The following is a 70,295-nucleotide window of genomic DNA, read 5'->3' as shown; positions in this document are numbered from 1 at the left end:
ACTGCTTGATAGCCTGGAAGAGGGCTCTGCTCTTGTTTAGGGCTCTGGCTAGTGGCCTGTAGGGTTTATAGTCAAAATCTCGAAAAGTAAAATCTCGAAAAAAAAGCACAAATTTAAAATCTCGAAAAAAAAAATATCGAATTTTTTTTACAATGCATTTTTTTTCAAAATGGGGGGGTTCCCCCCCCAACCCCCCTTTTTTCATTTTTTGTTTTATTTTACCCCTTTTTTTTACTTACCTGACCCCAAAAACACATATAAATAAATAAAGAAAAAATTAGATATTTTTTTTTTCGAGATTTTTGTTTCGTGCTTTTTGCAATTCGAGATTTTATTTTCGATATTTTGACCGACCACCGGCCTGTAGTGATGACCTTTAGCTATGGCGGGAACTGCTAAGGGCCTGATGCACTGCTTGATAGCCTGGAAGAGGGCTCTGCTCTTGTTTAGCCATAGCCTGGAAGAGGGCTCTGCTCTTGTTTGGGCTTCGGCTACTGACATGTATTGATGACATATAGCTATGGTGGGAACTGCTATGGGCCTGATGCACGACTTGAAAGGCTGGAAGAGGGCGCTGTTCTTGTTTAGGGCTCTGTCTACTGGCCTGTAGTGATGACCTTTAGGTATGGTGGGAACGGCTAAGGGCCTGATGCACTGCTTGATAGCCTGGAAGAGGGCTTTGCTCTTGTTTAGGGCTTCGGCTACTGGCCTGTAGTGATGACCTTTAGCTATGCTGGGAACTGCTAAGAGCCTGATGCACTGCTTGATAGCCTGGAAGAGGGCTCTGCTCTTGTTTAGGGCTCTGGCTACTGGCATTTAATGATGACCTTTACCTATGGTGGGAACTGCTACGGGCCTGAGGCACTGCTTGATAGCTTGGAAGAGGGTTCTGCTCTTGTTTAGGGCTTCGGCTACTGGCATGTAGTGATGACCTTTAGCTATGGTGGGAACTGCTAAGGGCCTGATGCACTGCTTGATAGCCTGGACAGGGCTCTGCTCTTGTTTAGGGCTTCGGCTACTGGCATGCAGTGATGACCTTTAGCTATGGTGGGAACTGCTAAGGGCCTGATGCACTGCTTGATAGCCTGGAAGAGGGCTCTGCTCTTGTTTAGGGCTCTGGCTACTGGCCTGTAGTGATGACGTTTAGCTATGGTGGGAACTGCTAAGGGCCTTATGGCCTGCTTGATAGCCTGGAAGAGGGCTCTGCTCTTGTTTAGGGCTCTGGCTAGTGGCCTGTAGTGATGACCTTTAGCTATGGTGGGAACTGCTAAGGGCCTTATGGCCTGCTTGATAGCCTGGAAGAGGGCTCCACTCTTGTTTAGGGCTCTGGCTACTGGTTTATAGTTATGACCTATAGCTATGGTGGGAACTGCTAAGGGCCTGATGCACTGCTTGATAGCCAGGAAGAGGGTTCTGCTCTTGATTAGGGCTTTGGCTACTGGCATGTAGTGATGAACTTTAGCTATGGTGGGAACTGCTAAGGGCCTGATGCACTGCTTGATAGCCTGGAAGAGGGCTCTGCTCTTGTTTAGGGCTCTGGCTACTGGTTTGTAGTTGTGACCTTTAGCTATGGTGGGAACTGCTAAGGGCCTGATGCACTGCTTGATAGCTTGGAAGAGGGTTCTGCTCTTGTTTAGGGCTTCGGCTACTGGCATGTAGTGATGACCTTTAGCTATGGTGGGAACTGCTAAGGGCCTTATGCACTGCTTGATAGCCTGGAAGAGGGCTCTGCTCTTGTTTAGGGCTTCGGCTACTGGCATGTAGTGATGACCTTTAGCTATATTGGGAACTGCTCAGGGCCTGATGCACTGCTTGATAGCCTGGAAGAGGGCTCTGCTCTTGTTTAGGGCTCTGGCTACTGGCCTGTAGTGATGATGTTTAGCTATGGTGGGAACTGCTAAGGGCCTGATGCACTGCTTGATAGCCTGGAAAAGGGCTCTGCTCTTGTTTAGGGCTTCTGCTACTGGCATGTAGTGATGACCTTTAGCTATGGTGAAAACTGCTGCTAAGGGCCTGATGCACTGCTTGATAGCCTGGAAGATGGCTCTGCTCTTGTTTAGGGCTCTGGCTAGTGGCCTGTAATGATGACCTTTAGCTATGGTGGGAACTTCTAAGGGCCTGATGCACTGCTTGATAGCCTGGAAGAGGGCTCTGCTCTTGTTTAGCCATAGCCTGGAAGAGGGCTCTTCTCTTGTTTAGGGCTTTGGCTACTAGCATGAAGTGATGTCCTTTAGCTATGGTGGGAACTGCTAAGGGCCTGATGCACTGCTTGATAGCCTGGAAGAGGGCTCCGCTCTTGTTTAGGGCTCTGACTACTGGTTTATAGTTATGACCTTTAGCTATGGTGGGAACTGCTAAGGGCCTGATGCACTGCTTGATAGCCAGGAAGAGGGTTCTGCTCTTGTTTAGGGCTTCGGCTACTGGCATGTAGTGATGACCTTTAGCTATGGTGGGAACTGCTAAGGGCCTGATGCACTGCTTGATAGCCTGGAAGAGGGCTCTGCTCTTGTTTAGGGCTCTGGCTACTGGTTTGTAGTTGTGACCTTTAGCTATGGTGGGAACTGCTAAGGGCCTGATGCACTGCTTGATCGCCTGGAAGAGGGCTCTGCTCTTGTTTAGGGCTCTGGCTACTGGTTTTTAGTTATGACCTTTAGCTATGGTGGGAACTGCTAAGGGCCTGATGCACTGCTTGACAGCCTGGAAGAGGGCTCTGCTCTTGTTTAGGGCTTCGGCTACTGGCATGTAGTGATGACCTTTAGCTATGGTGGGAACAGCTGCTAAGGGCCTGATGCACTGCTTGATAGCCTGGAAGAGGGCTCTGCTTTTGTTTAGGGCTCTGGCTACTGGCATGTATTGATGACCTTTAGCTATGGTGGGAACTGCTAAGAGCCTGACGTACTGCTTGATAGCCTGGAAGATGGCTCTGCTCTTGTTTAGGGCTCTGGCTACTGGCCTGTAGTGATGACGTTTTGCTACGGTTAGAACTGCTAAGGGCCTGATGCACTGCTTGATAGCCTGGAAGAGGGCTCTGCTCTTGTTTAGGGCTCTGGCTAGTGGCCTGTAGGGTTTATAGTCAAAATCTCGAAAAGTAAAATCTCGAAAAAAAAGCACAAATTTAAAATCTCGAAAAAAAAAATATCGAATTTTTTTTACAATGCATTTTTTTTCAAAATGGGGGGGGGGTTCCCCCCCCAACCCCCCTTTTTTCATTTTTTGTTTTATTTTACCCCTTTTTTTTACTTACCTGACCCCAAAAACACATATAAATAAAGAAAGAAAAAATTAGATATTTTTTTTTTCGAGATTTTTGTTTCGTGCTTTTTGCAATTCGAGATTTTATTTTCGGTATTTTGACCGACCACCGGCCTGTAGTGATGACCTTTAGCTATGGTGGGAACTGCTAAGGGCCTGATGCACTGCTTGATAGCCTGGAAGAGGGCTCTGCTCTTGTTTAGCCATAGCCTGGAAGAGGGCTCTGCTCTTGTTTGGGCTTCGGCTACTGACATGTATTGATGACATATAGCTATGATGGGAACTGCTATGGGCCTGATGCACCACTTGAAAGGCTGGAAGAGGGCGCTGTTCTTGTTTAGGGCTCTGGCTACTGGCCTGTAGTGATGACCTTTAGGTATGGTGGGAACTGCTAAGGGCCTGATGCACTGCTTGATAGCCTGGAAGAGGGCTTTGCTCTTGTTTAGGGCTTCGGCTACTGGCCTGTAGTGATGACCTTTAGCTATGCTGGGAACTGCTAAGAGCCTGATGCACTGCTTGATAGCCTGGAAGAGGGCTCTGCTCTTGTTTAGGGCTCTGGCTACTGGCATGTAATGATGACCTTTAGCTATGGTGTGAACTGTTAAGGGCCTGATGCACTGCTTGATAGCCTGGAAGAGGGATTTGCTCTTGTTTAGGGCTTCGGCTACTGCCATGTAGTGATGACCTTTAGCTATGGTGGGAACTGCGAAGGGCATGATGCACTGCTTGATAGCCTGGAAGAAGGCTCTGCTCATGTTTAGGGCTTCGGCTACTGGCATGTAGTGATGACCTTTAGCTATATTGGGAACTGCTCAGGGCCTGATGCACTGCTTGATAGCCTGGAAGAGGGCTCTGCTCTTGTTTAGGGCTCTGGCTACTGGCCTGTAGTGATGATGTTTAGCTATGGTGGGAACTGCTAAAGGCCTGATGCACTGCTTGATAGCCTGGAAAAGGGCTCTGCTCTTGTTTAGGGCTTCTGCTACTGGCATGTAGTGATGACCTTTAGCTATGGTGGAAACTGCTAAGGGCCTGATGTACTGCTTGATAGCCTGAAAGAGGGCCCTGCTCTTGTTTAGCCATAGCCGGGAAGAGGGCTCTGCTCTTGTTTAGGGCTTCGGCTACTGGCATGTAGTGATGACCTTTAGCTATGGTGGGAACTGCTAAAGGCCTGATGCACTGCTTGATCGCCTGGAAGAGGGCTCTGCTCTTGTTTAGGGCTCTGGCTACTGGTTTTTAGTTATGACCTTTAGCTATGGTGGGAACTGCTAAGGGCCTGATGCACTGCTTGACAGCCTGGAAGAGGGCTCTGCTCTTGTTTAGGGCTTCGGCTACTGGCATGTAGTGATGACCTTTAGCTATGGTGGGAACTGCTGCTAAGGGCCTGATGCACTGCTTGATAGCCTGGAAGAGGGCTCTGCTTTTGTTTAGGGCTCTGGCTACTGGCCTGTAGTGATGACCTTTAGCTATGGTGGGAACTGCTAAGGGCCTGATGCACTGCTTGATAGCCTGGAAGAGGGCTCTGCTCTTGTTTAGGGGTTCGGCTACTGGCATGTATTGATGACCTTTAGCTATGGTGGGAACTGCTAAGGGCCTGACGCACTGCTTGATAGCCTGGAAGATGGCTCTGCTCTTGTTTAGGGCTCTGGCTACTGGCCTGTAGTGATGACGTTTTGCTACGGTTAGAACTGCTAAGGGCCTGATGCACTGCTTGATAGCCTGGAAGAGGGCTCTGCTCTTGTTTAGGGCTCTGGCTAGTGGCCTGTAGGGTTTATAGTCAAAATCTCGAAAAGTAAAATCTCGAAAAAAAAGCACAAATTTAAAATCTCGAAAAAAAAAATATCGAATTTTTTTTACAATGCATTTTTTTTCAAAATGGGGGGGGGTTCCCCCCCCAACCCCCCTTTTTTCATTTTTTGTTTTATTTTACCCCTTTTTTTTACTTACCTGACCCCAAAAACACATATAAATAAAGAAAGAAAAAATTAGATATTTTTTTTTTCGAGATTTTTGTTTCGTGCTTTTTGCAATTCGAGATTTTATTTTCGGTATTTTGACCGACCACCGGCCTGTAGTGATGACCTTTAGCTATGGTGGGAACTGCTAAGGGCCTGATGCACTGCTTGATAGCCTGGAAGAGGGCTCTGCTCTTGTTTAGCCATAGCCTGGAAGAGGGCTCTGCTCTTGTTTGGGCTTCGGCTACTGACATGTATTGATGACATATAGCTATGATGGGAACTGCTATGGGCCTGATGCACCACTTGAAAGGCTGGAAGAGGGCGCTGTTCTTGTTTAGGGCTCTGGCTACTGGCCTGTAGTGATGACCTTTAGGTATGGTGGGAACTGCTAAGGGCCTGATGCACTGCTTGATAGCCTGGAAGAGGGCTTTGCTCTTGTTTAGGGCTTCGGCTACTGGCCTGTAGTGATGACCTTTAGCTATGCTGGGAACTGCTAAGAGCCTGATGCACTGCTTGATAGCCTGGAAGAGGGCTCTGCTCTTGTTTAGGGCTCTGGCTACTGGCATGTAATGATGACCTTTACCTATGGTGGGAACTGCTACGGGCCTGAGGCACTGCTTGATAGCTTGGAAGAGGGTTCTGCTCTTGTTTAGGGCTTCGGCTACTGGCATGTAGTGATGACCTTTAGCTATGGTGGGAACTGCTAAGGGCCTGATGCACTGCTTGATAGCCTGGACAGGGCTATGCTCTTGTTTAGGGCTTCGGCTACTGGCATGCAGTGATGACCTTTAGCTATGGTGGGAACTGCTAAGGGCCTGATGCACTGCTTGATAGCCTGGAAGAGGGCTCTGCTCTTGTTTAGGGCTCTGGCTACTGGCCTGTAGTGATGACGTTTAGCTATGGTGGGAACTGCTAAGGGCCTTATGGCCTGCTTGATAGCCTGGAAGAGGGCTCTGCTCTTGTTTAGGGCTCTGGCTAGTGGCCTGTAGTGATGACCTTTAGCTATGGTGGGAACTGCTAAGGGCCTTATGGCCTGCTTGATAGCCTGGAAGAGGGCTCCACTCTTGTTTAGGGCTCTGGCTACTGGTTTATAGTTATGACCTTTAGCTATGGTGGGAACTGCTAAGGGCCTGATGCACTGCTTGATAGCCAGGAAGAGGGTTCTGCTCTTGATTAGGGCTTTGGCTACTGGCATGTAGTGATGACCTTTAGCTATGGTGGGAACTGCTAAGGGCCTGATGCACTGCTTGATAGCCTGGAAGAGGGCTCTGCTCTTGTTTAGGGCTCTGGCTACTGGTTTGTAGTTGTGACCTTTAGCTATGGTGGGAACTGCTAAGGGCCTGATGCACTGCTTGATAGCTTGGAAGAGGGTTCTGCTCTTGTTTAGGGCTTCGGCTACTGGCATGTAGTGATGACCTTTAGCTATGGTGGGAACTGCTAAGGGCCTTATGCACTGCTTGATAGCCTGGAAGAGGGCTCTGCTCTTGTTTAGGGCTTCGGCTACTGGCATGTAGTGATGACCTTTAGCTATATTGGGAACTGCTCAGGGCCTGATGCACTGCTTGATAGCCTGGAAGAGGGCTCTGCTCTTGTTTAGGGCTCTGGCTACTGGCCTGTAGTGATGATGTTTAGCTATGGTGGGAACTGCTAAAGGCCTGATGCACTGCTTGATAGCCTGGAAAAGGGCTCTGCTCTTGTTTAGGGCTTCTGCTACTGGCATGTAGTGATGACCTTTAGCTATGGTGGAAACTGCTGCTAAGGGCTTGATGCACTGCTTGATAGCCTGGAAGATGGCTCTGCTCTTGTTTAGGGCTCTGGCTAGTGGCCTGTAGTGATGACCTTTAGCTATGGTGGGAACTGCTAAGGGGCTGATGCACTGCTTGATAGCCTGGAAGAGGGCTCTGCTCTTGTTTAGCCATAGCCTGGAAGAGGGCTCTGCTCTTGTTTAGGGCTTTGGCTACTAGCATGAAGTGATGTCCTTTAGCTATGGTGGGAACTGCTAAGGGCCTGATGCACTGCTTGATAGCCTCGAAGAGGGCTCCGCTCTTGTTTAGGGCTCTGGCTACTGGTTTATAGTTATGACCTTTAGCTATGGTGGGAACTGCTAAGGGCCTGATGCACTGCTTGATAGCCAGGAAGAGGGTTCTGCTCTTGTTTAGGGCTTCGCTACTGGCATGTAGTGATGACCTTTAGCTATGGTGGGAACTGCTAAGGGCCTGATGCACTGCTTGATAGCCTGGAAGAGGGCTCTGCTCTTGTTTAGGGCTCTGGCTACTGGTTTGTAGTTGTGACCTTTAGCTATGGTGGGAACTGCTAAGGGCCTGATGCACTGCTTGATAGCTTGGAAGAGGGTTCTGCTCTTGTTTAGGGCTTCGGCTACTGGCATGTAGTGATGACCTCTAGCTATGGTGGGAACTGCTAAGGGCCTTATGCACTGCTTGATAGCCTGGAAGAGGGCTCTGCTCTTGTTTAGGGCTTCGGCTACTGGCATGTAGTGATGACCTTTAGCTATATTGGGAACTGCTCAGGGCCTGATGCACTGCTTGATAGCCTGGAAGAGGGCTCTGCTCTTGTTTAGGGCTCTGGCTACTGGCCTGTAGTGATGATGTTTAGCTATGGTGGGAACTGCTAAAGGCCTGATGCACTGCTTGATAGCCTGGAAAAGGGCTCTGCTCTTGTTTAGGGCTTCTGCTACTGGCATGTAGTGATGACCTTTAGCTATGGTGGAAACTGCTAAGGGCCTGATGTACTGCTTGATAGCCTGAAAGAGGGCCCTGCTCTTGTTTAGCCATAGCCGGGAAGAGGGCTCTGCTCTTGTTTAGGGCTTCGGCTACTGGCATGTAGTGATGACCTTTAGCTATGGTGGGAACTGCTAAAGGCCTGATGCACTGCTTGATCGCCTGGAAGAGGGCTCTGCTCTTGTTTAGGGCTCTGGCTACTGGTTTTTAGTTATGACCTTTAGCTATGGTGGGAACTGCTAAGGGCCTGATGCACTGCTTGACAGCCTGGAAGAGGGCTCTGCTCTTGTTTAGGGCTTCGGCTACTGGCATGTAGTGATGACCTTTAGCTATGGTGGGAACTGCTGCTAAGGGCCTGATGCACTGCTTGATAGCCTGGAAGAGGGCTCTGCTTTTGTTTAGGGCTCTGGCTACTGGCCTGTAGTGATGACCTTTAGCTATGGTGGGAACTGCTAAGGGCCTGATGCACTGCTTGATAGCCTGGAAGAGGGCTCTGCTCTTGTTTAGGGGTTCGGCTACTGGCATGTATTGATGACCTTTAGCTATGATGGGAACTGCTAAGGGCCTGATGCACTGCTTGATAGCCTGGAAGATGGCTCTGCTCTTGTTTAGGGCTCTGGCTACTGGCCTGTAGTGATGACTTTTTGCTACGGTTAGAACTGCTAAGGGCCTGATGCACTGCTTGATAGCCTGGAAGAGGGCTCTGCTCTTGTTTAGGGCTCTGGCTAGTGGCCTGTAGGGTTTATAGTCAAAATCTCGAAAAGTAAAATCTCGAAAAAAAGCACAAATTTAAAATCTCGAAAAAAAAAATATCGAATTTTTTTTACAATGCATTTTTTTTCAAAATGGGGGGGTTCCCCCCCCAACCCCCCCCAACCCCCCTTTTTTCATTTTTTGTTTTATTTTACCCCTTTTTTTTACTTACCTGACCCCAAAAACACATATAAATAAATAAAGAAAAAATTAGATATTTTTTTTTCCGAGATTTTTGTTTCGTGCTTTTTGCAATTCGAGATTTTATTTTCGGTATTTTGACCGACCACCGGCCTGTAGTGATGACCTTTAGCTATGGTGGGAACTGCTAAGGGCCTGATGCACTGCTTGATAGCCTGGAAGAGGGCTCTGCTCTTGTTTAGCCATAGCCTGGAAGAGGGCTCTGCTCTTGTTTGGGCTTCGGCTACTGACATGTATTGATGACATATAGCTATGGTGGGAACTGCTATGGGCCTGATGCACGACTTGAAAGGCTGGAAGAGGGCGCTGTTCTTGTTTAGGGCTCTGGCTACTGGCCTGTAGTGATGACCTTTAGGTATGGTGGGAACTGCTAAGGGCCTGATGCACTGCTTGATAGCCTGGAAGAGGGCTTTGCTCTTGTTTAGGGCTTCGGCTACTGGCCTGTAGTGATGACCTTTAGCTATGCTGGGAACTGCTAAGAGCCTGATGCACTGCTTGATAGCCTGGAAGAGGGCTCTGCTCTTGTTTAGGGCTCTGGCTACTGGCATGTAATGATGACCTTTACCTATGGTGGGAACTGCTACGGGCCTGAGGCACTGCTTGATAGCTTGGAAGAGGGTTCTGCTCTTGTTTAGGGCTTCGGCTACTGGCATGTAGTGATGACCTTTAGCTATGGTGGGAACTGCTAAGGGCCTGATGCACTGCTTGATAGCCTGGACAGGGCTCTGCTCTTGTTTAGGGCTTCGGCTACTGGCATGCAGTGATGACCTTTAGCTATGGTGGGAACTGCTAAGGGCCTGATGCACTGCTTGATAGCCTGGAAGAGGGCTCTGCTCTTGTTTAGGGCTCTGGCTACTGGCCTGTAGTGATGACGTTTAGCTATGGTGGGAACTGCTAAGGGCCCTATGGCCTGTTTGATAGCCTGAAAGAGGGCTCTGCTCTTGTTTAGGGCTCTGGCTAGTGGCCTGTAGTGATGACCTTTAGCTATGGTGGGAACTGCTAAGGGCCTTATGGCCTGCTTGATAGCCTGGAAGAGGGCTCCACTCTTGTTTAGGGCTCTGGCTACTGGTTTATAGTTATGACCTATAGCTATGGTGGGAACTGCTAAGGGCCTGATGCACTGCTTGATAGCCAGGAAGAGGGTTCTGCTCTTGATTAGGGCTTTGGCTACTGGCATGTAGTGATGAACTTTAGCTATGGTGGGAACTGCTAAGGGCCTGATGCACTGCTTGATAGCCTGGAAGAGGGCTCTGCTCTTGTTTAGGGCTCTGGCTACTGGTTTGTAGTTGTGACCTTTAGCTATGGTGGAAACTGCTAAGGGCCTGATGCACTGCTTGATAGCTTGGAAGAGGGTTCTGCTCTTGTTTAGGGCTTCGGCTACTGGCATGTAGTGATGACCTTTAGCTATGGTGGAAACTGCTAAGGGCCTGATGTACTGCTTGATAGCCTGAAAGAGGGCCCTGCTCTTGTTTAGCCATAGCCGGGAAGAGGGCTCTGCTCTTGTTTAGGGCTTCGGCTACTGGCATGTAGTGATGACCTTTAGCTATGGTGGGAACTGCTAAAGGCCTGATGCACTGCTTGATCGCCTGGAAGAGGGCTCTGCTCTTGTTTAGGGCTCTGGCTACTGGTTTTTAGTTATGACCTTTAGCTATGGTGGGAACTGCTAAGGGCCTGATGCACTGCTTGACAGCCTGGAAGAGGGCTCTGCTCTTGTTTAGGGCTTCGGCTACTGGCATGTAGTGATGACCTTTAGCTATGGTGGGAACTGCTGCTAAGGGCCTGATGCACTGCTTGATAGCCTGGAAGAGGGCTCTGCTTTTGTTTAGGGCTCTGGCTAATGGCCTGTAGTGATGACCTTTAGCTATGGTGGGAACTGCTAAGGGCCTGATGCACTGCTTGATAGCCTGGAAGAGGGCTCTGCTCTTGTTTAGGGGTTCGGCTACTGGCATGTATTGATGACCTTTAGCTATGGTGGGAACTGCTAAGGGCCTGACGCACTGCTTGATAGCCTGGAAGATGGCTCTGCTCTTGTTTAGGGCTCTGGCTACTGGCCTGTAGTGATGACGTTTTGCTACGGTTAGAACTGCTAAGGGCCTGATGCACTGCTTGATAGCCTGGAAGAGGGCTCTGCTCTTGTTTAGGGCTCTGGCTAGTGGCCTGTAGGGTTTATAGTCAAAATCTCGAAAAGTAAAATCTCGAAAAAAAAAGCACAAATTTAAAATCTCGAAAAAAAAAATATCGAATTTTTTTTACAATGCATTTTTTTTCAAAATGGGGGGGGGTTCCCCCCCCAACCCCCCTTTTTTCATTTTTTGTTTTATTTTACCCCTTTTTTTTACTTACCTGACCCCAAAAACACATATAAATAAATAAAGAAAAAATTAGATATTTTTTTTTCGAGATTTTTGTTTCGTGCTTTTTGCAATTCGAGATTTTATTTTCGGTATTTTGACCGACCACCGGCCTGTAGTGATGACCTTTAGCTATGGTGGGAACTGCTAAGGGCCTGATGCACTGCTTGATAGCCTGGAAGAGGGCTCTGCTCTTGTTTAGCCATAGCCTGGAAGAGGGCTCTGCTCTTGTTTGGGCTTCGGCTACTGACATGTATTGATGACATACAGCTATGGTGGGAACTGCTATGGGCCTGATGCACCACTTGAAAGGCTGGAAGAGGGCGCTGTTCTTGTTTAGGGCTCTGGCTACTGGCCTGTAGTGATGACCTTTAGGTATGGTGGGAACTGCTAAGGGCCTGATGCACTGCTTGATAGCCTGGAAGAGGGCTTTGCTCTTGTTTAGGGCTTCGGCTACTGGCCTGTAGTGATGACCTTTAGCTATGCTGGGAACTGCTAAGAGCCTGATGCACTGCTTGATAGCCTGGAAGAGGGCTCTGCTCTTGTTTAGGGCTCTGGCTACTGGCATGTAATGATGACCTTTACCAATGGTGGGAACTGCTACGGGCCTGAGGCACTGCTTGATAGCTTGGAAGAGGGTTCTGCTCTTGTTTAGGGCTTCGGCTACTGGCATGTAGTGATGACCTTTAGCTATGGTGGGAACTGCTAAGGGCCTGATGCACTGCTTGATAGCCTGGAAGAGGGCTCTGCTCTTGTTTAGGGCTCTGGCTACTGGCCTGTAGTGATGACGTTTAGCTATGGTGGGAACTGCTAAGGGCCTTATGGCCTGCTTGATAGCCTGGAAGAGGGCTCCACTCTTGTTTAGGGCTCTGGCTACTGGTTTATAGTTATGACCTATAGCTATGGTGGGAACTGCTAAGGGCCTGATGCACTGCTTGATAGCCAGGAAGAGGGTTCTGCTCTTGATTAGGGCTTTGGCTACTGGCATGTAGTGATGACCTTTAGCTATGGTGGGAACTGCTAAGGGCCTGATGCACTGCTTGATAGCCTGGAAGAGGGCTATGCTCTTGTTTAGGGCTCTGGCTACTGGTTTGTAGTTGTGACCTTTAGCTATGGTGGGAACTGCTAAGGGCCTGATGCACTGCTTGATAGCTTGGAAGAAGGTTCTGCTCTTGTTTAGGGCTTCGGCTACTGGCATGTAGTGATGACCTTTAGCTATGGTGGGAACTGCTAAGGGCCTTATGCACTGCTTGATAGCCTGGAAGAGGGCTCTGCTCTTGTTTAGGGCTTCGGCTACTGGCATGTAGTGATGACCTTTAGCTATATTGGGAACTGCTCAGGGCCTGATGCACTGCTTGATAGACTGGAAGAGGGCTCTGCTCTTGTTTAGGGCTCTGGCTACTGGCCTGTAGTGATGATGTTTAGCTATGGTGGGAACTGCTAAGGGCCTGATGCTCTGCTTGATAGCCTGGAAAAGGGCTCTGCTCTTGTTTAGGGCTTCTGCTACTGGCATGTAGTGATGACCTTTAACTATGATGGAAACTGCTGCTAAGGGCCTGATGCACTGCTTGATAGCCTGGAAGATGGCTCTGCTCTTGTTTAGGGCTCTGGCTAGTGGCCTGTAATGATGACCTTTAGCTATGGTGGGAACTGCTAAGGGCCTGATGCACTGCTTGATAGCCTGGAAGAGGGCTCTGCTCTTGTTTAGCCATAGCCTGGAAGAGGGCTCTGCTCTTGTTTAGGGCTTTGGCTACTAGCATGAAGTGATGTCCTTTAGCTATGGTGGGAACTGCTAAGGGCCTGATGCACTGCTTGATAGCCTGGAAGAGGGCTCCGCTCTTGTTTAGGGCTCTGGCTACTGGTTTATAGTTATGACCTTTAGCTATGGTGGGAACTGCTAAGGGCCTGATGCACTGCTTGATAGCCAGGAAGAGGGTTCTGCTCTTGTTTAGGGCTTCGGCTACTGGCATGTAGTGATGACCTTTAGCTATGGTGGGAACTGCTAAGGGCCTGATGCACTGCTTGATAGCCTGGAAGAGGGCTCTGCTCTTGTTTAGGGCTCTGGCTACTGGTTTGTAGTTGTGACCTTTAGCTATGGTGGGAACTGCTAAGGGCCTGATGCACTGCTTGATCGCCTGGAAGAGGGCTCTGCTCTTGTTTAGGGCTCTGGCTACTGGTTTTTAGTTATGACCTTTAGCTATGGTGGGAACTGCTAAGGGCCTGATGCACTGCTTGACAGCCTGGAAGAGGGCTCTGCTCTTGTTTAGGGCTTCGGCTACTGGCATGTAGTGATGACCTTTAGCTATGGTGGGAACAGCTGCTAAGGGCCTGATGCACTGCTTGATAGCCTGGAAGAGGGCTCTGCTTTTGTTTAGGGCTCTGGCTACTGGCCTGTAGTGATGACCTTTAGCTATGGTGGGAACTGCTAAGGGCCTGATGCACTGCTTGATAACCTGGAAGAGGGCTCTGCTCTTGTTTAGGGGTTCGGCTACTGGCATGTATTGATGACCTTTAGCTATGGTGGGTACTGCTAAGGGCCTGATGCACTGCTTGATAGCCTGGAAGATGGCTCTGCTCTTGTTTAGGGCTCTGGCTACTGGCCTGTAGTGATGACATTTTGCTACGGTTAGAACTGCTAAGGGCCTGATGCACTGCTTGATAGCCTGGAAGAGGGCTCTGCTCTTGTTTAGGGCTTCGCCTACTGGCATGTAGTGATGACCTTTAGCTATGGTGGGAACTGCTAAGGGCCTGGTGCACTGCTTGGTAGCCTGGAAGAGGGCTCTGCTCTTGTTTAGGGCTTCGGCTACTGGCATGTAGTGATGGCCTTTAGCTATGGTGGGAACTGCTAATGGCCTGAGGATCTGCTTGATAGCCTGGAAGAGGGCTCTGCTCTTGTTTAGGGCTCTGGCTACTGGTTTGTAGTGATGGTCGTTAGCTATGGTGGGAACTGCTAAGGGCCTGATGCACTGCTTGATAGCCTGGAAGAGGGCTCTGCTCTTGTTTAGGGCTTCGGCTACTGGCATGTAGTGATGACCTTTAGCTATGTTGGGAACTGCTAAGGGCCTGATGCACTGCTTGATAGCCTGGAAAAGGTCTCTGCTCTTGTTTAGCCATAGCCTGGAAGAGGGCTCTGCTCTTGTTTAGGGCTCTGGCTACTGGTTTGTAGTTATGACCTTTAGCTATGGTGGGAACTGCTAAGGGCCTGATGCACTGCTTGATAGCCTGGAAGAGGGCTCTGCTCTTGTTTAGGGCTTCGGCTACTGGCATGTAGTGATGACCTTTAGCTATGGTGGGATTTTCTAAGGGCCTGATGCGCTGCTTGATAGCCTGGAAGAGGGCTCTGCTCTTGTTTAGGGAACTGCTAAGGGCCTGATGCGCTGCTTGATATCCTGGAAGAGGGTTCTGCTCTTGTTTAGGGCTTCGGCTACTGGCATGTAATGATGACCTTTAGCTATGGTGGGAACTGTTAAGGGCCTGATGCACTGCTTGATAGCCTGGAAGAGGGATTTGCTCTTGTTTAGGGCTTCGGCTACTGGCATGTAGTGATGACCTTTAGCTATGGTGGGAACTGCGAAGGGCATGATGCACTGCTTGATAGCCTGGAAGAAGGCTCTGCTCATGTTTAGGGCTCTGGCTACTGGTTTGTAGTTATGACCTTTAGCTATGGTGGGAACTGCTAAGGGCCTGATGCACTGCTTGATAACCTGGAAGAGGGTTCTGCTCTTGTTTAGCCATAGCCTGGAAGAGGGCTCTGCTCTTGTTTGGGCTTCGGCTACTGGCATGTATTGATGACATATAGCTATGGTGGGAACTGCTATGGGCCTGATGCACTGCTTGATAGGCTGGAAGATGGCGCTGCTCTTGTTTAGGGCTCTGGCTACTGGCCTGTAGTGATGACCTTTAGCTATGGTGGGAACTGTTTACGGCCTGATGCACTGCTTGATAGCCTGGAAGAGGGCTTTGCTCTTGTTTAGGGCTTCGGCTACAGCCCTGTTGTGATGACCTTTAGCTATGGTGGGAACTGCTAAGAGCCTGATGCACTGCTTGATAGCCTGGAAGAGGGCTCTGCTCTTGTTTAGGGCTCTGGCTACTGGCCTGTAGTGATGATCTTTAGCTATGGTGGGAACTGCTAAGGGCCTGATGCACTGCTTGATAGCCTGGACAGGGCTCTGATCTTGTTTAGGGCTTCAGCTACTGGCATGTAGTGATGACCTTTAGCTATGGTGGGAACTGCTAAGGGCCTCATGCACTGCTTGATAGCCTGGAAGAGGGCTCTGCTCTTGTTTAGGGCTCTGGCTACTGGCCTGTAATGATGACGTTTAGCTATGGTGGGAACTGCTAAGGGACTGATGCACTGCTTGATAGCCTGGAAGAGGGCTCTGCTCTTGTTTAGGGCTTCTGCTACTGGCATGTAGTGATGACCTTTAGCTATGGTGGGAACTGCTAAGGGCCTGATGCACTGCTTGATAGCCTGGAAGAGGGCTCTGCTCTTATTTAGGGCTTTGGCTACTGGCATGTAGTGATGACCTTTAGCTATGGTGGGAACTGCCAAGGGCCTGATGCACTGCTTGATAGCCTGGAAGAGGGCCCTGCTCTTGTTTAGGGCTTCTGCTACTGGCCTGTAGTGATGACCTTTAGCTATGGTGGGAACTGCTAATGGCCTGATGTACTACTTGATAGCCTGGCAGATGGTGCTGCTCTTGTTTAGGGCTGTGGCTACTGACCTGTAGTGATGACCTTTAGCTATGGTAGGAACTGCTAAGGGCCTGATGCACTGCTTGATAGCCTGGAAGAGGATGACCTTTAGCTATGGTAGGAACTGCTAAGGGCCTGATGCACTGCTTGATAGCCTGGAAGAGGGCTCTGCTCTTGTTTAGCCATAGCCTGGAAGAGTGCTCTGCTCTTGTTTAGGGCTTCGGCTACTGGCATGTAGTGATGACCTTTAGCTATGTTGGGAACTGCTAAGGGCCTGATGCACTGCTTGATAGCCTGGAAAAGGGCTCTGCTCTTGTTTAGCCATAGCCTGGAAGAGGGCTCTGCTCTTGTTTAGGGCTCTGGCTACTGGTTTGTATTTATGGCCTTTAGCTATGGTGGGAACTGCTAGGGGCCTGATGCACTGCTTGATAGCCTGGAAGAGGGTTCTGCTCTTGTTTAGGGCTTCGGCTACTGGCATTTAGTGGTGACCTTTAGCTATGGTGGGAACTGCTAAGGGCCTGATGCACTGCTTGATAGCCTGGAAGAGGGCTCTGCTCTTGTTTAGGGCTTCGGCTACTGGCATGTAGTGATGACCTTTAGCTATGGTGGGAACTGCTAAGGGCCTGATGCACTGCTTGGTAGCCTGGAAGAGGGCTCTGCTCTTGTTTAGGGCTTCGGCTACTGGCATGTAGTGATGGCCTTTAGCTATGGTGGGAACTGCTAATGGCCTGAGGATCTGCTTGATAGCCTGGAAGAGGGCTCTGCTCTTGTTTAGGGCTCTGGCTACTGGTTTGTAGTGATGGTCGTTAGCTATGGTGGGAACTGCTAAGGGCCTGATGCACTGCTTGATAGCCTGGAAGAGGGCTCTGCTCTTGTTTAGGGCTTTGGCTACTGGCATGTAGTGATGACCTTTAGCTATGTTGGGAACTGCTAAGGGCCTGATGCACTGCTTCATAGCCTGGAAGAGGGCTCTGCTCTTTTTAGGGCTTCGGCTACTGGCATGTAGTGATGACCTTTAGCTATGTTGGGAACTGCTAAGGGCCTGATGCACTGCTTGATAGCCTGGAAAAGGTCTCTGCTCTTGTTTAGCCATAGCCTGGAAGAGGGCTCTGCTCTTGTTTAGGGCTCTGGCTACTGGTTTGTAGTTATGACCTTTAGCTATGGTGGGAACTGCTAAGGGCCTGATGCACTGCTTGATAGCCTGGAAGAGGGCTCTGCTCTTGTTTAGGGCTTCGGCTACTGGCATGTAGTGATGACCTTTAGCTATGGTGGGATTTGCTAAGGGCCTGATGCGCTGCTTGATAGCCTGGAAGAGGGCTCTGCTCTTGTTTAGGGCTCTGGCTACTGGTTTGTAGTTATGACTTTTAGCTATGGTGGGAACTGCTAAGGGCCTGGTGCGCTGCTTGATATCCTGGAAGAGGGTTATGCTCTTGTTTAGGGCTTCGGCTACTGGCATGTAATGATGACCTTTAGCTATGGTGGGAACTGTTAAGGGCCTGATGCACTGCTTGATAGCCTGAAAGAGGGATTTGCTCTTGTTTAGGGCTTCGGCTACTGGCATGTAGTGATGACCTTTAGCTATGGTGGGAACTGCGAAGGGCATGATGCACTGCTTGATAGCCTGGAAGAAGGCTCTGCTCATGTTTAGGGCTCTGGCTACTGGTTTGTAGTTATGACCTTTAGCTATGGTGGGAACTGCTAAGGGCCTGATGCACTGCTTGATAACCTGGAAGAGGGTTCTGCTCTTGTTTAGCCATAGCCTGGAAGAGGGCTCTGCTCTTGTTTGGGCTTCGGCTACTGGCATGTATTGATGACATATAGCTATGGTGGGAACTGCTATGGGCCTGATGCACTGCTTGATAGGCTGGAAGATGGCGCTGCTCTTGTTTAGGGCTCTGGCTACTGGCCTGTAGTGATGACCTTTAGCTATGGTGGGAACTGCTTACGGCCTGATGCACTGCTTGATAGCCTGGAAGAGGGCTTTGCTCTTGTTTAGGGCTTCGGCTACTGCCCTGTTGTGATGACCTTTAGCTATGGTGGGAACTGCTAAGAGCCTGATGCACTGCTTGATAGCCTGGAAGAGGGCTCTGCTCTTGTTTAGGGCTCTGGCTACTGGCCTGTAGTGATGATCTTTAGCTATGGTGGGAACTGCTAAGGGCCTGATGCACTGCTTGATAGCCTGGACAGGGCTCTGCTCTTGTTTAGGGCTTCAGCTACTGGCATGTAGTGATGACCTTTAGCTATGGTGGGAACTGCTAAGGGCCTCATGCACTGCTTGATAGCCTGGAAGAGGGCTCTGCTCTTGTTTAGGGCTCTGGCTACTGGCCTGTAGTGATGACGTTTAGCTATGGTGGGAACTGCTAAGGGACTGATGCACTGCTTGATAGCCTGGAAGAGGGCTCTGCTCTTGTTTAGGGCTTCTGCTACTGGCATGTAGTGATGACCTTTAGCTATGGTGGGAACTGCTAAGGGCCTGATGCACTGCTTGATAGACTGGAAGAGGGCTCTGCTCTTATTTAGGGCTTCGGCTACTGGCATGTAGTGATGACCTTTAGCTATGGTGGGAACTGCCAAGGGCCTGATGCACTGCTTGATAGCCTGGAAGAGGGCTCTGCTCTTGTTTAGGGCTTCTGCTACTGGCCTGTAGTGATGACCTTTAGCTATGGTGGGAACTGCTAAGGGCCTGATGTACTACTTGATAGCCTGGAAGATGGTGCTGCTCTTGTTTAGGGCTGTGGCTACTGACCTGTAGTGATGACCTTTAGCTATGGTAGGAACTGCTAAGGGCCTGATGCACTGCTTGATAGCCTGGAAGAGGATGACCTTTAGCTATGGTAGGAACTGCTAAGGGCCTGATGCACTGCTTGATAGCCTGGAAGAGGGCTCTGCTCTTGTTTAGCCATAGCCTGGAAGAGTGCTCTGCTCTTGTTTAGGGCTTCGGCTACTGGCATGTAGTGATGACCTTTAGCTATGTTGGGAACTGCTAAGGGCCTGATGCACTGCTTGATAGCGTGGAAAAGGGCTCTGCTCTTGTTTAGCCATAGCCTGGAAGAGGGCTCTGCTCTTGTTTAGGGCTCTGGCTACTGGTTTGTATTTATGGCCTTTAGCTATGGTGGGAACTGCTAGGGGCCTGATGCACTGCTTGATAGCCTGCAAGAGGGTTCTGCTCTTGTTTAGGGCTTCGGCTACTGGCATTTAGTGGTGACCTTTAGCTATGGTGGGAACTGCTAAGGGCCTGATGCACTGCTTGATAGCCTGGAAGAGGGCTCTGCTCTTGTTTAGGGCTTCGGCTACTGGCATGTAGTGATGACCTTTAGCTATGGTGGGAACTGCTAAGGGCCTGATGCACTGCTTGGTAGCCTGGAAGAGGGCTCTGCTCTTGTTTAGGGCTTCGGCTACTGGCATGTAGTGATGGCCTTTAGCTATGGTGGGAACTGCTAATGGCCTGAGGATCTGCTTGATAGCCTGGAAGAGGGCTCTGCTCTTGTTTAGGGCTCTGGCTACTGTTTTGTAGTGATGGTCGTTAGCTATGGTGGGAACTGCTAAGGGCCTGATGCACTGCTTGATAGCCTGGAAGAGGGCTCTGCTCTTGTTTAGGGCTTTGGCTACTGGCATGTAGTGATGACCTTTAGCTATGTTGGGAACTGCTAAGGGCCTGATGCACTGCTTCATAGCCTGGAAGAGGGCTCTGCTCTTTTTAGGGCTTCGGCTACTGGCATGTAGTGATGACCTTTAGCTATGTTGGGAACTGCTAAGGGCCTGATGCACTGCTTGATAGCCTGGAAAAGGTCTCTGCTCTTGTTTAGCCATAGCCTGGAAGAGGGCTCTGCTCTTGTTTAGGGCTCTGGCTACTGGTTTGTAGTTATGACCTTTAGCTATGATGGGAACTGCTAAGGGCCTGATGCACTGCTTGATAGCCTGGAAGAGGGCTCTGCTCTTGTTTAGGGCTTCGGCTACTGGCATGTAGTGATGACCTTTAGCTATGGTGGGATTTGCTAAGGGCCTGATGCGCTGCTTGATAGCCTGGAAGAGGGCTCTGCTCTTGTTTAGGGCTCTGGCTACTGGTTTGTAGTTATGACTTTTAGCTATGGTGGGAACTGCTAAGGGCCTGATGCGCTGCTTGATATCCTGGAAGAGGGTTCTGCTCTTGTTTAGGGCTTCGGCTACTGGCATGTAATGATGACCTTTAGCTATGGTGGGAACTGTTAAGGGCCTGATGCACTGCTTGATAGCCTGGAAGAGGGATTTGCTCTTGTTTAGGGCTTCGGCTACTGGCATGTAGTGATGACCTTTAGCTATGGTGGGAACTGCGAAGGGCATGATGCACTGCTTGATAGCCTGGAAGAAGGCTCTGCTCATGTTTAGGGCTCTGGCTACTGGTTTGTAGTTATGACCTTTAGCTATGGTGGGAACTGCTAAGGGCCTGATGCACTGCTTGATAACCTGGAAGAGGGTTCTGCTCTTGTTTAGCCATAGCCTGGAAGAGGGCTCTGCTCTTGTTTGGGCTTCGGCTACTGGCATGTATTGATGACATATAGCTATGGTGGGAACTGCTATGGGCCTGATGCACTGCTTGATAGGCTGGAAGATGGCGCTGCTCTTGTTTAGGGCTCTGGCTACTGGCCTGTAGTGATGACCTTTAGCTATGGTGGGAACTGCTTACGGCCTGATGCACTGCTTGATAGCCTGGAAGAGGGCTTTGCTCTTCTTTAGGGCTTCGGCTACTGCCCTGTTGTGATGACCTTTAGCTATGGTGGGAACTGCTAAGAGCCTGATGCACTGCTTGATAGCCTGGAAGAGGGCTCTGCTCTTGTTTAGGGCTCTGGCTACTGGCCTGTAGTGATGATCTTTAGCTATGGTGGGAACTGCTAAGGGCCTCATGCACTGCTTGATAGCCTGGAAGAGGGCTCTGCTCTTGTTTAGGGCTCTGGCTACTGGCCTGTAGTGATGACGTTTAGCTATGGTGGGAACTGCTAAGGGCCTGATGCACTGCTTGATAGCCTGGAAGAGGGCTCTGCTCTTATTTAGGGCTTCGGCTACTGGCATGTAGTGATGACCTTTAGCTATGGTGGGAACTGCCAAGGGCCTGATGCACTGCTTGATAGCCTGGAAGAGGGCTCTGCTCTTGTTTAGGGCTTCTGCTACTGGCCTGTAGTGATGACCTTTAGCTATGGTGGGAACTGCTAAGGGCCTGATGTACTACTTGATAGCCTGGAAGATGGTGCTGCTCTTGTTTAGGGCTGTGGCTACTGACCTGTAGTGATGACCTTTAGCTATGGTAGGAACTGCTAAGGGCCTGATGCACTGCTTGATAGCCTGGAAGAGGATGACCTTTAGCTATGGTAGGAACTGCTAAGGGCCTGATGCACTGCTTGATAGCCTGGAAGAGGGCTCTGCTCTTGTTTAGCCATAGCCTGGAAGAGTGCTCTGCTTTTCTTTAGGGCTTCGGCTACTGGCATGTAGTAATGACCTTTAGATATGGTGAGAACTGCTAAGGGCCTGATGCACTGCTTAATAGCCTGGAAAAGGGCTCTGCTCTTGTTTAGGGCTCTGGCTACTGGCCTGTAGTGATGACCTTTAGCTATGGTGGGAACTGCTAAGGGCCTGATGCATTGCTTGATAGCCTAGAAGAGGGCTTTGCTCTTGTTTAGGGCTTTGGCTACTGGCCTGTAGTGATGACCTTTAGCTATGCTGGGAACTGCTAAGGGCCTGATGCACTGCTTGATAGCCTGGAAGAGGGCTCTTCTCTTGTTTAGCTATAGCCTGGAAGATTGCTCTGCTCTTGTTTAGGGCTTCGGCTACTGGCATGTAGTGATGACCTTTAGCTATGTTGGGAACTGCTAAGGGCCTGATGCACTGCTTGATAGCATGGAAAAGGGCTCTGCTCTTGTTTAGCCATAGCCTGGAAGAGGGCTCTGCTCTTGTTTAGGGCTCTGGCTACTGGTTTGTATTTATGGCCTTTAGCTATGGTGGGAACTGCTAGGGGCCTGATGCACTGCTTGATAGCCTGGAAGAGGGTTCTGCTCTTGTTTAGGGCTTCGGCTAATGGCATTTAGTGGTGACCTTTAGCTATGGTGGGAACTGCTAAGGGCCTGATGCACTGCTTGATAGCCTGGAAGAGGGCTCTGCTCTTGTTTAGGGCTTCGGCTCCTGGCATGTAGTGATGACCTTTAGCTATGTTGGGAACTGCTAAGGGCCTGATGCACTGCTTCATAGCCTGGAAGAGGACTCTGCTCTTGTTTAGCCATAGCCTGGAAGAGGGCTCTGCTCTTGTTTAGGGCTTTGGCTACTAGCATGAAGTGAGTCCTTTAGCTATGGTGGGAACTGCTAAGGGCCTGATGCACTGCTTGATAGCCTGGATGAGGGCTCCGCTCTTGTTTAGGGCTCCGGCTACTGGTTTATAGTTATGACCTTTAGCTATGGTGGGAACTGCTAAGGGCCTGATGCACTGCTTGATAGCCAGGAAGAGGGCTCTGCTCTTGTTTAGGGCTTCGGCTACTGGCATGTAATGATGACCTTTAGCTATGGTGGGAACTGTTAAGGGCCTGATGCACTACTTGATAGCCTGGAAGAGGGATTTGCTCTTGTTTAGGGATTCGGCTACTGGCATGTAGTGATGACCTTTAGCTATGGTGGGAACTGCGAAGGGCATGATGCACTGCTTGATAGCCTGGAAGAAGGCTCTGCTCATGTTTAGGGCTCTGGCTACTGGTTTGTAGTTATGACCTTTAGCTATGGTGGGAACTGCTAAGGGCCTGATGCACTGCTTGATAACCTGGAAGAGGGTTCTGCTCTTGTTTAGCCATAGCCTGGAAGAGGGTTCTGCTCTTGTTTGGGCTTCGGCTACTGGCATGTATTGATGACATATAGCTATGGTGGGAACTGCTATGGGCCTGATGCACTGCTTGATAGGCTGGAAGATGGCGCTGCTCTTGTTTAGGGCTCTGGCTACTGGCCTGTAGTGATGACCTTTAGCTATGGTGGGAACTGCTTACGGCCTGATGCACTGCTTGATAGCCTGGAAGAGGGCTTTGCTCTTGTTTAGGGCTTCGGCTACTGCCCTGTTGTGATGACCTTTAGCTATGGTGGGAACTGCTAAGAGCCTGATGCACTGCTTGATAGCCTGGAAGAGGGCTCTGCTCTTGTTTAGGGCTCTGGCTACTGGCCTGTAGTGATGATCTTTAGCTATGGTGGGAACTTCTAAGGGCCTGATGCACTGCTTGATAGCCTGGACAGGGCTCTGCTCTTGTTTAGGGCTTCGGCTACTGGCATGTAGTGATGACCTTTAGCTATGGTGGGAACTGCTAAGGGCCTGATGCACTGCTTGATAGCCTGGAAAAGGGCTCTGCTCTTGTTTAGGGCTCTGGCTACTGGCCTGTAGTGATGACCTTTAGCTATGGTGGGAACTGCTAAGGGCCTGATGCATTGCTTGATAGCCTAGAAGAGGGCTTTGCTCTTGTTTAGGGCTTTGGCTACTGGCCTGTAGTGATGACCTTTAGCTATGCTGGGAACTGCTAAGGGCCTGATGCACTGCTTGATAGCCTGGAAGAGGGCTCTTCTCTTGTTTAGCTATAGCCTGGAAGATTGCTCTGCTCTTGTTTAGGGCTTCGGCTACTGGCATGTAGTGATGACCTTTAGCTATGTTGGGAACTGCTAAGGGCCTGATGCACTGCTTGATAGCATGGAAAAGGGCTCTGCTCTTGTTTAGCCATAGCCTGGAAGAGGGCTCTGCTCTTGTTTAGGGCTCTGGCTACTGGTTTGTATTTATGGCCTTTAGCTATGGTGGGAACTGCTAGGGGCCTGATGCACTGCTTGATAGCCTGGAAGAGGGTTCTGCTCTTGTTTAGGGCTTCGGCTAATGGCATTTAGTGGTGACCTTTAGCTATGGTGGGAACTGCTAAGGGCCTGATGCACTGCTTGATAGCCTGGAAGAGGGCTCTGCTCTTGTTTAGGGCTTCGGCTCCTGGCATGTAGTGATGACCTTTAGCTATGTTGGGAACTGCTAAGGGCCTGATGCACTGCTTCATAGCCTGGAAGAGGACTCTGCTCTTGTTTAGCCATAGCCTGGAAGAGGGCTCTGCTCTTGTTTAGGGCTTTGGCTACTAGCATGAAGTGATGTCCTTTAGCTATGGTGGGAACTGCTAAGGGCCTGATGCACTGCTTGATAGCCTGGATGAGGGCTCCGCTCTTGTTTAGGGCTCCGGCTACTGGCATGTAATGATGACCTTTAGCTATGGTGGGAACTGTTAAGGGCCTGATGCACTACTTGATAGCCTGGAAGAGGGATTTGCTCTTGTTTAGGGATTCGGCTACTGGCATGTAGTGATGACCTTTAGCTATGGTGGGAACTGCGAAGGGCATCATGCACTGCTTGATAGCCTGGAAGAAGGCTCTGCTCATGTTTAGGGCTCTGGCTACTGGTTTGTAGTTATGACCTTTAGCTATGGTGGGAACTGCTAAGGGCCTGATGCACTGCTTGATAACCTGGAAGAGGGTTCTGCTCTTGTTTAGCCATAGCCTGGAAGAGGGTTCTGCTCTTGTTTGGGCTTCGGCTACTGGCATGTATTGATGACATATAGCTATGGTGGGAACTGCTATGGGCCTGATGCACTGCTTGATAGGCTGGAAGATGGCGCTGCTCTTGTTTAGGGCTCTGGCTACTGGCCTGTAGTGATGACCTTTAGCTATGGTGGGAACTGCTTACGGCCTGATGCACTGCTTGATAGCCTGGAAGAGGGCTTTGCTCTTGTTTAGGGCTTCGGCTACTGCCCTGTTGTGATGACCTTTAGCTATGGTGGGAACTGCTAAGAGCCTGATGCACTGCTTGATAGCCTGGAAGAGGGCTCTGCTCTTGTTTAGGGCTCTGGCTACTGGCCTGTAGTGATGATCTTTAGCTATGGTGGGAACTTCTAAGGGCCTGATGCACTGCTTGATAGCCTGGACAGGGCTCTGCTCTTGTTTAGGGCTTCGGCTACTGGCATGTAGTGATGACCTTTAGCTATGGTGGGAACTGCTAAGGGCCTCATGCACTGCTTGATAGGCTGGAAGAGGGCTCTGCTCTTGTTTAGGGCTCTGGCTACTGGCCTGTAGTGATGACGTTTAGCTATGGTGGGAACTGCTAAGGGACTGATGCACTGCTTGATAGCCTGGAAGAGGGCTCTGCTCTTGTTTAGGGCTTCTGCTACTGGCATGTAGTGATGACCTTTAGCTATGGTGGGAACTGCTAAGGGCCTGATGCACTGCTTGATAGCCTGGAAGAGGGCTCTGCTCTTATTTAGGGCTTTGGCTACTGGCATGTAGTGATGACCTTTAGCTATGGTGGGAACTGCCAAGGGCCTGATGCACTGCTTGATAGCATGGAAGAGGGCTCTGCTCTTGTTTAGGGCTTCTGTTACTGGCCTGTAGTGATGACCTTTAGCTATGGTGGGAACTGCTAAGGGCCTGATGTACTACTTGATAGCCTGGAAGATGGTGCTGCTCTTGTTTAGGGCTGTGGCTACTGACCTGTAGTGATGACCTTTAGCTATGGTAGGAACTGCTAAGGGCCTGATGCACTGCTTGATAGCCTGGAAGAGGGCTCTGCTCTTGTTTAGCCATAGCCTGGAAGAGTGCTCTGCTTTTCTTTAGGGCTTCGGCTACTGGCATGTAGTAATGACCTTTAGATATGGTGGGAACTGCTAAGGGCCTGATGCACTGCTTGATAGCCTGGAAAAGGGCTCTGCTCTTGTTTAGGGCTCTGGCTACTGGCCTGTAGTGATGACCTTTAGCTATGGTGGGAACTGCTAAGGGCCTGATGCATTGCTTGATAGCCTAGAAGAGGGCTTTGCTCTTGTTTAAGGCTTTGGCTACTGGCCTGTAGTGATGACCTTTAGCTATGGTGGGAACTGCTAAGGGCCTGATGCACTGCTTGATAGCCTGGAAGAGGGCTCTGCTCTTGTTTAGGGCTTCGGCTACTGGCATATAGTGATGACCTTTAGCTATGGTGGGAACTGCTAAGGGCCTGATGCACTGCTTGATAGCCTGGAAGAGGGCTCTTCTCTTGTTTAGATATAGCCTGGAAGATTGCTCTGCTCTTGTTTAGGGCTTCGGCTACTGGCATGTAGTGATGACCTTTAGCTATGTTGGGAACTGCTAAGGGCCTGATGCACTGCTTGATAGCCTGGAAGAGGGTTCTGCTCTTGTTTAGGGCTTCGGCTACTGGCATTTAGTGGTGACCTTTAGCTATGGTGGGAACTGCTAAGGGCCTGATGCACTGCTTGATAGCCTGGAAGGGGGCTCTTCTCTTGTTTAGGGCTTCGACTACTGGCATGTAGTGATGACCTTTAGCTATGGTAGGAACTGCTAAGGGCCTGTTGCACTGCTTCATAGCCTGGAAGAGGGCTCTGCTCTTGTTTAGGGCTTCGGCTACTGGCATGTAGTGATGACCTTTAGCTATGTTGGGAACTGCTAAGGGCCTGATGCACTGCTTCATAGCCTGGAAGAGGACTCTGCTCTTGTTTAGCCATAGCCTGGAAGAGGGCTCTGCTCTTGTTTAGGGCTTTGGCTACTAGCATGAAGTGATGTCCTTTAGCTATGGTGGGAACTGCTAAGGGCCTGATGCACTGCTTGATAGCCTGGAAGATGGCTCCGCTCTTGTTTAGGGCTCTGGCTACTGGTTTATAGTTATGACCTTTAGCTATGGTGGGAACTGCTAAGGGCCTGATGCACTGCTTGATAGCCAGGAAGAGGGTTCTGCTCTTGATTAGGGCTTTGGCTACTGGCATGTAGTGATGACCTTTAGCTATGGTGGGAACTGCTAAGGGCCTGATGCACTGCTTGATAGCCTGGAAGAGGGCTCTGCTCTTGTTTAGGGCTCTGGCTACTGGTTTGAAGTTGTGACCTTTAGCTATGGTGGGAACTGCTAAGGGCCTGATGCACTGCTTGATAGCTTGGAAGAGGGTTCTGCTCTTGTTTAGGGCTTCGGCTACTGGCATGTAGTGATGACCTTTAGCTATGGTGGGAACTGCTAAGGGCCTTATGCACTGCTTGATAGCCTGGAAGAGGGCTCTGCTCTTCTTTAGGGCTTCGGCTACTGGCATGTAGTGATGACCTTTAGCTATATTGGGAACTGCTCAGGGCCTGATGCACTGCTTGATAGCCTGGAAGAGGGCTCTGCTCTTGTTTAGGGCTCTGGCTACTGGCCTGTAGTGATGATGTTTAGCTATGGTGGGAACTGCTAAGGGCCTGATGCACTGCTTGATAGCCTGGAAAGGGGCTCTGCTCTTGTTTAGGGCTTCTGCTACTGGCATGTAGTGATGACCTTTAGCTATGGTGGAAACTGCTGCTAAGGGCCTGATGCACTGCTTGATAGCCTGGAAGATGGCTCTGCTCTTGTTTAAGGCTCTGGCTAGTGGCCTGTAGTGATGACCTTTAGCTATGGTGGGAACTGCTAAGGGCCTGATGCACTGCTTGATAGCCTGGAAGAGGGCTCTGCTCTTGTTTAGCCATAGCCTGGAAGAGGGCTTTGCTCTTGTTTAGGGCTTTGGCTACTAGCATGAAGTGATGTCCTTTAGCTATGGTGGGGACTGCTAAGGGCCTGATGCACTGCTTGATAGCCTGGAAGAGGGCTCCGCTCTTGTTTAGGGCTCTGGCTACTGGTTTATAGTTATGACCTTTAGCTATGGTGGGAACTGCTAAGGGCCTGTTGCACTGCTTCATAGCCTGGAAGAGGGCTCTGCCCTTGTTTAGGGCTTCGGCTACTGGCATGTAGTAATGACCTTTAGATATGGTGGGAACTGCTAAGGGCCTGATGCACTGCTTGATAGCCTGGAAAAGGGCTCTGCTCTTGTTTAGGGCTCTGGCTACTGGCCTGTAGTGATGACCTTTAGCTATGGTGGGAACTGCTAAGGGCCTGATGCATTGCTTGATAGCCTACAAGAGGGCTTTGCTCTTGTTTAGGGTTTTGGCTACTGGCCTGTAGTGATGACCTTTAGCTATGGTGGGAACTGCTAAGGGCCTGATGCACTGCTTGATAGCCTGGAAGAGTGCTCTGCTTTTCTTTAGGGCTTCGGCTACTGGCATGTAGTAATGACCTTTAGATATGGTGGGAACTGCTAAGGGCCTGATGCACTGCTTGATAGCCTGGAAAAGGGCTCTGCTCTGGCTACTGGCCTGTAGTGATGACCTTTAGCTATGGTGGGAACTGCTAAGGGCCTGATGCATTGCTTGATAGCCTAGAAGAGGGCTTTGCTCTTGTTTAGGGCTTTGGCTACTGGCCTGTAGTGATGACCTTTAGCTATGGTGGGAACTGCTAAGGGCCTGATGCACTGCTTGATAGCCTGGAAGAGGGCTCTGCTCTTGTTTAGGGCTTCGGCTACTGGCATATAGTGATGACCTTTAGCTATGGTGGTAACTGCTAAGGGCCTGATGCACTGCTTGATAGCCTGGAAGAGGGCTCTTCTCTTGTTTAGCTATAGCCTGGAAGATTGCTCTGCTCTTGTTTAGGGCTTCGGCTACTGGCATGTAGTGATGACCTTTAGCTATGTTGGGAACTGCTAAGGGCCTGATGCACTGCTTGATAGCCTGGAAAAGGGCTCTGCTCTTGTTTAGCCATAGCCTGGAAGAGGGCTCTGCTCTTGTTTAGGGCTCTGGCTACTGGTTTGTATTTATGGCCTTTAGCTATGGTGGGAACTGCTAGGGGCCTGATGCACTGCTTGATAGCCTGGAAGAGGGTTCTGCTCTTGTTTAGGGCTTCCGCTACTGGCCTGTAGTGATGACCTTTAGCTATGGTGGGAACTGCTAAGGGCCTGATGCACTGCTTGATAGCCAGGAAGAGGGTTCTGCTCTTGATTAGGGCTTTGGCTACTGGCATGTAGTGATGACCTTTAGCTATATTGGGAACTGCTCAGGGCCTGATGCACTGCTTGATAGCCTGGAAGAGGGCTCTGCTCTTGTTTAGGGCTATGGCTACTGGCCTGTAGTGATGATGTTTAGCTATGGTGGGAACTGCTAAGGGCCTGATGCACTGCTTGATAGCCTGGAAAGGGGCTCTGCTCTTGTTTAGGGCTTCTGCTACTGGCATGTAGTGATGACCTTTAGCTATGGTGGAAACTGCTGCTAAGGGCCTGATGCACTGCTTGATAGCCTGGAAGATGGCTCTGCTCTTGTTTAGGGCTCTGGCTAGTGGCCTGTAGTGATGACCTTTAGCTATGGTGGGAACTGCTAAGGGCCTGATGCACTGCTTGATAGCCTGGAAGAGGGCTCTGCTCTTGTTTAGCCATAGCCTGGAAGAGGGCTTTGCTCTTGTTTAGGGCTTTGGCTACTAGCATGAAGTGATGTCCTTTAGCTATGGTGGGGACTGCTAAGGGCCTGATGCACTGCTTCATAGCCTGGAAGAGGGCTCTGCTCTTGTTTAGGGCTTCGGCTACTGGCATGTAGTAATGACCTTTAGATATGGTGGGAACTGCTAAGGGCCTGATGCACTGCTTGATAGCCTGGAAAAGGGCTCTGCTCTTGTTTAGGGCTCTGGCTACTGGCCTGTAGTGATGACCTTTAGCTATGGTGGGAACTGCTAAGGGCCTGATGCATTGCTTGATAGCCTAGAAGAGGGCTTTGCTCTTGTTTAGGGCTTTGGCTACTGGCCTGTAGTGATGACCTTTAGCTATGGTGGGAACTGCTAAGGGCCTGATGCACTGCTTGATAGCCTGGAAGAGTGCTCTGCTTTTCTTTAGGGCTTCGGCTACTGGCATGTAGTAATGACCTTTAGATATGGTGGGAACTGCTAAGAGCCTGATGCACTGCTTGATAGCCTGGAAAAGGGCTCTGCTCTTGTTTAGGGCTCTGGCTACTGGCCTGTAGGGATGACCTTTAGCTATGGTGGGAACTGCTAAGGGCCTGATGCATTGCTTGATAGCCTAGAAGAGGGCTTTGCTCTTGTTTAGGGCTTTGGCTACTGGCCTGTAGTGATGACCTTTAGCTATGGTGGGAACTGCTAAGGGCCTGATGCACTGCTTGATAGCCTGGAAGAGGGCTCTGCTCTTCTTTAGGGCTTCGGCTACTGGCATATAGTGATGACCTTTAGCTATGGTGGGAACTGCTAAGGGCCTGATGCACTGCTTGATAGCCTGGAAGAGGGCTCTTCTCTTGTTTAGCTATAGCCTGGAAGATTGCTCTGCTCTTGTTTAGGGCTTCGGCTACTGGCATGTAGTGATGACCTTTAACTATGTTGGGAACTGCTAAGGGCCTGATGCACTGCTTGATTGCGTGGAAAAGGGCTCTGCTCTTGTTTAGCCATAGCCTGGAAGAGGGCTCTGCTCTTGTTTAGGGCTCTGGCTACTGGTTTGTATTAATGGCCTTTAGCTATGGTGGGAACTGCTAGGGGCCTGATGCACTGCTTGATAGCCAGGGAGAGGGTTCTGCTCTTGTTTAGGGCTTCGGCTACTGGCCTGTAGTGATGACCTTTAGCTATGGTGGGAACTGCTAAGGGCCTGATGCACTGCTTGATAGCCAGGAAGAGGGTTCTGCTCTTGATTAGGTCTTTGGCTACTGGCATGTAGTGATGACCTTTAGCTATATTGGGAACTGCTCAGGGCCTGATGCACTGCTTGATAGCCTGGAAGAGGGCTCTGCTCTTGTTTAGGGCTATGGCTACTGGCCTGTAGTGATGATGTTTAGCTATGGTGGGAACTGCTAAGGGCCTGATGCACTGCTTGATAGCCTGGAAAGGGGCTCTGCTCTTGTTTAGGGCTTCTGCTACTGGCATGTAGTGATGACCTTTAGCTATGGTGGAAACTGCTGCTAAGGGCCTGATGCACTGCTTGATAGCCTGGAAGATGGCTCTGCTCTTGTTTAGCCATAGCCTGGAAGAGGGCTTTGCTCTTGTTTAGGGCTTTGGCTACTAGCATGAAGTGATGTCCTTTAGCTATGGTGGGGACTGCTAAGGGCCTGATGCACTGCTTGATAGCCTGGAAGAGGGCTCCGCTCTTGTTTAGGGCTCTGGCTACTGGTTTATAGTTATGACCTTTAGCTATGGTGGGAACTGCTAAGGGCCTGATGCACTGCTTGATAGCCTGGAAGGGGGCTCTTCTCTTGTTTAGGGCTTCGACTACTGGCATGTAGTGATGACCTTTAGCTATGGTAGGAACTGCTAAGGGCCTGTTGCACTGCTTCATAGCCTGGAAGAGGGCTCTGCTCTTGTTTAGGGCTTCGGCTACTGGCATGTAGTGATGACCTTTAGCTATGTTGGGAACTGCTAAGGGCCTGATGCACTGCTTCATAGCCTGGAAGAGGACTCTGCTCTTGTTTAGCCATAGCCTGGAAGAGGGCTCTGCTCTTGTTTAGGGCTTTGGCTACTAGCATGAAGTGATGTCCTTTAGCTATGGTGGGAACTGCTAAGGGCCTGATGCACTGCTTGATAGCCTGGAAGAGGGCTCCGCTCTTGTTTAGGGCTCTGGCTACTGGTTTATAGTTATGACCTTTAGCTATGGTGGGAACTGCTAAGGGCCGGATGCACTGCTTGATAGCCAGGAAGAGGGTTCTGCTCTTGATTAGGGCTTTGGCTACTGGCATGTAGTGATGACCTTTAGCTATGGTGGGAACTGCTAAGGGCCTGATGCACTGCTTGATAGCCTGGAAGAGGGCTCTGCTCTTGTTTAGGGCTCTGGCTACTGGTTTGTAGTTGTGACCTTTAGCTATGGTGGGAACTGCTAAGGGCCTGATGCACTGCTTGATAGCTTGGAAGAGGGTTCTGCTCTTGTTTAGGGCTTCGGCTACTGGCATGTAGTGATGACCTTTAGCTATGGTGGGAACTGCTAAGGGCCTTATGCACTGCTTGATAGCCTGGAAGAGGGCTCTGCTCTTCTTTAGGGCTTCGGCTACTGGCATATAGTGATGACCTTTAGCTATGGTGGGAACTGCTAAGGGCCTTATGCACTGCTTGATAGCCTGGAAGAGGGCTCTGCTCTTCTTTAGGGCTTCGGCTACTGGCATATAGTGATGACCTTTAGCTATGGTGGGAACTGCTAAGGGCCTGATGCACTGCTTGATAGCTTGGAAGAGGGTTCTGCTCTTGTTTAGGGCTTCGGCTACTGGCATGTAGTGATGACCTTTAGCTATGGTGGGAACTGCTAAGGGCCTTATGCACTGCTTGATAGCCTGGAAGAGGGCTCTGCTCTTCTTTAGGGCTTCGGCTACTGGCATGTAGTGATGACCTTTAGCTATGGTGGGAACTGCTAAGGGCCTTATGCACTGCTTGATAGCCTGGAAGAGGGCTCTGCTCTTCTTTAGGGCTTCGGCTACTGGCATATAGTGATGACCTTTAGCTATATTGGGAACTGCTCAGGGCCTGATGCACTGCTTGATAGCCTGGAAGAGGGCTCTGCTCTTGTTTAGGGCTCTGGCTACTGGCCTGTAGTGATGATGTTTAGCTATGGTGGGAACTGCTAAGGGCCTGATGCACTGCTTGATAGCCTGGAAAAGGGCTCTGCTCTTGTTTAGGGCTTCTGCTACTGGCATGTAGTGATGACCTTTAGCTATGGTGGAAACTGCTGCTAAGGGCCTGATGCACTGCTTGATAGCCTGGAAGATGGCTCTGCTCTTGTTTAGGGCTCTGGCTAGTGGCCTGTAGTGATGACCTTTAGCTATGGTGGGAACTGCTAAGGGCCTGATGCACTGCTTGATAGCCTGGAAGAGGGCTCTGCTCTTGTTTAGCCATAGCCTGGAAGAGGGCTTTGCTCTTGTTTAGGGCTTTGGCTACTAGCATGAAGTGATGTCCTTTAGCTATGGTGGGGACTGCTAAGGGCCTGATGCACTGCTTGATAGCCTGGAAGAGGGCTCCGCTCTTGTTTAGGGCTTTGGCTACTGGTTTATAGTTATGACCTTTAGCTATGGTGGGAACTGCTAAGGGCCTGTTGCACTGCTTCATAGCCTGGAAGAGGGCTCTGCTCTTGTTTAGGGCTTCGGCTACTGGCATGTAGTGATGACCTTTAGCTATGTTGGGAACTGCTAAGGGCCTGATGCACTGCTTCATAGCCTGGAAGAGGACTCTGCTCTTGTTTAGCCATAGCCTGGAAGAGGGCTCTGCTCTTGTTTAGGGCTTTGGCTACTAGCATGAAGTGATGTCCTTTAGCTATGGTGGGAACTGCTAAGGGCCTGATGCACTGCTTGATAGCCTGGAAGAGGGCTCCGCTCTTGTTTAGGGCTCTGGCTACTGGTTTATAGTTATGACCTTTAGCTATGGTGGGAACTGCTAAGGGCCTGATGCACTGCTTCATAGCCAGGAAGAGGGTTCTGCTCTTGATTAGGGCTTTGGCTACTGGCATGTAGTGATGACCTTTAGCTATGGTGGGAACTGCTAAGGGCCTGATGCACTGCTTGATAGCCTGGAAGAGGGCTCTGCTCTTGTTTAGGGCTCTGGCTACTGGTTTGTAGTTGTGACCTTTAGCTATGGTGGGAACTGCTAAGGGCCTGATGCACTGCTTGATAGCTTGGAAGAGGGTTCTGCTCTTGTTTAGGGCTTCGGCTACTGGCATGTAGTGATGACCTTTAGCTATGGTGGGAACTGCTAAGGGCCTTATGCACTGCTTGATAGCCTGGAAGAGGGCTCTGCTCTTGTTTAGGGCTTCGGCTACTGGCATGTAGTGATGACCTTTAGCTATATTGGGAACTGCTCAGGGCCTGATGCACTGCTTGATAGCCTGGAAGAGGGCTCTGCTCTTGTTTAGGGTTCTGGCTACTGGCCTGTAGTGATGATGTTTAGCTATGGTGGGAACTGCTAAGGGCCTGATGCACTGCTTGATAGCCTGGAAAAGGGCTCTGCTCTTGTTTAGGGCTTCTGCTACTGGCATGTAGTGATGACCTTTAGCTATGGTGGAAACTGCTGCTAAGGGCCTGATGCACTGCTTGATAGCCTGTAAGATGGCTCTGCTCTTGTTTAGGGCTCTGGCTAGTGGCCTGTAGTGATGACCTTTAGCTATGGTGGGAACTGCTAAGGGCCTGATGCACTGCTTGATAGCCTGGAAGAGGGCTCTGCTCTTGTTTAGCCATAGCCTGGAAGAGGGCTCTGCTCTTGTTTAGGGCTTTGGCTACTAGCATGAAGTGATGTCCTTTAGCTATGGTGGGAACTGCTAAGGGCCTGCTGCACTGCTTGATAGCCTGGAAGAGGGCTCCGCTCTTGTTTAGGGCTCTGGCTACTGGTTTATAGTTATGACCTTTAGCTATGGTGGGAACTGCTAAGGGCCTGATGCACTGCTTGATAGCCAGGAAGAGGGTTCTGCTCTTGTTTAGGGCTTCGGCTACTGGCATGTAGTGATGACCTTTAGCTATGGTGGGAACTGTTAAGGGCCTGATGCACTGCTTGATAGCCTGGAAGAGGGCTCTGCTCTTGTTTAGGGCTCTGGCTACTGGCCTGTTTAGCTATGGTGGGAACTGCTAAGGGCCTTATGGCCTGCTTGATAGCCTGGAAGAGGGCTCTGCTCTTGTTTAGGGCTCTGGCTAGTGGCCTGTAGTGATGACCTTTAGCTATGGTGGGAACTGCTAAGGGCCTTATGGCCTGCTTGATAGCCTGGAAGAGGGCTCCACTCTTGTTTAGGGCTCTGGCTACTGGTTTATAGTTATGACCTTTAGCTATGGTGGGAACTGCTAAGGGCCTGATGCACTGATTGATAGCCAGGAAGAGGGTTCTGCTCTTGATTAGGGCTTTGGCTACTGGCATGTAGTGATGACCTTTAGCTATGGTGGGAACTGCTAAGGGCCTGATGCACTGCTTGATAGCCTGGAAGAGGGCTCTGCTCTTGTTTAGGGCTCTGGCTACTGGTTTGTAGCTGTGACCTTTAGCTATGGTGGGAACTGCTAAGGGCCTGATGCACTGCTTGATAGCTTGGAAGAGGGTTCTGCTCTTGTTTAGGGCTTCGGCTACTGGCATGTAGTGATGACCTTTAGCTATGGTGGGAACTGCTAAGGGCCTTATGCACTGCTTGATAGCCTGGAAGAGGGCTCTGCTCTTGTTTAGGGCTTCGGCTACTGGCATGTAGTGATGACCTTTAGCTATATTGGGAACTGCTCAGGGCCTGATGCACTGCTTGATAGCCTGGAAGAGGGCTCTGCTCTTGTTTAGGGTTCTGGCTACTGGCCTGTAGTGATGATGTTTAGCTATGGTGGGAACTGCTAAGGGCCTGATGCACTGCTTGATAGCCTGGAAAAGGGCTCTGCTCTTGTTTAGGGCTTCTGCTACTGGCATGTAGTGATGACCTTTAGCTATGGTGGAAACTGCTGCTAAGGGCCTGATGCACTGCTTGATAGCCTGTAAGATGGCTCTGCTCTTGTTTAGGGCTCTGGCTAGTGGCCTGTAGTGATGACCTTTAGCTATGGTGGGAACTGCTAAGGGCCTGATGCACTGCTTGATAGCCTGGAAGAGGGCTCTGCTCTTGTTTAGCCATAGCCTGGAAGAGGGCTCTGCTCTTGTTTAGGGCTTTGGCTACTAGCATGAAGTGATGTCCTTTAGCTATGGTGGGAACTGCTAAGGGCCTGCTGCACTGCTTGATAGCCTGGAAGAGGGCTCCGCTCTTGTTTAGGGCTCTGGCTACTGGTTTATAGTTATGACCTTTAGCTATGGTGGGAACTGCTAAGGGCCTGATGCACTGCTTGATAGCCAGGAAGAGGGTTCTGCTCTTGTTTAGGGCTTCGGCTACTGGCATGTAGTGATGACCTTTAGCTATGGTGGGAACTGTTAAGGGCCTGATGCACTGCTTGATAGCCTGGAAGAGGGCTCTGCTCTTGTTTAGGGCTCTGGCTACTGGCCTGTTTAGCTATGGTGGGAACTGCTAAGGGCCTTATGGCCTGCTTGATAGCCTGGAAGAGGGCTCTGCTCTTGTTTAGGGCTCTGGCTAGTGGCCTGTAGTGATGACCTTTAGCTATGGTGGGAACTGCTAAGGGCCTTATGGCCTGCTTGATAGCCTGGAAGAGGGCTCCACTCTTGTTTAGGGCTCTGGCTACTGGTTTATAGTTATGACCTTTAGCTATGGTGGGAACTGCTAAGGGCCTGATGCACTGCTTGATAGCCAGGAAGAGGGTTCTGCTCTTGATTAGGGCTTTGGCTACTGGCATGTAGTGATGACCTTTAGCTATGGTGGGAACTGCTAAGGGCCTGATGCACTGCTTGATAGCCTGGAAGAGGGCTCTGCTCTTGTTTAGGGCTCTGGCTACTGGTTTGTAGTTGTGACCTTTAGCTATGGTGGGAACTGCTAAGGGCCTGATGCACTGCTTGATAGCTTGGAAGAGGGTTCTGCTCTTGTTTAGGGCTTCGGCTACTGGCATGTAGTGATGACCTTTAGCTATGGTGGGAACTGCTAAGGGCCTTATGCACTGCTTGATAGCCTGGAAGAGGGCTCTGCTCTTGTTTAGGGCTTCGGCTACTGGCATGTAGTGATGACCTTTAGCTATATTGGGAACTGCTCAGGGCCTGATGCACTGCTTGATAGCATGGAAGAGGGCTCTGCTCTTGTTTAGGGCTCTGGCTACTGGCCTGTAGTGATGATGTTTAGCTATGGTGGGAACTGCTAAGGGCCTGATGCACTGCTTGATAGCCTGCAAAAGGGCTCTGCTCTTGTTTAGGGCTTCTGCTACTGGCATGTTGTGATGACCTTTAGCTATGGTGGAAACTGCTAAGGGCCTGATGTACTGCTTGATAGCCTGAAAGAGGGCTCTGCTCTTGTTTAGCCATAGCCGGGAAGAGGGATCTGCTCTTGTTTAGGGCTTCGGCTACTGGCATGTAGTGATGACCTTCAGCTATGGTGGGAACTGCTAAAGGCCTGATGCACTGCTTGATCGCCTGGAAGAGGGCTCTGCTCTTGTTTAGGGCTTCGGCTACTGGCATGTAGTGATGACCTTTAGCTATGGTGGGAACTGCTGCTAAGGGCCTGATGCACTGCTTGATAACCTGGAAGAGGGCTCTGCTCTTGTTTAGGGCTCTGGCTACTTGCCTGTAGTGATGACCTTTAGCTATGGTGGGAACTGCTGCTAAGGGCCTGATGCACTGCTTGATAGCCTGGAAGAGGGCTCTGCTCTTGTTTAGGGCTATGGCCTGTAGTGATGACCTTTAGCTATGGTGGCAACTGCTAAGGGCCTGATGCACTGCTTGATAGCCTGGAAGCGGGCTCTGCTCTGGTTTAGGGGTTTGGCTACTGGCATGTATTGATGACCTTTAGCTATGGTGGGAACTGCTAAGGGCCTGATGCACTGCTTGATAGCCTGGAAGAGGGCTCTGCTCTTGTTTAGGGCTCTGGCTACTGGCATGTAGTGATGACGTTTTGCTACGGTTAGAACTGCTAAGGGCCTGATGCACTGCTTGATAGCCTGGAAGAGGGCTCTGCTCTAGTTTAGGGCTTCGGCTACTGGCATGTAGTGATGACCTTTAGCTATGGTGGGAACTGCCAAGGGCCTGATGCACTGCTTGATAGCCTGGAAGAGGGCTCTGCTCTTGTTTAGGGCTTCGGCTACTGGCATGTAGTGATGACCTTTAGCTATGGTGGGAACTGCTAATGGCCTGAGGATCTGCTTGATAGCCTGGAAGAGGGCTCTGCTCTTGTTTAGGGCTCTGGCTACTGGTTTGTAGTGATGGTCGTTAGCTATGGTGGGAACTGCTAAGGGCCTGATGCACTGCTTGATAGCCTGGAAGAGGGCTCTGCTCTTGTTTAGGGCTCTGGCTAGTGGCCTGTAGTGATAGCTATGGTGGGAACTGCTAAGGGCCTTATGGCCTGCTTGATAGCCTGGAAGAGGGCTCCACTCTTGTTTAGGGCTCTGGCTACTGGTTTATAGTTATGACCTTTAGCTATGGTGGGAACTGCTAAGGGCCTGATGCACTGCTTGATAGCCAGGAAGAGGGTTCTGCTCTTGATTAGGGCTTTGGCTACTGGCATGTAGTGATGACCTTTAGCTATGGTGCGAACTGCTAAGGGCCTGATGCACTGCTTGATAGCCTGGAAGAGGGCTCTGCTCTTGTTTAGGGCTCTGGCTACTGGTTTGTAGTTGTGACCTTTAGCTATGGTGGGAACTGCTAAGGGCCTGATGCACTGCTTGATAGCTTGGAAGAGGGTTCTGCTCTTGTTTAGGGCTTCGGCTACTGGCATGTAGTGATGACCTTTAGCTATGGTGGGAACTGCTAAGGGCCTTATGCACTGCTTGATAGCCTGGAAGAGGGCTCTGCTCTTGTTTAGGGCTTCGGCTACTGGCATGTAGTGATGACCTTTAGCTATATTGGGAACTGCTCAGGGCCTGATGCACTGCTTGATAGCCTGGAAGAGGGCTCTGCTCTTGTTTAGGGCTCTGGCTACTGGCCTGTAGTGATGATGTTTAGCTATGGTGGGAACTGCTAAGGGCCTGATGCACTGCTTGATAGCCTGGAAAAGGGCTCTGCTCTTGTTTAGGGCTTCTGCTACTGGCATGTAGTGATGACCTTTAGCTATGGTGGAAACTGCTGCTAAGGGCCTGATGCACTGCTTGATAGCCTGGAAGATGGCTCTGCTCTTGTTTAGGGCTCTGGCTAGTGGCCTGTAGTGATGACCTTTAGCTATGGTGGGAACTGCTAAGGGACTGATGCACTGCTTGATAGCCTGGAAGAGGGCTCTGCTCTTGTTTAGCCATAGCCTGGAAGAGGGCTCTGCTCTTGTTTAGGGCTTTGGCTACTAGCATGAAGTGATGTCCTTTAGCTATGGTGGGAACTGCTAAGGGCCTGATGCACTGCTTGATAGCCTGGAAGAGGGCTCCGCTCTTGTTTAGGGCTCTGGCTACTGGTTTATAGTTATGACCTTTAGCTATGGTGGGAACTGCTAAGGGCCTGATGCACTGCTTGATAGCCAGGAAGAGGGTTCTGCTCTTGTTTAGGGCTTCGGCTACTGGTTTATAGTTATGACCTTTAGCTATGGTGGGTACTGCTAAGGGCCTGATGCACTGCTTGATAGCCAGGAAGAGGGCTCTGCTCTTGTTTAGGGCTTCGGCTACTGGCATGTAGTGATGACCTTTAGCTATATTGGGAACTGCTCAGGGCCTGATGCACTGCTTGATAGCCTGGAAGAGGGCTCTGCTCTTGTTTAGGGCTCTGGCTACTGGCCTGTAGTGATGACCTTTAGCTATGGTGGGAACTGCTAAGGGCCTGATGCACTGCTTGATAGCCTGGAAAAGGGCACTGCTCTTGTTTAGGGCTTCTGCTACTGGCATGTAGTGATGACCTTTAGCTATGGTGGAAACTGCTAAGGGCCTGATGTACTGCTTGATAGCCTGAAAGAGGGCTCTGCTCTTGTTTAGCCATAGCCGGGAAGAGGGCTCTGCTCTTGTTTAGGGCTTCGGCTACTGGCATGTAGTGATGACCTTTAGCTATGGTGGGGACTGCTAAAGGCCTGATGCACTGCTTGATCGCCTGGAAGTGGGCTCTGCTCTTGTTTAGGGCTCTGGCTACTGGTTTTTAGTTATGACCTTTAGCTATGGTGGGAACTTCTCAGGGTCTGATGCACTGCTTGACAGCCTGGAAGAGTGCTCTGCTCTTGTTTAGGGCTTCGGCTACTGGCATGTAGTGATGACCTTTAGCTATGGTGGGAACTGCTGCTAAGGGCCTGAGGCACTGCTTGATAGCCTGGAAGAGGGCTCTGCTTTTGTTTAGGGCTCTGGCTACTGGCCTGTAGTGATGACCTTTAGCTATGGTGGGAACTGCTAAGGGCCTGATGCACTGCTTGATAGCCTGGAAGAGGGCTCTGCTCTTGTTTAGCCATAGCCGGGAAGAGGGCTCTGCTCTTGTTTAGGGCTTCGGCTACTGGCATGTAGTGATGACCTTTAGCTATGTTGGGAACTGCTAAGGTCCTGATGCACTGCTTCATAGCCTGGAAGAGGGCTCTGCTCTTTTTTAGGGCTTCGGCTACTGGCATGTAGTGATGACCTTTAGCTATGTTGGGAAATGCTAAGGGCCTGATGCACTGCTTGATAGCCTGGAAAAGGTCTCTGCTCTTGTTTAGCCATAGCCTGGAAGAGGGCTCTGCTCTTGTTTAGGGCTCTGGCTACTGGTTTGTAGTTATGACCTTTAGCTATGGTGGGAACTGCTGAGGGCCTGATGCACTGCTTGATAGCCTGAAAGAGGGCTCTGCTCTTGTTTAGCCATAGCCGGGAAGAGGGCTCTGCTCTTGTTTAGGGCTTCGGCTACTGGCATGTAGTGATGGCCTTTAGCTATGGTGGGAACTGCTAATGGCCTGAGGATCTGCTTGATAGCCTGGAAGAGGGCTCTGCTCTTGTTTAGGGCTCTGGCTACTGGTTTGTAGTGATGGTCGTTAGCTATGGTGGGAACTGCTAAGGGCCTGATGCACTGCTTGATAGCCTGAAAGAGGGCTCTGCTCTTGTTTAGCCATAGCCGGGAAGAGGGCTCTGCTCTTGTTTAGGGCTTCGGCTACTGGCATGTAGTGATGACCTTTAGCTATGTTGGGAACTGCTAAGGTCCTGATGCACTGCTTCATAGCCTGGAAGAGGGCTCTGCTCTTTTTTAGGGCTTCGGCTACTGGCATGTAGTGATGACCTTTAGCTATGTTGGGAAATGCTAAGGGCCTGATGCACTGCTTGATAGCCTGGAAAAGGTCTCTGCTCTTGTTTAGCCATAGCCTGGAAGAGGGCTCTGCACTTGTTTAGGGCTCTGGCTACTGGTTTGTAGTTATGACCTTTAGCTATGGTGGGAACTGCTGAGGGCCTGATGCATTGCTTGATAGCCTGGAAGAGGGCTCTGCTCTTGTTTAGGGCTTCGGCTACTGGCATGTAGTGATGACCTTTAGCTATGGTGGGATTTGCTAAGGGCCTGATGCGCTGCTTGATAGCCTGGAAGAGGGCTCTGCTCTTGTTTAGGGCTCTGGCTACTGGTTTGTAGTTATGACTTTTAGCTATGGTGGGAACTGCTAAGGGCCTGATGCGCTGCTTGATATCCTGGAAGAGGGTTCTGCTCTTGTTTAGGGCTTCGGCTACTGGCATGTAATGATGACCTTTAGCTATGGTGGGAACTGTTAAGGGCCTGATGCACTGCTTGATAGCCTGGAAAAGGGATTTGCTCTTGTTTAGGGCTTCGGCTACTGGCATGTAGTGATGACCTTTAGCTATGGTGGGAACTGCGAAGGGCATGATGCACTGCTTGATAGCCTGGAAGAAGGCTCTGCTCATGTTTAGGGCTCTGGCTACTGGTTTGTAGTTATGACCTTTAGCTATGGTGGGAACTGCTAAGGGCCTGATGCACTGCTTGATAACCTGGAAGAGGGTTCTGCTCTTGTTTAGCCATAGCCTGGAAGAGGGCTCTGCTCTTGTTTGGGCTTCGGCTACTGGCATGTATTGATGACATATAGCTATGGTGGGAACTGCTATGGGCCTGATGCACTGCTTGATAGGCTGGAAGATGGCGCTGCTCTTGTTTAGGGCTCTGGCTACTGGCCTGTAGTGATGACCTTTAGCTATGGTGGGAACTGCTTACGGCCTGATGCACTGCTTGATAGCCTGGAAGAGGGCTTTGCTCTTGTTTAGGGCTTCGGCTACTGCCCTGTTGTGATGACCTTTAGCTATGGGGGGAACTGCTAAGAGCCTGATGCACTGCTTGATAGCCTGGAAGAGGGCTCTGCTCTTGTTTAGGGCTCTGGCTACTGGCCTGTAGTGATGATCTTTAGCTATGGTGGGAACTGCTAAGGGCCTGATGCACTGCTTGATAGCCTGGACAGGGCTCTGCTCTTGTTTAGGGCTTCGGCTACTGGCATGTAGTGATGACCTTTAGCTATGGTGGGAACTGCTAAGGGCCTCATGCACTGCTTGATAGCCTGGAAGAGGGCTCTGCTCTTGTTTAGCCATAGCCTGGAAGAGTGCTCTGCTTTTCTTTAGGGCTTCGGCTACTGGCATGTAGTGATGACCTTTAGCTATGGTGGAAACTGCTGCTAAGGGCCTGATGCACTGCTTGATAGCCTGGAAGATGGCTCTGCTCTTGTTTAGGGCTCTGGCTAGTGGCCTGTAGTGATGACCTTTAGCTATGGTGGGAACTGCTAAGGGCCTGATGTACTACTTGATAGCCTGGAAGAGGGCTCTGCTCTTGTTTAGCCATAGCCTGGAAGAGTGCTCTGCTTTTCTTTAGGGCTTCGGCTACTGGCATGTAGTGATGACCTTTAGCTATGGTGGAAACTGCTGCTAAGGGCCTGATGCACTGCTTGATAGCCTGGAAGATGGCTCTGCTCTTGTTTAGGGCTCTGGCTAGTGGCCTGTAGTGATGACCTTTAGCTATGGTGGGAACTGCTAAGGGACTGATGCACTGCTTGATAGCCTGGAAGAGGGCTCTGCTCTTGTTTAGCCATAGCCTGGAAGAGGGCTCTGCTCTTGTTTAGGGCTTTGGCTACTAGCATGAAGTGATGTCCTTTAGCTATGGTGGGAACTGCTAAGGGCCTGATGCACTGCTTGATAGCCTGGAAGAGGGCTCCGCTCTTGTTTAGGGCTCTGGCTACTGGTTTATAGTTATGACCTTTAGCTATGGTGGGAACTGCTAAGGGCCTGATGCACTGCTTGATAGCCAGGAAGAGGGTTCTGCTCTTGTTTAGGGCTTCGGCTACTGGTTTATAGTTATGACTTTTAGCTATGGTGGGTACTGCTAAGGGCCTGATGCACTGCTTGATAGCCAGGAAGAGGGCTCTGCTCTTGTTTAGGGCTTCGGCTACTGGCATGTAGTGATGACCTTTAGCTATATTGGGAACTGCTCAGGGCCTGATGCACTGCTTGATAGCCTGGAAGAGGGCTCTGCTCTTGTTTAGGGCTCTGGCTACTGGCCTGTAGTGATGATGTTTAGCTATGGTGGGAACTGCTAAGGGCCTGATGCACTGCTTGATAGCCTGGAAAAGGGCACTGCTCTTGTTTAGGGCTTCTGCTACTGGCATGTAGTGATGACCTTTAGCTATGGTGGAAACTGCTAAGGGCCTGATGTACTGCTTGATAGCCTGAAAGAGGGCTCTGCTCTTGTTTAGCCATAGCCGGGAAGAGGGCTCTGCTCTTGTTTAGGGCTTCGGCTACTGGCATGTAGTTATGACCTTTAGCTATGGTGGGGACTGCTAAAGGCCTGATGCACTGCTTGATCGCCTGGAAGAGGGCTCTGCTCTTGTTTAGGGCTCTGGCTACTGGTTTTTAGTTATGACCTTTAGCTATGGTGGGAACTGCTAAGGGTCTGATGCACTGCTTGACAGCCTGGAAGAGGGCTCTGCTCTTGTTTAGGGCTTCGGCTACTGGCATGTAGTGATGACCTTTAGCTATGGTGGGAACTGCTGCTAAGGGCCTGATGCACTGCTTGATAGCCTGGAAGAGGGCTCTGCTTTTGTTTAGGGCTCTGGCTACTGGCCTGTAGTGATGACCTTTAGCTATGGTGGGAACTGCTAAGGGCCTGATGCACTGCTTGATAGCCTGGAAGAGGGCTCTGCTCTTGTTTAGGGGTTCGGCTACTGGCATGTATTGATGACCTTTAGCTATGGTGGGAACTGCTAAGGGCCTGATGCACTGCTTGATAGCCTGGAAGATGGCTCTGCTCTTGTTTAGGGCTCTGGCTACTGGCCTGTAGTGATGACGTTTTGCTACGGTTAGAACTGCTAAGGGCCTGATGCACTGCTTGATAGCCTGGAAGAGGGCTCTGCTCTTGTTTAGGGCTTCGGCTACTGGCATGTAGTGATGACCTTTAGCTATGGTGGGAACTGCTAAGGGCCTGATGCACTGCTTGGTAGCCTGAAAGAGGGCTCTGCTCTTGTTTAGGGCTTCGGCTACTGGCATGTAGTGATGGCCTTTAGCTATGGTGGGAACTGCTAATGGCCTGAGGATCTGCTTGATAGCCTGGAAGAGGGCTCTGCTCTTGTTTAGGGCTCTGGCTACTGGTTTGTAGTGATGGTCGTTAGCTATGTTGGGAACTGCTAAGGGCCTGATGCACTGCTTGATAGCCTGGAAGAGGGCTCTGCTCTTGTTTAGGGCTTTGGCTACTGGCATGTAGTGATGACCTTTAGCTATGGTGGAAACTGCTAAGGGCCTGATGTACTGCTTGATAGCCTGAAAGAGTGCTCTGCTCTTGTTTAGCCATAGCCGGGAAGAGGGCTCTGCTCTTGTTTAGGGCTTCGGCTACTGGCATGTAGTGATGACCTTTAGCTATGGTGGGAACTGCTAAAGGCCTGATGCACTGCTTGATCGCCTGGAAGAGGGCTCTGCTCTTGTTTAGGGCTCTGGCTACTGGTTTTTAGTTATGACCTTTAGCTATGGTGGGAACTGCTAAGGGTCTGATGCACTGCTTGACAGCCTGGAAGAGGGCTCTGCTCTTGTTTAGGGCTTCGGCTACTGGCATGTAGTGATGACCTTTAGCTATGGTGGGAACTGCTGCTAAGGGCCTGATGCACTGCTTGATAGCCTGGAAGAGGGCTCTGCTTTTGTTTAGGGCTCTGGCTACTGGCCTGTAGTGATGACCTTTAGCTATGGTGGGAACTGCTAAGGGCCTGATGCACTGCTTGATAGCCTGGAAGAGGGCTCTGCTCTTGTTTAGGGGTTCGGCTACTGGCATGTATTGATGACCTTTAGCTATGGTGGGAACTGCTAAGGGCCTGATGCACTGCTTGATAGCCTGGAAGATGGCTCTGCTCTTGTTTAGAGCTCTGGCTACTGGCCTGTAGTGATGACGTTTTGCTACGGTTAGAACTGCTAAGGGCCTGATGCACTGCTTGATAGCCTGGAAGAGGGCTCTGCTCTTGTTTAGGGCTTCGGCTACTGGCATGTAGTGATGACCTTTAGCTATGGTGGGAACTGCTAAGGGCCTGATGCACTGCTTGGTAGCCTGAAAGAGGGCTCTGCTCTTGTTTAGAGCTTCGGCTACTGGCATGTAGTGATGGCCTTTAGCTATGGTGGGAACTGCTCAGGGCCTGATGCACTGCTTGATAGCCTGGAAGAGGGCTCTGCTCTTGTTTAGGGCTCTGGCTACTGGCCTGTAGTGATGATGTTTAGCTATGGTGGGAACTGCTAAGGGCCTGATGCACTGCTTGATAGCCTGGAAAAGGGCACTGCTCTTGTTTAGGGCTTCTGCTACTGGCATGTAGTGATGACCTTTAGCTATGGTGGAAACTGCTAAGGGCCTGATGTACTGCTTGATAGCCTGAAAGAGGGCTCTGCTCTTGTTTAGCCATAGCCGGGAAGAGGGCTCTGCTCTTGTTTAGGGCTTCGGCTACTGGCATGTAGTTATGACCTTTAGCTATGGTGGGGACTGCTAAAGGCCTGATGCACTGCTTGATCGCCTGGAAGAGGGCTCTGCTCTTGTTTAGGGCTCTGGCTACTGGTTTTTAGTTATGACCTTTAGCTATGGTGGGAACTGCTAAGGGTCTGATGCACTGCTTGACAGCCTGGAAGAGGGCTTTGCTCTTGTTTAGGGCTTCGGCTACTGGCATGTAGTGATGACCTTTAGCTATGGTGGGAACTGCTGCTAAGGGCCTGATGCACTGCTTGATAGCCTGGAAGAGGGCTCTGCTTTTGTTTAGGGCTCTGGCTACTGGCCTGTAGTGATGACCTTTAGCTATGGTGGGAACTGCTAAGGGCCTGATGCACTGCTTGATAGCCTGGAAGAGGGCTCTGCTCTTGTTTAGGGGTTCGGCTACTGGCATGTATTGATGACCTTTAGCTATGGTGGGAACTGCTAAGGGCCTGATGCACTGCTTGATAGCCTGGAAGATGGCTCTGCTCTTGTTTAGGGCTCTGGCTACTGGCCTGTAGTGATGACGTTTTGCTACGGTTAGAACTGCTAAGGGCCTGATGCACTGCTTGATAGCCTGGAAGAGGGCTCTGCTCTTGTTTAGGGCTTCGGCTACTGGCATGTAGTGATGACCTTTAGCTATGGTGGGAACTGCTAAGGGCCTGATGCACTGCTTGGTAGCCTGAAAGAGGGCTCTGCTCTTGTTTAGGGCTTCGGCTACTGGCATGTAGTGATGGCCTTTAGCTATGGTGGGAACTGCTAATGGCCTGAGGATCTGCTTGATAGCCTGGAAGAGGGCTCTGCTCTTGTTTAGGGCTCTGGCTACTGGTTTGTAGTGATGGTCGTTAGCTATGTTGGGAACTGCTAAGGGCCTGATGCACTGCTTGATAGCCTGGAAGAGGGCTCTGCTCTTGTTTAGGGCTTTGGCTACTGGCATGTAGTGATGACCTTTAGCTATGGTGGAAACTGCTAAGGGCCTGATGTACTGCTTGATAGCCTGAAAGAGTGCTCTGCTCTTGTTTAGCCATAGCCGGGAAGAGGGCTCTGCTCTTGTTTAGGGCTTCGGCTACTGGCATGTAGTGATGACCTTTAGCTATGGTGGGAACTGCTAAAGGCCTGATGCACTGCTTGATCGCCTGGAAGAGGGCTCTGCTCTTGTTTAGGGCTCTGGCTACTGGTTTTTAGTTATGACCTTTAGCTATGGTGGGAACTGCTAAGGGTCTGATGCACTGCTTGACAGCCTGGAAGAGGGCTCTGCTCTTGTTTAGGGCTTCGGCTACTGGCATGTAGTGATGACCTTTAGCTATGGTGGGAACTGCTGCTAAGGGCCTGATGCACTGCTTGATAGCCTGGAAGAGGGCTCTGCTTTTGTTTAGGGCTCTGGCTACTGGCCTGTAGTGATGACCTTTAGCTATGGTGGGAACTGCTAAGGGCCTGATGCACTGCTTGATAGCCTGGAAGAGGGCTCTGCTCTTGTTTAGGGGTTCGGCTACTGGCATGTATTGATGACCTTTAGCTATGGTGGGAACTGCTAAGGGCCTGATGCACTGCTTGATAGCCTGGAAGATGGCTCTGCTCTTGTTTAGAGCTCTGGCTACTGGCCTGTAGTGATGACGTTTTGCTACGGTTAGAACTGCTAAGGGCCTGATGCACTGCTTGATAGCCTGGAAGAGGGCTCTGCTCTTGTTTAGGGCTTCGGCTACTGGCATGTAGTGATGACCTTTAGCTATGGTGGGAACTGCTAAGGGCCTGATGCACTGCTTGGTAGCCTGAAAGAGGGCTCTGCTCTTGTTTAGAGCTTCGGCTACTGGCATGTAGTGATGGCCTTTAGCTATGGTGGGAACTGCTAATGGCCTGAGGATCTGCTTGATAGCCTGGAAGAAGGCTCTGCTCTTGTTTAGGGCACTGGCTACTGGTTTGTAGTGATGGTCGTTAGCTATGGTGGGAACTGCTAAGGGCCTGATGCACTGCTTGATAGCCTGGAAGAGGGCTCTGCTCTTGTTTAGGGCTTTGGCTACTGGCATGTAGTGATGACCTTTAGCTATGTTGGGAACTGCTAAGGTCCTGATGCACTGCTTCATAGCCTGGAAGAGGGCTCTGCTCTTTTTTAGGGCTTCGGCTACTGGCATGTAGTGATGACCTTTAGCTATGTTGGGAAATGCTAAGGGCCTGATGAACTGCTTGATAGCCTGGAAAAGGTCTCTGCTCTTGTTTAGCCATAGCCTGGAAGAGGGCTCTACTCTTGTTTAGGGCTCTGGCTACTGGTTTGTAGTTATGACCTTTAGCTATGGTGGGAACTGCTGAGGGCCTGATGCATTGCTTGATAGCCTGGAAGAGGGCTCTGCTCTTGTTTAGGGCTTCGGCTACTGGCATGTAGTGATGACCTTTAGCTATGGTGGGATTTGCTAAGGGCCTGATGCGCTGCTTGATAGCCTGGAAGAGGGCTCTGCTCTTGTTTAGGGCTCTGGCTACTGGTTTGTAGTTATGACTTTCAGCTATGGTGGGAACTGCTAAGGGCCTGATGCGCTGCTTGATATCCTGGAAGAGGGTTCTGCTCTTGTTTAGGGCTTCGGCTACTGGCATGTAATGATGACCTTTAGCTATGGTGGGAACTGTTAAGGGCCTGATGCACTGCTTGATAGCCTGGAAGAGGGATTTGCTCTTGTTTAGGGCTTCGGCTACTGGCATGTAGTGATGACCTTTAGCTATGGTGGGAACTGCGAAGGGCATGATGCACTGCTTGATAGCCTGGAAGAAGTCTCTGCTCATGTTTAGGGCTCTGGCTACTGGTTTGTAGTTATGACCTTTAGCTATGGTGGGAACTGCTAAGGGCCTGATGCACTGCTTGATAACCTGGAAGAGGGTTCTGCTCTTGTTTAGCCATAGCCTGGAAGAGGGCTCTGCTCTTGTTTGGGCTTCGGCTACTGGCATGTATTGATGACATATAGCTATGGTGGGAACTGCTATGGGCCTGATGCACTGCTTGATAGGCTGGAAGATGGCGCTGCTCTTGTTTAGGGCTCTGGCTACTGGCCTGTAGTGATGACCTTTAGCTATGGTGGGAACTGCTTACGGCCTGATGCACTGCTTGATAGCCTGGAAGAGGGCTTTGCTCTTGTTTAGGGCTTCGGCTACTGCCCTGTTGTGATGACCTTTAGCTATGGGGGGAACTGCTAAGAGCCTGATGCACTGCTTGATAGCCTGGAAGAGGGCTCTGCTCTTGTTTAGGGCTCTGGCTACTGGCCTGTAGTGATGATCTTTAGCTATGGTGGGAACTGCTAAGGGCCTGATGCACTGCTTGATAGCCTGGACAGGGCTCTGCTCTTGTTTAGGGCTTCGGCTACTGGCATGTAGTGATGACCTTTAGCTATGGTGGGAACTGCTAAGGGCCTCATGCACTGCTTGATAGCCTGGAAGAGGGCTCTGCTCTTGTTTAGGGCTCTGGCTACTGGCCTGTAGTGATGACGTTTAGCTATGGTGGGAACTGCTAAGGGACTGATGCACTGCTTGATAGCCTGGAAGAGGGCTCTGCTCTTGTTTAGGGCTTCTGCTACTGGCATGTAGTGATGACCTTTAGCTATGGTGGGAACTGCTAAGGGCCTGATGCACTGCTTGATAGCCTGGAAGAGGGCTCTGCTCTTATTTAGGGCTTCGGCTACTGGCATGTAGTGATGACCTTTAGCTATGGTGGGAACTGCCAAGGGCCTGATGCACTGCTTGATAGCCTGGAAGAGGGCTCTGCTCTTGTTTAGGGCTTCTGCTACTGGCCTGTAGTGATGACCTTTAGCTATGGTGGGAACTTCTAAGGGCCTGATGTACTACTTGATAGCCTGGAAGAGGGCTCTGCTCTTGTTTAGCCATAGCCTGGAAGAGTGCTCTGCTTTTCTTTAGGGCTTCGGCTACTGGCATGCAGTAATGACCTTTAGATATGGTGGGAACTGCTAAGGGCCTGATGCACTGCTTGATAGCCTGGAAGAGGGCTCTGCTCTTGTTTAGGGCTCTGGCTACTGGCCTGTAGTGATGACCTTTAGCTATGGTGCGAACTGCTAAGGGCCTGATGCATTGCTTGATAGCCTAGAAGAGGGCTTTGCTCTTGTTTAGGGCTTTGGCTACTGGCCTGTAGTGATGACCTTTAGCTATGGTGGGAACTGCTAAGGGCCTGATGCACTGCTTGATAGCCTGGAAGAGGGCTCTGCTCTTGTTTAGGGCTTCGGCTACTGGCATATAGTGATGACCTTTAGCTATGGTGGGAACTGCTAAGGGCCTGATGCACTGCTTGATAGCCTGGAAGAGGGCTCTTCTCTTGTTTAGCTATAGCCTGGAAGATTGCTCTACTCTTGTTTAGGGCTTCGGCTACTGGCATGTAGTGATGACCTTTAGCTATGGTGGGAACTGCTAAGGGCCTGATGCACTGCTTGATAGCCTGGAAGAGGGCTCTTCTCTTGTTTAGCTATAGCCTGGAAGATTGCTCTACTCTTGTTTAGGGCTTCGGCTACTGGCATGTAGTGATGACCTTTAGCTATGGTGGGAACTGCTAAGGGCCTGATGCACTGCTTGATAGCCTGGAAGAGGGCTCTGCTCTTGTTTAGGGCTCTGGCTACTGGTTTGTATTTATGGCCTTTAGCTATGGTGGGAACTGCTAGGGGCCTGATGCACTGCTTGATAGCCTGGAAGAGGGTTCTGCTCTTGTTTAGGGCTTCGGCTACTGGCATTTAGTGGTGACCTTTAGCTATGGTGGGAACTGCTAAGGGCCTGATGCACTGCTTGATAGCCTGGAAGAGGGCTCTGCTCTTGTTTAGGGCTTCGGCTACTGGCATGTAGTGATGACCTTTAGCTATGTTGGGAACTGCTAAGGGCCTGATGCACTGCTTCATAGCCTGGAAGAGGACTCTGCTCTTGTTTAGCCATAGCCTGGAAGAGGGCTCTGCTCTTGTTTAGGGCTTTGGCTACTAGCATGAAGTGATGTCCTTTAGCTATGGTGGGAACTGCTAAGGGCCTGATGCACAGCTTGATAGCCTGGAAGAGGGCTCCGCTCTTGTTTAGGGCTCCGGCTACTGGTTTATAGTTATGACCTTTAGCTATGGTGGGAACTGCTAAGGGCCTGATGCACTGCTTGATAGCCAGGAAGAGGGCTCTGCTCTTGTTTAGGGCTTCGGCTACTGGCATGTAATGATGACCTTTAGCTATGGTGGGAACTGTTAAGGGCCTGATGCACTGCTTGATAGCCTGGAAGAGGGATTTGCTCTTGTTTAGGGCTTCGGCTACTGGCATGTAGTGATGACCTTTAGCTATGGTGGGAACTGCGAAGGGCATGATGCACTGCTTGATAGCCTGGAAGAAGGCTCTGCTCATGTTTAGGGCTCTGGCTACTGGTTTGTAGTTATGACCTTTAGCTATGGTGGGAACTGCTAAGGGCCTGATGCACTGCTTGATAACCTGGAAGAGGGTTCTGCTCTTGTTTAGCCATAGCCTGGAAGAGGGTTCTGCTCTTGTTTGGGCTTCGGCTACTGGCATGTATTGATGACATATAGCTATGGTGGGAACTGCTATGGGCCTGATGCACTGCTTGATAGGCTGGAAGATGGCGCTGCTCTTGTTTAGGGCTCTGGCTACTGGCCTGTAGTGATGACCTTTAGCTATGGTGGGAACTGCATACGGCCTGATGCACTGCTTGATAGCCTGGAAGAGGGCTTTGCTCTTGTTTAGGGCTTCGGCTACTGCCCTGTTGTGATGACCTTTAGCTATGGTGGGAACTGCTAAGAGCCTGATGCACTGCTTGATAGCCTGGAAGAGGGCTCTGCTCTTGTTTAGGGCTCTGGCTACTGGCCTGTAGTGATGATCTTTAGCTATGGTGGGAACTGCTAAGGGCCTGATGCACTGCGTGATAGCCTGGACAGGGCTCTTCTCTTGTTTAGGGCTTCGGCTACTGGCATGTAGTGATGACCTTTAGCTATGGTGGGAACTGCTAAGGGCCTCATGCACTGCTTGATAGCCTGGAAGAGGGCTCTGCTCTTGTTTAGGGCTCTGGCTACTGGCCTGTAGTGATGACGTTTAGCTATGGTGGGAACTGCTAAGGGACTGATGCACTGCTTGATAGCCTGGAAGAGGGCTCTGCTCTTGTTTAGGGCTTCTGCTACTGGCATGTAGTGATGACCTTTAGCTATGGTGGGAACTGCTAAGGGCCTGATGCACTGCTTGATAGCCTGGAAGAGGGCTCTGCTCTTATTTAGGGCTTCGGCTACTGGCATGTAGTGATGACCTTTAGCTATGGTGGGAACTGCCAAGGGCCTGATGCACTGCTTGATAGCATGGAAGAGGGCTCTGCTCTTGTTTAGTGCTTCTGCTACTGGCCTGTAGTGATGACCTTTAGCTATGGTGGGAACTGCTAAGGGCCTGATGTACTACTTGATAGCCTGGAAGATGGTGCTGCTCTTGTTTAGGGCTGTGGCTACTGACCTGTAGTGATGACCTTTAGCTATGGTAGGAACTGCTAAGTGCCTGATGCACTGCTTGATAGCCTGGAAGAGGATGACCTTTAGCTATGGTAGGAACTGCTAAGGGCCTGATGCACTGCTTGATAGCCTGGAAGAGGGCTCTGCTCTTGTTTAGCCATAGCCTGGAAGAGTGCTCTGCTTTTCTTTAGGGCTTCGGCTACTGGCATGTAGTAATAACCTTTAGATATGGTGGGAACTGCTAAGGGCCTGATGCACTGCTTGATAGCCTGGAAAAGGGCTCTGCTCTTGTTTAGGGCTCTGGCTACTGGCCTGTAGTGATGACCTTTAGCTATGGTGGGAACTGCTAAGGGCCTGATGCATTGCTTGATAGCCTAGAAGAGGGCTTTGCTCTTGTTTAGGGCTTTGGCTACTGGCCTGTAGTGATGACCTTTAGCTATGGTGGGAACTGCTAAGGGCCTGATGCACTGCTTGATAGCCTGGAAGAGGGCTCTGCTCTTGTTTAGGGCTTCGGCTACTGGCATATGGTGATGACCTTTAGCTATGGTGGGAACTGCTAAGGGCCTGATGCACTTCTTGATAGCCTGGAAGAGGGCTCTTCTCTTGTTTAGCTATAGCCTGGAAGATTGCTCTGCTCTTGTTTAGGGCTTCGGCTACTGGCATGTAGTGATGACCTTTAGCTATGTTGGGAACTGCTAAGGGCCTGATGCACTGCTTGATAGCGTGGAAAAGGGTTCTGCTCTTGTTTAGCCATAGCCTGGAAGAGGGCTCTGCTCTTGTTTAGGGCTCTGGCTACTGGTTTGTATTTATGGCCTTTAGCTATGGTGGGAACTGCTAGGGGCCTGATGCACTGCTTGATAGCCTGGAAGAGGGTTCTGCTCTTGTTTAGGGCTTCGGCTACTGGCATTTGGTGGTGACCTTTAGCTATGGTGGGAACTGCTAAGGGCCTGATGCACTGCTTGATAGCCTGGAAGGGGGCTCTTCTCTTGTTTAGGGCTTCGACTACTGGCATGTAGTGATGACCTTTAGCTATGGTAGGAACTGCTAAGGGCCTGTTGCACTGCTTGATAGCCTGGAAGAGGGCTCTGCTCTTGTTTAGGGCTTCGGCTACTGGCATGTAGTGATGACCTTTAGCTATGTTGGGAACTGCTAAGGGCCTGATGCACTGCTTCATAGCCTGGAAGAGGACTCTGCTCTTGTTTAGCCATAGCCTGGAAGAGGGCTCTGCTCTTGTTTAGGGCTTTGGCTACTAGCATGAAGTGATGTCCTTTAGCTATGGTGGGAACTGCTAAGGGCCTGATGCACTGCTTGATAGCCTGGAAGAGGGCTCCGCTCTTGTTTAGGGCTCTGGCTACTGGTTTATAGTTATGACCTTTAGCTATGGTGGGAACTGCTAAGGGCCTGATGCACTGCTTGATAGCCAGGAAGAGGGTTCTGCTCTTGATTAGGGCTTTGGCTACTGGCATGTAGTGATGACCTTTAGCTATGGTGGGAACTGCTAAGGGCCTGATGCACTGCTTGATAGCCTGGAAGAGGGCTCTGCTCTTGTTTAGGGCTCTGGCTACTGGTTTGTAGTTGTGACCTTTAGCTATGGTGGGAACTGCTAAGGGCCTGATGCACTGCTTGATAGCTTGGAAGAGGGTTCTGCTCTTGTTTAGGGCTCTGGCTACTGGCCTGTAGTGATGATGTTTAGCTATGGGGGGAACTGCTAAGGGCCTGATGCACTGCTTGATAGCCTGGAAAAGGGCTCTGCTCTTGTTTAGGGCTTCGGCTACTGGCATGTAGTGATGACCTTTAGCTATATTGGGAACTGCTCAGGGCCTGATGCACTGCTTGATAGCCTGGAAGAGGGCTCTGCTCTTGTTTAGGGCTCTGGCTACTGGCCTGTAGTGATGATGTTTAGCTATGGGGGGAACTGCTAAGGGCCTGATGCACTGCTTGATAGCCTGGAAAAGGGCTCTGCTCTTGTTTAGGGCTTTGGCTACTGGCCTGTAGTGATGACCTTTAGCTATGGTGGGAACTGCTAAGGGCCTGATGCACTGCTTGATAGCCTGGAAGAGGGCTCTGCTCTTGTTTAGGGCTTCGGCTACTGGCATATGGTGATGACCTTTAGCTATGGTGGGAACTGCTAAGGGCCTGATGCACTTCTTGATAGCCTGGAAGAGGGCTCTTCTCTTGTTTAGCTATAGCCTGGAAGATTGCTCTGCTCTTGTTTAGGGCTTCGGCTACTGGCATGTAGTGATGACCTTTAGCTATGTTGGGAACTGCTAAGGGCCTGATGCACTGCTTGATAGCGTGGAAAAGGGTTCTGCTCTTGTTTAGCCATAGCCTGGAAGAGGGCTCTGCTCTTGTTTAGGGCTCTGGCTACTGGTTTGTATTTATGGCCTTTAGCTATGGTGGGAACTGCTAGGGGCCTGATGCACTGCTTGATAGCCTGGAAGAGGGTTCTGCTCTTGTTTAGGGCTTCGGCTACTGGCATTTGGTGGTGACCTTTAGCTATGGTGGGAACTGCTAAGGGCCTGATGCACTGCTTGATAGCCTGGAAGGGGGCTCTTCTCTTGTTTAGGGCTTCGACTACTGGCATGTAGTGATGACCTTTAGCTATGGTAGGAACTGCTAAGGGCCTGTTGCACTGCTTGATAGCCTGGAAGAGGGCTCTGCTCTTGTTTAGGGCTTCGGCTACTGGCATGTAGTGATGACCTTTAGCTATGTTGGGAACTGCTAAGGGCCTGATGCACTGCTTCATAGCCTGGAAGAGGACTCTGCTCTTGTTTAGCCATAGCCTGGAAGAGGGCTCTGCTCTTGTTTAGGGCTTTGGCTACTAGCATGAAGTGATGTCCTTTAGCTATGGTGGGAACTGCTAAGGGCCTGATGCACTGCTTGATAGCCTGGAAGAGGGCTCCGCTCTTGTTTAGGGCTCTGGCTACTGGTTTATAGTTATGACCTTTAGCTATGGTGGGAACTGCTAAGGGCCTGATGCACTGCTTGATAGCCAGGAAGAGGGTTCTGCTCTTGATTAGGGCTTTGGCTACTGGCATGTAGTGATGACCTTTAGCTATGGTGGGAACTGCTAAGGGCCTGATGCACTGCTTGATAGCCTGGAAGAGGGCTCTGCTCTTGTTTAGGGCTCTGGCTACTGGTTTGTAGTTGTGACCTTTAGCTATGGTGGGAACTGCTAAGGGCCTGATGCACTGCTTGATAGCTTGGAAGAGGGTTCTGCTCTTGTTTAGGGCTTCGGCTACTGGCATGTAGTGGTTGACCTTTAGCTATGTTGGGAACTGCTAAGGGCCTTATGCACTGCTTGATAGCCTGGAAGAGGGCTCTGCTCTTGTTTAGGGCTTCGGCTACTGGCATGTAGTGATGACCTTTAGCTATATTGGGAACTGCTCAGGGCCTGATGCACTGCTTGATAGCCTGGAAGAGGGCTCTGCTCTTGTTTAGGGCTCTGGCTACTGGCCTGTAGTGATGATGTTTAGCTATGGGGGGAACTGCTAAGGGCCTGATGCACTGCTTGATAGCCTGGAAAAGGGCTCTGCTCTTGTTTAGGGCTTCTGCTACTGGCATGTAGTGATGACCTTTAGCTATGGTGGAAACTGCTGCTAAGGGCCTGATGCACTGCTTGATAGCCTGGAAGATGGCTCTGCTCTTGTTTAGGGCTCTGGCTAGTGGCCTGTAGTGATGACCTTTAGCTATGGTGGGAACTGCTAAGGGCCTGATGCACTGCTTGATAGCCTGGAAGAGTGCTCTGCTCTTGTTTAGCCATAGCCTGGAAGAGGGCTTTGCTCTTGTTTAGGGCTTTGGCTACTAGCATGAAGTGATGTCCTTTAGCTATGGTGGGGACTGCTAAGGGCCTGATGCACTGCTTGATAGCCTGGAAGAGGGCTCCGCTCTTGTTTAGGGCTCTGGCTACTGGTTTATAGTTATTACCTTTAGCTATGGTGGGAACTGCTAAGGGCCTGTTGCACTGCTTCATAGCCTGGAAGAGGGCTCTGCTCTTGTTTAGGGCTTCGGCTACTGGCATGTAATGATGACCTTTAGCTATGTTGGGAACTGCTAAGGGCCTGATGCACTGCTTCATAGCCTGGAAGAGGACTCTGCTCTTGTTTAGCCATAGCCTGGAAGAGGGCTCTGCTCTTGTTTAGGGCTTTGGCTACTAGCATGAAGTGATGTCCTTTAGCTATGGTGGGAACTGCTAAGGGCCTGATGCACTGCTTGATAGCCTGGAAGAGGGCTCCGCTCTTGTTTAGGGCTCTGGCTACTGGTTTATAGTTATGACCTTTAGCTATGGTGGGAACTGCTAAGGGCCTGATGCACTGCTTGATAGCTTGGAAGAGGGTTCTGCTCTTGTTTAGGGCTTCGGCTACTGGCATGTAGTGATGACCTTTAGCTATATTGGGAACTGCTCAGGGCCTGATGCACTGCTTGATAGCCTGGAAGAGGGCTCTGCTCTTGTTTAGGGCTCTGGCTACTGGCCTGTAGTGATGATGTTTAGCTATGGTGGGAACTGCTAAGGGCCTGATGCACTGCTTGATAGCCTGGAAAAGGGCTCTGCTCTTGTTTAGGGCTTCTGCTACTGGCATGTAGTGATGACCTTTAGCTATGGTGGAAACTGCTAAGGGCCTGATGTACTGCTTGATAGCCTGAAAGAGGGCTCTGCTCTTGTTTAGCCGTAGCCGGGAAGAGGGCTCTGCTCTTGTTTAGGGCTTCGGCTACTGGCATGTAGTGATGACCTTTACCTATGGTGGGAACTGCTAAAGGCCTGATGCACTGCTTGATCGCCTGGAAGAGGGCTCTGCTCTTGTTTAGGGCTTCGGCTACTGGCATGTAGTGATGACCTTTAGCTATATTGGGAACTGCTCAGGGCCTGATGCACTGCTTGATAGCCTGGAAGAGGGCTCTGCTCTTGTTTAGGGCTCTGGCTACTGGCCTGTAGTGATGATGTTTAGCTATGGTGGGAACTGCTAAGGGCCTGATGCACTGCTTGATAGCCTGGAAAAGGGCTCTGCTCTTGTTTAGGGCTTCTGCTACTGGCATGTAGTGATGACCTTTAGCTATGGTGGAAACTGCTAAGGGCCTGATGTACTGCTTGATAGCCTGAAAGAGGGCTCTGCTCTTGTTTAGCCGTAGCCGGGAAGAGGGCTCTGCTCTTGTTTAGGGCTTCGGCTACTGGCATGTAGTGATGACCTTTACCTATGGTGGGAACTGCTAAAGGCCTGATGCACTGCTTGATCGCCTGGAAGAGGGCTCTGCTCTTGTTTAGGGCTTCGGCTACTGGCATGTAGTGATGACCTTTAGCTATGGTGGGAACTGCTGCTAAGGGCCTGATACACTGCTTGATAGCCTGGAAGAGGGCTCTGCTCTTGTTTAGGGCTCTGGCTACTGGCCTGTAGTGATGACCTTTAGCTATGGTGGGAACTGCTGCTAAGGGCCTGATGCACTGCTTGATAGCCTGGAAGAGGGCTCTGCTCTTGTTTAGGGCTCTGGCTACTGGCCTGTAGTGATGACCTTTAGCTATGGTGGGAACTGCTAAGGGCCTGATGCACTGCTTGATAGCCTGGAAGAGGGCTCTGCTCTAGTTTAGGGCTTCGGCTACTGGCATGTAGTGATGACCTTTAGCTATGGCGGGAACTGCTAAGGGCCTGATGCACTGCTTGATAGCCTGGAAGAGGGCTCTGCTCTTGTTTAGGGCTTCGGCTACTGGCATGTAGTGATGACCTTTAGCTATGGTGGGAACTGCTAATGGCCTGAGGATCTGCTTGATAGCCTGGAAGAGGGCTCTGCTCTTTTTTAGGGCTTCGGCTACTGGCATGTAGTGATGACCTTTAGCTATGTTGGGAACTGCTAAGGGCCTGATGCACTGCTTGATAGCCTGGAAAAGGTCTCTGCTCTTGTTTAGCCATAGCCTGGAAGAGGGCTCTGCTCTTGTTTAGGGCTCTGGCTACTGGTTTGTAGTTATGACCTTTAGCTATGGTGGGAACTGCTAAGGGCCTGATGCACTGCTTGATAGCCTGGAAGAGGGCTCTGCTCTTGTTTAGGGCTTCGGCTACTGGCATGTAGTGATGACCTTTAGCTATGGTGGGATTTGCTAAGGGCCTGATGCGCTGCTTGATAGCCTGGAAGAGGGATTTGCTCTTGTTTAGGGCTTCGGCTACTGGCATGTAGTGATGACCTTTAGCTATGGTGGGAACTGCGAAAGGCATGATGCACTGCTTGATAGCCTGGAAGAAGGCTCTGCTCATGTTTAGGGCTCTGGCTACTGGTTTGTAGTTATGACCTTTAGCTATGGTGGGAACTGCTAAGGGCCTGATGCACTGCTTGATAACCTGGAAGAGGGTTCTGCTCTTGTTTAGGGCTTCGGCTACTGGCATGTAATGATGACCTTTAGATATGGTGAGAACTGCTAAGGGCCAGATGCACTGCTTGATAGCCTAGAAGAGGGCTCTGCTCTTGTTTAGGGCTTCGGCTACTTGCATGTAGTGATGACCTTTAGCTATGGTGGGAACTGCGAAGGGCATGATGCACTGCTTGATAGCCTGGAAGAAGGCTCTGCTCATGTTTAGGGCTCTGGCTACTGGTTTGTAGTTATGACCTTTAGCTATGGTGGGAACTGCTAAGGGCCTGATGCACTGCTTGATAACCTGGAAGAGGGTTCTGCTCTTGTTTAGGGCTTCCGCTACTGGCAAGTAGTGATGACCTTTAGCTATGGTGGGAACTGCTAAGGGCCTGATGCACTGATTGATAGCCTGGAAGAGGGCTCTGCTCTTGTTTAGGGCTTCGGCTACTGGCCTGTAGTGATGACCTTTAGCTATGGTGGGAACTGCTAAGGGCCTGATGCACTGCTTGATAGCCTGGAAGAGGGCTCTGCTCTTGTTTAGGGCTTCGGCTACTGGCCTGTAGTGATGACCTTTAGCAATGGTGGGAACTGCTAAGGGCCCGATGTACTGCATGATAGCCTGGAAGAGGGCTCTGCTCTTGTTTAGGGCTTCGGCTACTGGCCTGTAGTGATGACCTTTAGCTATGGTAGGAACTGCTAAGGTCCTGATGCACTGCTCGATAGCCTGGAAGAGGGCTCTGCTCTTGTTTAGCAATAGCCAGGAAGAGGGCTCTGCTCTTGTTTAGGGCTTCGGCTACTGGCATGTAGTGATGACCTTTAGCTATGGTGGGAACTGCTAAGGGCCTGATGCACTGCTTGATAGCCTGGAAGAGGGCTCTGCTCTTGTTTAGGGCTCTGGCTACTTGCCTGTAGTGATTACCTTTAGCTATGGTGGGAACTGCTAAGGGTCTGATGCACTGCTTGATAGCCTGGAAGAGGGCTCTGCTCTTGTTTAGGGCTCTGGCTAGTGGCCTGTAGTGATGACATTTAGCTATGGTGGGAACTGCTAAGGGCCTGATGCACTGCTTGATAGCCTGGAAGAGGGCTCTGCTCTTGTTTAGACAGAGCCTGGAAGAGGGCTCTGCTCTTGTTTAGGGCTTCGGCTACTGGCATGTAGTGATAACCTTTAGCTATGGTGGGAACTGATAAGGGCCTGATGCACTGATTGATAGCCTGGAAGAGGGCTCTGCTCTTGTTTAGGGCTTCGGCTACTGGCCTGTAGTGATGACCTTTAGCTATGGTAGGAACTGCTAAGGTCCTGATGCACTGCTTGATAGCCTGGAAGAGGGCTCTGCTCTTGTTTAGCAATAGCCAGGAAGAGGGCTCTGCTCTTGTTTAGGGCTTCGGCTACTGGCATGTAGTGATGACCTTTAGCTATGTGGGAACTGATAAGGGCCTGATGCACTGATTGATCACCTGGAAGAGGGCTCTGCTCTTGTTTAGGGCTTCGGCTACTGGCCTGTAGTGATGACCTTTAGCAATGGTGGGAACTGCTAAGGGCCTGATGTACTGCATGATAGCCTGGAAGAGGGCTCTGCTCTTGTTTAGGGATTCGGCTACTGGCATGTAGTGATGACCTTTAGCTATGGTGGGAACTGCTAAGGGACTGATGCACTGCTTGATAGCCTGGAAGAGGGCTCTGCTCTTGTTTAGGGCTCTGGCTACTTGCCTGTAGTGATTACATTTAGCTATGGTGGGAACTGCTAAGGGCCTGATGCACTGCTTGATAGCCTGGAAGAGGGCTCTGCTCTTGTTTAGGGCTTCGGCTACTGGCATGTAGTGATGACCTTTAGCTATGGTGGGAACTGCTAATGGCCTGAGGATCTGCTTGATAGCCTTGAAGAGGGCTCTGCTCTTGTTTAGGGCTCTGGCTACTGGTTTGTAGTGATGGTCGTTAGCTATGGTGGGAACTGCTAAGGGTCTGATGCACTGCTTGATAGCCTGGAAGAGGGCTCTGCTCTTGTTTAGCAATAGCCAGGAAGAGGGCTCTGCTCTTGTTTAGGGCTTCGGCTACTGGCATGTAGTGATGACCTTTAGCTATGGTGGGAACTGCTAAGGGCCTGATGCACTGCTTGATAGCCTGGAAGACGGCTCTGCTCTTGTTTAGGGCTCTGGCTACTTGCCTGTAGTGATTACCTTTAGCTATGGTGGGAACTGCTAAGGGTCTGATGCACTGCTTGTTAGCCTGGAAGAGGTCTCTGCTCTTGTTTAGGGCTCTGGCTAGTGGCCTGTAGTGATTACCTTTAGCTATGGTGGGAACTGCTAAGGGCCTGATGCACTGCTTGATAGCCTGGAAAAGGTCTCTGCTCTTGTTTAGCCATAGCCTGGAAGAGGGCTCTGCTCTTGTTTAGGGCTCTGGCTACTGGTTTGTAGTTATGACCTTTAGCTATGGTGGGAACTGCTAAGGGCCTGATGCACTGCTTGATAGCCTGGAAGAGGGATTTGCTCTTGTTAAGGGCTTCGGCTACTGGCATGTAGTGATGACCTTTAGCTATGGTGGGAATTGCGAAGGGCATGATGCACTGCTTGATAGCCTGGAAGAAGGCTCTGCTCATGTTTAGGGCTCTGGCTACTGGTTTGTAGTTATGACCTTTAGCTATGGTGGGAACTGCTAAGGGCCTGATGCACTGCTTGATAACCTGGAAGAGGGTTCTGCTCTTGTTTAGGGCTTCGGCTACTGGCATGTAATGATGACCTTTAGATATGGTGAGAACTGCTAAGGGCCAGATGCACTGCTTGATAGCCTAGAAGAGGGCTCTGCTCTTGTTTAGGGATTCGGCTACTTGCATGTAGTGATGACCTTTAGCTATGGTGGGAACTGCGAAGGGCATGATGCACTGCTTGATAGCCTGGAAGAAGGCTCTGCTCATGTTTAGGGCTCTGGCTACTGGTTTGTAGTTATGACCTTTAGCTATGGTGGGAACTACTAAGGGCCTGATGCACTGCTTGATAACCTGGAAGAGGGTTCTGCTCTTGTTTAGAGCTTCCGCTACTGGAAAGTAGTGATGCCCTTTAGCTATGGTGGGAACTGCTAAGGGCCTGATGCACTGATTGATAGCCTGGAAGAGGGCTCTGCTCTTGTTTAGGGCTTCGGCTACTGGCCTGTAGTGATGACCTTTAGCTATGGTGGGAACTGCTAAGGGCCTGATGCACTGCTTGATAGCCTGGAAGAGGGCTCTGCTCTTGTTTAGGGCTTCGGCTACTGGCCTGTAGTGATGACCTTTAGCAATGGTGGGAACTGCTAAGGGCCCGATGTACTGCATGATAGCCTGGAAGAGGGCTCTGCTCTTGTTTAGGGCTTCGGCTACTGGCCTGTAGTGATGACCTTTAGCTATGGTAGGAACTGCTAAGGTCCTGATGCACTGCTTGATAGCCTGGAAGAGGGCTCTGCTCTTGTTTAGCAATAGCCAGGAAGAGGGCTCTGCTCTTGTTTAGGGCTTCGGCTACTGGCATGTAGTGATGACCTTTAGCTATGGTGGGAACTGCTAAGGGCCTGATGCACTGCTTGATAGCCTGGAAGAGGGCTCTGCTCTTGTTTAGGGCTCTGGCTACTTGCCTGTAGTGATTACCTTTAGCTATGGTGGGAACTGCTAAGGGTCTGATGCACTGCTTGATAGCCTGGAAGAGGTCTCTGCTCTTGTTTAGGGCTCTGGCTAGTAGCCTGTAGTGATGACATTTAGCTATGGTGGGAACTGCTAAGGGCCTGATGCACTGCTTGACAGCCTGGAAGAGGGCTCTGCTCTTGTTTAGGGCTTCGGCTACTGGCATGTAGTGATGACCTTTAGCTATGGTGGGAACTGATAAGGGCCTGATGCACTGATTGATAGCCTGGAAGAGGGCTCTGCTCTTGTTTAGGGCTTCGGCTACTGGCCTGTAGTGATGACCTTTAGCTATGGTAGGAACTGCTAAGGTCCTGATGCACTGCTTGATAGCCTGGAAGAGGGCTCTGCTCTTGTTTAGCAATAGCCAGGAAGAGGGCTCTGCTCTTGTTTAGGGCTTCGGCTACTAGCATGTAGTGATGAGCTTTAGCTATGTGGGAACTGATAAGGGCCTGATGCACTGATTGATCGCCTGGAAGAGGGCTCTGCTCTTGTTTAGGGCTTCGGCTACTGGCCTGTAGTGATGACCTTTAGCAATGGTGGGAACTGCTAAGGGCCTGATGTACTGCATGATAGCCTGGAAGAGGGCTCTGCTCTTGTTTAGGGCTTCAGCTACTGGCATGTAGTGATGACCTTTAGCTATGGTGGGAACTGCTAAGGGACTGATGCACTGCTTGATAGCCTGGAAGAGGGCTCTGCTCTTGTTTAGGGCTCTGGCTACTTGCCTGTAGTGATTACATTTAGCTATGGTGGGAACTGCTAAGGGTCTGATGCACTGCTTGATAGCCTGGAAGAGGGCTCTGCTCTTGTTTAGGGCTCTGGCTAGTGGCCTGTAGTGATGACCTTTAGCTATGGTGGGAACTGCTAAGGGCCTGATGCACTGCTTGATAGCCTGGAAGAGGGCTCTGCTCTTGTTTAGACAGAGCCTGGAAGAGGGCTCTGCTCTTGTTTAGGGCTTCGGCTACTGGCATGTAGTGATGACCTTTAGCTATGGTGGGAACTTCTAAGGGCCTGATGCACTGCTTGATAACCTGGAAGAGTGCTCTGCTCTTGTTTAGGGCTCTGGCTACTGGCCTGTAGTGATGACCCTTAGCTATGGTGGGAACTGCTAAGGGCCTGATGCACTGCTTGATAGCCTGGAAAAGGGCTCTGCTCTTGTTTAGGGCTTCGGCTACTGGCATGTAGTGATGACCTTTAGCTATGGTGGGAACTGCTGCTAAGGGCCTGATGCACTGCTTGATAGCCTGGAAGATGGCTCTGCTCTTGTTTAGGGCTCTGGCTAGTGGCCTGTAGTGATGACCTTTAGCTATGGTGGGAACTGCTAAGGGCCTGATGCACTGCTTGATAGCCTGGAAGAGGGCTCTGCTCTTGTTTAGCCACAGCCTGGAAGAGGGCTCTGCTCTTGTTTAATGCTTCGGCTACTGGCATGTAGTAATGACCTTTAGCTATGGTGGGAACTGCTAAGGGCCTGATTCACTGCTTGATAGCCTGGAAGAGGGCTCCGCTCTTGTTTAGGGCTCTGGCTACTGGTTTATAGTTATGACCTTTAGCTATGGTGGGAACTGCTAAGGGCCTGATGCACTGCTTGATAGCCAGGAAGAGGGTTCTGCTCTTGATTAGGGCTTTGGCTACTGGCATGTAGTGATGACCTTTAGCTATGGTGGGAACTGCTAAGGGCCTGATGCACTGCTTGATAGCCTGGAAGAGGGCTCTGCTCTTGTTTAGGGCTCTGGCTACTGGTTTGTAGTTGTGACCTTTAGCTATGGTGGGAACTGCTAAGGGCCTGATGCACTGCTTGATAGCTTGGAAGAGGGTTCTGCTCTTGTTTAGGGCTTCGGCTACTGGCATGTAGTGATGACCTTTAGCTATGGTGGGAACTGCTAAGGGCCTTATGCACTGCTTGATAGCCTGGAAGAGGGCTCTGCTCTTGTTTAGGGCTTCGGCTACTGGCATGTAGTGATGACCTTTAGCTATATTGGGAACTGCTCAGGGCCTGATGCACTGCTTGATAGCCTGGAAGAGGGCTCTGCTCTTGTTTAGGGCTCTGGCTACTGGCCTGTAGTGATGATGTTTAGCTATGGTGGGAACTGCTAAGGGCCTGATGCACTGCTTGATAGCCTGGAAAAGGGCTCTGCTCTTGTTTAGGGCTTCTGCTACTGGCATGTAGTGATGACCTTTAGCTATGGTGGAAACTGCTGCTAAGGGCCTGATGCACTGCTTGATAGCCTGGAAGATGGCTCTGCTCTTGTTTAGGGCTCTGGCTAGTGGCCTGTAGTGATGACCTTTAGCTATGGTGGGAACTGCTAAGGGCCTGATGCACTGCTTGATAGCCTGGAAGAGGGCTCTGCTCTTGTTTAGCCATAGCCTGGAAGAGGGCTTTGCTCTTGTTTAGGGCTTTGGCTACTAGCATGAAGTGATGTCCTTTAGCTATGGTGGGGACTGCTAAGGGCCTGATGCACTGCTTGATAGCCTGGAAGAGGGCTCCGCTCTTGTTTAGGGCTTTGGCTACTGGTTTATAGTTATGACCTTTAGCTATGGTGGGAACTGCTAAGGGCCTGTTGCACTGCTTCATAGCCTGGAAGAGGGCTCTGCTCTTGTTTAGGGCTTCGGCTACTGGCATGTAGTGATGACCTTTAGCTATGTTGGGAACTGCTAAGGGCCTGATGCACTGCTTCATAGCCTGGAAGAGGACTCTGCTCTTGTTTAGCCATAGCCTGGAAGAGGGCTCTGCTCTTGTTTAGGGCTTTGGCTACTAGCATGAAGTGATGTCCTTTAGCTATGGTGGGAACTGCTAAGGGCCTGATGCACTGCTTGATAGCCTGGAAGAGGGCTCCGCTCTTGTTTAGGGCTCTGGCTACTGGTTTATAGTTATGACCTTTAGCTATGGTGGGAACTGCTAAGGGCCTGATGCACTGCTTCATAGCCAGGAAGAGGGTTCTGCTCTTGATTAGGGCTTTGGCTACTGGCATGTAGTGATGACCTTTAGCTATGGTGGGAACTGCTAAGGGCCTGATGCACTGCTTGATAGCCTGGAAGAGGGCTCTGCTCTTGTTTAGGGCTCTGGCTACTGGTTTGTAGTTGTGACCTTTAGCTATGGTGGGAACTGCTAAGGGCCTAAAGCACTGCTTGATAGCTTGGAAGAGGGTTCTGCTCTTGTTTAGGGCTTCGGCTACTGGCATATAGTGATGACCTTTAGCTATGGTGGGAACTGCTAAGGGCCTTATGCACTGCTTGATAGCCTGGAAGAGGGCTCTGCTCTTGTTTAGGGCTTCGGCTACTGGCATGTAGTGATGACCTTTAGCTATATTGGGAACTGCTCAGGGCCTGATGCACTGCTTGATAGCCTGGAAGAGGGCTCTGCTCTTGTTTAGGGTTCTGGCTACTGGCCTGTAGTGATGATGTTTAGCTATGGTGGGAACTGCTAAGGGCCTGATGCACTGCTTGATAGCCTGGAAAAGGGCTCTGCTCTTGTTTAGGGCTTCTGCTACTGGCATGTAGTGATGACCTTTAGCTATGGTGGAAACTGCTGCTAAGGGCCTGATGCACTGCTTGATAGCCTGTAAGATGGCTCTGCTCTTGTTTAGGGCTCTGGCTAGTGGCCTGTAGTGATGACCTTTAGCTATGGTGGGAACTGCTAAGGGCCTGATGCACTGCTTGATAGCCTGGAAGAGGGCTCTGCTCTTGTTTAGCCATAGCCTGGAAGAGGGCTCTGCTCTTGTTTAGGGCTTTGGCTACTAGCATGAAGTGATGTCCTTTAGCTATGGTGGGAACTGCTAAGGGCCTGCTGCACTGCTTGATAGCCTGGAAGAGGGCTCCGCTCTTGTTTAGGGCTCTGGCTACTGGTTTATAGTTATGACCTTTAGCTATGGTGGGAACTGCTAAGGGCCTGATGCACTGCTTGATAGCCAGGAAGAGGGTTCTGCTCTTGTTTAGGGCTTCGGCTACTGGCATGTAGTGATGACCTTTAGCTATGGTGGGAACTGTTAATGGCCTGATGCACTGCTTGATAGCCTGGAAGAGGGCTCTGCTCTTGTTTAGGGCTCTGGCTACTGGCCTGTTTAGCTATGGTGGGAACTGCTAAGGGCCTTATGGCCTGCTTGATAGCCTGGAAGAGGGCTCTGCTCTTGTTTAGGGCTCTGGCTAGTGGCCTGTAGTGATGACCTTTAGCTATGGTGGGAACTGCTAAGGGCCTTATGGCCTGCTTGATAGCCTGGAAGAGGGCTCCACTCTTGTTTAGGGCTCTGGCTACTGGTTTATAGTTATGACCTTTAGCTATGGTGGGAACTGCTAAGGGCCTGATGCACTGCTTGATAGCCAGGAAGAGGGTTCTGCTCTTGATTAGGGCTTTGGCTACTGGCATGTAGTGATGACCTTTAGCTATGGTGGGAACTGCTAAGGGCCTGATGCACTGCTTGATAGCCTGGAAGAGGGCTCTGCTCTTGTTTAGGGCTCTGGCTACTGGTTTGTAGTTGTGACCTTTAGCTATGGTGGGAACTGCTAAGGGCCTGATGCACTGCTTGATAGCTTGGAAGAGGGTTCTGCTCTTGTTTAGGGCTTCGGCTACTGGCATGTAGTGATGACCTTTAGCTATGGTGGGAACTGCTAAGGGCCTTATGCACTGCTTGATAGCCTGGAAGAGGGCTCTGCTCTTGTTTAGGGCTTCGGCTACTGGCATGTAGTGATGACCTTTAGCTATATTGGGAACTGCTCAGGGCCTGATGCACTGCTTGATAGCCTGGAAGAGGGCTCTGCTCTTGTTTAGGGTTCTGGCTACTGGCCTGTAGTGATGATGTTTAGCTATGGTGGGAACTGCTAAGGGCCTGATGCACTGCTTGATAGCCTGGAAAAGGGCTCTGCTCTTGTTTAGGGCTTCTGCTACTGGCATGTAGTGATGACCTTTAGCTATGGTGGAAACTGCTGCTAAGGGCCTGATGCACTGCTTGATAGCCTGTAAGATGGCTCTGCTCTTGTTTAGGGCTCTGGCTAGTGGCCTGTAGTGATGACCTTTAGCTATGGTGGGAACTGCTAAGGGCCTGATGCACTGCTTGATAGCCTGGAAGAGGGCTCTGCTCTTGTTTAGCCATAGCCTGGAAGAGGGCTCTGCTCTTGTTTAGGGCTTTGGCTACTAGCATGAAGTGATGTCCTTTAGCTATGGTGGGAACTGCTAAGGGCCTGCTGCACTGCTTGATAGCCTGGAAGAGGGCTCCGCTCTTGTTTAGGGCTCTGGCTACTGGTTTATAGTTATGACCTTTAGCTATGGTGGGAACTGCTAAGGGCCTGATGCACTGCTTGATAGCCAGGAAGAGGGTTCTGCTCTTGTTTAGGGCTTCAGCTACTGGCATGTAGTGATGACCTTTAGCTATGGTGGGAACTGTTAAGGGCCTGATGCACTGCTTGATAGCCTGGAAGAGGGCTCTGCTCTTGTTTAGGGCTCTGGCTACTGGCCTGTTTAGCTATGGTGGGAACTGCTAAGGGCCTTATGGCCTGCTTGATAGCCTGGAAGAGGGCTCTGCTCTTGTTTAGGGCTCTGGCTAGTGGCCTGTAGTGATGACCTTTAGCTATGGTGGGAACTGCTAAGGGCCTTATGGCCTGCTTGATAGCCTGGAAGAGGGCTCCACTCTTGTTTAGGGCTCTGGCTACTGGTTTATAGTTATGACCTTTAGCTATGGTGGGAACTGCTAAGGGCCTGATGCACTGCTTGATAGCCAGGAAGAGGGTTCTGCTCTTGATTAGGGCTTTGGCTACTGGCATGTAGTGATGACCTTTAGCTATGGTGGGAACTGCTAAGGGCCTGATGCACTGCTTGATAGCCTGGAAGAGGGCTCTGCTCTTGTTTAGGGCTCTGGCTACTGGTTTGTAGTTGTGACCTTTAGCTATGGTGGGAACTGCTAAGGGCCTGATGCACTGCTTGATAGCTTGGAAGAGGGCTCTGCTCTTGTTTAGGGCTTCGGCTACTGGCATGTAGTGATGACCTTTAGCTATATTGGGAACTGCTCAGGGCCTGATGCACTGCTTGATAGCATGGAAGAGGGCTCTGCTCTTGTTTAGGGCTCTGGCTACTGGCCTGTAGTGATGATGTTTAGCTATGGTGGGAACTGCTAAGGGCCTGATGCACTGCTTGATAGCCTGCAAAAGGGCTCTGCTCTTGTTTAGGGCTTCTGCTACTGGCATGTTGTGATGACCTTTAGCTATGGTGGAAACTGCTAAGGGCCTGATGTACTGCTTGATAGCCTGAAAGAGGGCTCTGCTCTTGTTTAGCCATAGCCGGGAAGAGGGATCTGCTCTTGTTTAGGGCTTCGGCTACTGGCATGTAGTGATGACCTTCAGCTATGGTGGGAACTGCTAAAGGCCTGATGCACTGCTTGATCGCCTGGAAGAGGGCTCTGCTCTTGTTTAGGGCTTCGGCTACTGGCATGTAGTGATGACCTTTAGCTATGGTGGGAACTGCTGCTAAGGGCCTGATGCACTGCTTGATAGCCTGGAAGAGGGCTCTGCTCTTGTTTAGGGCTCTGGCTACTTGCCTGTAGTGATGACCTTTAGCTATGGTGGGAACTGCTGCTAAGGGCCTGATGCACTGCTTGATAGCCTGGAAGAGGGCTCTGCTCTTGTTTAGGGCTATGGCCTGTAGTGATGACCTTTAGCTATGGTGGCAACTGCTAAGGGCCTGATGCACTGCTTGATAGCCTGGAAGAGGGCTCTGCTCTGGTTTAGGGGTTCGGCTACTGGCATGTATTGATGACCTTTAGCTATGGTGGGAACTGCTAAGGGCCTGATGCACTGCTTGATAGCCTGGAAGAGGGCTCTGCTCTTGTTTAGGGCTCTGGCTACTGGCATGTAGTGATGACGTTTTGCTACGGTTAGAACTGCTAAGGGCCTGATGCACTGCTTGATAGCCTGGAAGAGGGCTCTGCTCTAGTTTAGGGCTTCGGCTACTGGCATGTAGTGATGACCTTTAGCTATGGTGGGAACTGCCAAGGGCCTGATGCACTGCTTGATAGCCTGGAAGAGGGCTCTGCTCTTGTTTAGGGCTTCGGCTACTGGCATGTAGTGATGACCTTTAGCTATGGTGGGAACTGCTAATGGCCTGAGGATCTGCTTGATAGCCTGGAAGAGGGCTCTGCTCTTGTTTAGGGCTCTGGCTACTGGTTTGTAGTGATGGTCGTTAGCTATGGTGGGAACTGCTAAGGGCCTGATGCACTGCTTGATAGCCTGGAAGAGGGCTCTGCTCTTGTTTAGGGCTCTGGCTACTGGCCTGTTTAGCTATGGTGGGAACTGCTAAGGGCCTTATGGCCTGCTTGATAGCCTGGAAGAGGGCTCTGCTCTTGTTTAGGGCTCTGGCTAGTGGCCTGTAGTGATGACCTTTAGCTATGGTGGGAACTGCTAAGGGCCTTATGGCCTGCTTGATAGCCTGGAAGAGGGCTCCACTCTTGTTTAGGGCTCTGGCTACTGGTTTATAGTTATGACCTTTAGCTATGGTGGGAACTGCTAAGGGCCTGATGCACTGCTTGATAGCCAGGAAGAGGGTTCTGCTCTTGATTAGGGCTTTGGCTACTGGCATGTAGTGATGACCTTTAGCTATGGTGCGAACTGCTAAGGGCCTGATGCACTGCTTGATAGCCTGGAAGAGGGCTCTGCTCTTGTTTAGGGCTCTGGCTACTGGTTTGTAGTTGTGACCTTTAGCTATGGTGGGAACTGCTAAGGGCCTGATGCACTGCTTGATAGCTTGGAAGAGGGTTCTGCTCTTGTTTAGGGCTTCGGCTACTGGCATGTAGTGATGACCTTTAGCTATGGTGGGAACTGCTAAGGGCCTTATGCACTGCTTGATAGCCTGGAAGAGGGCTCTGCTCTTGTTTAGGGCTTCGGTTACTGGCATGTAGTGATGACCTTTAGCTATATTGGGAACTGCTCAGGGCCTGATGCACTGCTTGATAGCCTGGAAGAGGGCTCTGCTCTTGTTTAGGGCTCTGGCTACTGGCCTGTAGTGATGATGTTTAGCTATGGTGGGAACTGCTAAGGGCCTGATGCACTGCTTGATAGCCTGGAAAAGGGCTCTGCTCTTGTTTAGGGCTTCTGCTACTGGCATGTAGTGATGACCTTTAGCTATGGTGGAAACTGCTGCTAAGGGCCTGATGCACTGCTTGATAGCCTGGAAGATGGCTCTGCTCTTGTTTAGGGCTCTGGCTAGTGGCCTGTAGTGATGACCTTTAGCTATGGTGGGAACTGCTAAGGGACTGATGCACTGCTTGATAGCCTGGAAGAGGGCTCTGCTCTTGTTTAGCCATAGCCTGGAAGAGGGCTCTGCTCTTGTTTAGGGCTTTGGCTACTAGCATGAAGTGATGTCCTTTAGCTATGGTGGGAACTGCTAAGGGCCTGATGCACTGCTTGATAGCCTGGAAGAGGGCTCCGCTCTTGTTTAGGGCTCTGGCTACTGGTTTATAGTTATGACCTTTAGCTATGGTGGGAACTGCTAAGGGCCTGATGCACTGCTTGATAGCCAGGAAGAGGGTTCTGCTCTTGTTTAGGGCTTCGGCTACTGGTTTATAGTTATGACCTTTAGCTATGGTGGGTACTGCTAAGGGCCTGATGCACTGCTTGATAGCCAGGAAGAGGGCTCTGCTCTTGTTTAGGGCTTCGGCTACTGGCATGTAGTGATGACCTTTAGCTATATTGGGAACTGCTCAGGGCCTGATGCACTGCTTGATAGCCTG

The sequence above is a fragment of the Ambystoma mexicanum genome, chromosome 7q (genome assembly GCF_040938575.1).
Source record: "Ambystoma mexicanum isolate Mex_15411 chromosome 7q, UKY_AmexF1_1, whole genome shotgun sequence".
NCBI lineage: Eukaryota > Metazoa > Chordata > Amphibia > Caudata > Ambystomatidae > Ambystoma > Ambystoma mexicanum.
The sequence above is the reverse complement of the archived record's forward strand: the minus strand, read 5'-3'. Positions refer to the sequence as shown.